The 72,089-nt window shown below is 40.5% G+C and overlaps 2 protein-coding genes and 2 pseudogenes across 8 annotated transcripts in view; 1 reads left to right on the top strand and 3 right to left on the bottom strand.

The window, feature by feature from the left end:
- Positions 1-1,931, bottom strand: part of LOC101083323 (protein SSX1) — an 8,699-nt gene extending 6,768 nt beyond the window's left edge. Inside the window, exons 1-3 of one of the 2 annotated variants that reach the window (XM_045051064.1) lie at positions 1,804-1,931; positions 673-808; positions 123-237 (exon numbers count right to left, since the gene is read on the bottom strand). In XM_045051064.1, the coding sequence (XP_044906999.1) occupies positions 123-237; positions 673-774 (217 nt within the window). In that variant the 5' untranslated portion in view covers positions 775-808; positions 1,804-1,931. Of the gene's footprint in view, positions 1-122; positions 238-672; positions 809-1,795 lie in introns of both variants that reach the window. The other variant, XM_006943700.3, reaches the window with a different exon arrangement.
- A 419-nt stretch (positions 1,932-2,350) lies between these two features.
- On the bottom strand, positions 2,351-3,771 carry LOC101083064 (annotated as a pseudogene).
- Positions 3,772-15,459: 11,688 nt separating this feature from the next.
- On the bottom strand, positions 15,460-16,493 carry LOC101082802 (annotated as a pseudogene).
- Positions 16,494-33,246: 16,753 nt separating this feature from the next.
- ZNF630 (zinc finger protein 630) lies at positions 33,247-44,823 on the top strand. 6 transcript variants are annotated; one of them, XM_023249279.2, is made up of 5 exons: positions 33,586-33,717; positions 36,342-36,446; positions 42,186-42,312; positions 42,542-42,637; positions 42,828-44,823. In XM_023249279.2, exons 2-5 carry the CDS (start codon positions 36,432-36,434, stop codon positions 44,552-44,554), a joined length of 1,965 nt encoding a protein of 654 aa, XP_023105047.1. In that variant the 5' UTR covers positions 33,586-33,717; positions 36,342-36,431; the 3' UTR covers positions 44,555-44,823. The 6 variants fall into 6 exon arrangements, with proteins under 6 accessions (XP_011290016.2, XP_023105045.1, XP_023105047.1 ...); XM_023249278.2 differs by lacking the exon at positions 33,586-33,717 and adding an exon at positions 33,757-35,107; XM_023249280.2 differs by lacking the exon at positions 33,586-33,717 and adding an exon at positions 33,782-33,897.
- The last annotated feature ends 27,266 nt before the right edge of the window (positions 44,824-72,089 follow it).

The following is a 72,089-nucleotide window of genomic DNA, read 5'->3' as shown; positions in this document are numbered from 1 at the left end:
TCTCCCCGCACAAAGGGCAGGTGTGGGACACTTGCAGCCTAGGAAGAAGCCGTGGCATGTAAAGGGACTGAGGGGGTAGTGATGTGTTCCCAGGCTTGTCTGTACCCAGAACTTCCTGTTACCTAGACCAGTCATGATGTCATAGTTTCTCTTCATGTACACATAGGTGATTTTATCTGAGTATCCAAGTTTTGCCCACTCTTCCTTAGAGAAGAACTTGGAAATAGCCTCGAATTCCTAGGAAAGAAAAATAAGTAAATCCTAACAGCAACTCAGCTAAACATGTCTGGTCTTCAGTTGGGGTCTCTTCCTCTGCCACAGGATCTCAATGTTGGATCTGTGAACTGGGGATAATAATCCTTCGCAGTTAATGTCATGGGTAACATTCTCTAGACTTTCCCCAGGCATGCAGTAGATGCTTAATGCTGGTAGCATGCTCTTTCACCTTCCAGAATGGACTGAGAGTCACCAAATTCAGTGCAAAGTCACAGATCTGTTGTCTCCAGGGATGGTGGATGAGGAGAGAGTGAGGATGGGAAGCTCCTGAGTCTCTGAATCTCCCCCTGACACCCTGCTCCTTTTCTCCAGTGCCTCTTACCTCACCTCCTCAGAAATCTAGTCACTCTACAGTGTCCCCTGGGCCACTCCTCTACCCCCTCCAGATCACCTCACCTTGCATTTCTTCTCTGATTTCTGGGTAACCTCTTTGGGCCTCTTTGCAAAGGAGTTGCCTTTGTTCATAGCGCTGGAGATGGTTTGATCTTGAAGGGACATAACCTAAATCTCTCCAGTCATGTATCCAAAGGACCTGAGGAAGGGAGATAGCACTGAGGGTAGGCTACATTTCATCAGTTACCTAGAGTTCTAGGTTCTACTTTTCTCCATCCTGGGCTTATCTGCCCCTGAAAAAGGACATGGCTGTGGGGGTGTGGGTTGGGGGGGGCAGAGTCAAATGAACAGGGAGCTGGAGATCTTTGGGAGAAGTACTGGTTAGGAATGACAGGTTTTCTGTAAGCATTAATGCATCCTTGAGACTTTGAGAAGGGATTTGTTACTGTTGATAGTAGTTCGCCTGAAGTTTGGCTTATCCTGAAGGGAAGATATAAAGACAACCTTGTTGGGCAAGAAGTGAAGTGAGCATCTAGTTTTATGAGGGGGAAGGGGGCATGTTTTGAGGCAAAAGAGTGAGGAGGTAAGTCTCAGAGACCATATGGTGTCTCTGACAGATGGGTTTAGGTTTTCAGGCAGAGGGATGTGGGGTTTTGCTCTGTTGAAAATAAATGAGGATTGCTAACATAAAGTGGATTTAGAGCCCATTATTAGGTTATTTGAAAATTATTGGTGTGAAGACAGCTAGAATCTCCAAGACTACTCGATCAGCCATCATTTAGGCAATGCAGCAATGTGGAGAGTTTCAACGCAGCAATCTGGTGTTCCTCAACATTGGGAATCTCTTAGGGAGAGAAAATTCAGGGGTCTCTAAGGCAAAGAAGGTTTCTGCTCTATCCTAGAGGAGTCAATAAAAGAGTCACTTAGGCAGTGGCTATTATCTCTGGTTGAAGAAATCTAGGGGCATCTAGCTGGTTTGGGGATTTCTCAGGCTGACGGGAGTTCTTTCCTCAGGAAGGCCAATTAGAAAGTCTCACAGACAAAAAACTAGTTTTATCTTTGCCTGACGGGGATTGCCCTGAAAGGCTTTAAGTCACTTCTCAGTCCTAGGGATATTGAGGATGTTGGGAGGCCCAGCGAGAATTAAACTACTTGAGTGACCTGTGGAGATTCGTTACTTTTTTACCTGCCCACCTTCGACCAGTCCGCAACTGTCTGAAAAGAACGCTTCCCTCAGAGGCGAAGCAGAGGCGAAAAGTCGCTCCAACGGATGATATCCCACAATTCTACTGCCCAAGGACAATCAACCAATCAGAACAGTGAATGAACTTGAACTGGCCAATCAGGGGGTAAGAAAGTAGGCGGGGCAAGGGAGTCAGTCACGGGGTCTCTTAAGTCCAGCTCCAGGGACAGTACCGTTTTTTTCACAGTGGGTTGATTTTCACGCTTGAAGCAGGATTGTGCTCTGCCAAAGTTGGCCGCTCTAGCTTCCGTAGGCCCTTAAGTGCGCATGCTCAGATGGTCCCTTTTTCTTCAGCGTACTGCTCGGTTCTGTGCATGTTGTTTAGTTTTAATAAATGCGAAATATGAAACCATCACCTCAAATCCTTGCTATCAATCTCCAACTTCCTCAGGTATGGGGGTCTTTTCTAGGACTACTCTAGTGACTTCAGAATTTTAAACTTTTAAAAGATTGAATTCCTTTCATTAATATATGTATGAAGTTATTGAAACAGAGACTTCATGTAGTTGTTCCATTAAAGATAGCATTTGCAGGTACAAAGCTGCAGAGATGTCTACAGTCTTTATAAGTCGATCCTTCAACAGCAGTCTCATATTGGATTTCCTCATTCTAGATGAAGATTAGCAAATTATCCATAATCAAACTGATGTCTTTGATTAGATGACTAACAAAATTTCTAGTTATTTGGCTAGGAGCTCCCCAAGGAAGAGACACACAAATAGGGCATATCACTGGTACTGTCTGAAATAGGAACTATGTGATCATTGTTACAGTGATTCCATAAACGCTGTCAGGTAAAATTTGACCCTTGACAAAAGGGACACTTAATGATGGGATGCCCAGAAAAGCTTGTATTCTCTTGACAAATCTCTGTGTTGTTAGAGGTGAGTGTTTCACTCCTATTAATGTTCTCTACTGAATCTTGAGAGATCTGAAAATTTGGAATGATAGAAGAAACACAATATTCATCTTGAAAGCTTTCCTTTTTGAGAGAGAGGGAGACAGCAGGGGAGAGGGGCAGAGGGAGAAAGAAAGAATCTTAAGCAGGCTCCATGCTCAGTGCAGAGCCTGATGCGGGGTTTGAAGTCATGATCCTGGGATCATGACCTGAGCCAAAATCAACAGTTGGATGCTCAACTGACTGAGCCACCCAGATGTCCTTATCTTGATATTTCTTTTTTTTTAAGTTTATTTATTTATTTATTTATTTTGAGGGAGAGAGAGTATATGAGCAGGAGAGAAGCAGAGAGAGAGAGAGAGAGAGAGAGAGAGAACCTCAAGCAGGCCCAGAACTGTCAGCACAGAGCCTGATGGGGGGTTTGATTGCACGAACTGCAAGATTATGATCTGAGCTGAAATCAAGAGTTGGATGCTCAACCGACTGAGTCAACAAGGTGCCCCCCCCATCTTGATACTTCTTAATAAAATTTGTAATGATATCTCAAGTAACAGGATTTAATCTGTTTTGCACAGCATCTACAACTACCTGAAAACTTCATCATGACAGTTTCAAGGTCTAAGGCTTGTTCGGGACATTCTCTCTTAAGTCTAGTCACATTTCCATAACAGAGGGGACAACGTATTCTGCTCTCTCTTGTTAAAATCAGAAAACATTTCTTTAAAAAATTTATCAATGTTTATTTATTTGAGAGACAGAGAGAGAGATAGTGGGGGGAGGGGAAGAAAGAGAGGGAGACACAGGATTGGAAGCAGGCTCCAGGCTGTGAGCTGTCAGCATGACCTGAGTCGAATTCGAATGCTCAACTGACTGAGCTACCCAGGCGCCCCAGTCAGAAAACATTTCTTACAGAATGTGCTGATAGGCCATGGCCCCATGGTGGTTTGGAGCCCCCCTAACAGGTGGGGCAGTAGAAATTATCTTTGGTGTAGGATGTGGCCGAAGACAGGTCCTCAGCCATGGTGAGGGATAAAGGATCAAGGCAATGATGGTGGTGGTAGCATTGTCAGCAGCCAAGGTGGAAGTGGGGGCCTGCATGACTCCCTGTGCAAACCCAGTGAGGGACAGGAATTATTTTAAACTTTTTTTTTTTTTTTTACTGTTTTTGATAGGTGTTTTTGAAAGATGTGCTTTTTCTAGAAGACCCGATAACCAGGAATGTTTTCCTCCTTAATAGTAATGTTTTAATAGTAATAGTATTAAAAAGAGTATCCATATAATTACAGCTTGCTCTGTCCCTCAGGGGACTCAGAAGATACTTTCTCTAGGAATTCGTTCCGACCCCCTACCACCAGTGCCTCCAACGGGTCCCCAATTCCTCCTGTGCTTTCTGTCCACAGTCTTGATCTCTCTAAGTTTTTCCTCCCAGAATGATAGGTCTCTTAGAACAGGGACAGGGCAATGACCCTTGTGCCCAGCACAAAGCTGTATGTGTGCATTATCCCATGTAATTTTCACAAGTACTGTTATTCCTATTGTGTAGATGTGGAGACTGGGGCTCAGAGAGTTATGCTGCCTGATCAAGGTCACACAATTCACTCCCAAGTTGAATTGAGTCCAAAGTCTGTGCTTTTAATTACTGTTTTATATGGCTTTCAATATTTGTTGGTTAGTTGAATGAATGAATGCATCTTAAAACTACAAGGGACTTTCAACATAATCTACATAATCTCTAATGATCACCCAAATTTCCTATGGCTGCTGTAACAAGTTACCAAAAGTTTTGTGGAATAAAACAAGAGAAATTTATTTTCCCAGAATCTAAAATTAGTTTCTCTAAGCTGAAAAGAGGGTGTCAGCAAGGCTGTACTCCTTCCAGATGCTCTAGGAGAGAATCTTCTCTCTGCTCTTCCAGCTTCTGGTGGCTGCCAGCATTCCTTGGCTGTGGCTGCATTATTCAAATCTCTACCTCCATGGTCACATCCCCCTCTTATCTTATGTTGGTGACAAATTTCCCTGTGCCTCCCTCTGATAAGAACACTTGTGATGCATTTAGAACCCACCCAAATAATCTAGGATAATCCCCCTATATCATGATCTTTAACTTAATCACACTGGCAAAGTCTTTTTTTTGTTGTTGTTGGTATTGTAGGTAACACACATAAATTCCAGGAAATAGAATATCTTTGGTGGGAGAGGTGAAATTATTCAGTCTCCCATAATCTGACCTCTGGTCCCAGAAGATTCACATCCATCCCACAAGCAAAACACATGTACTACATCACCAATACCCAAATTTCTCAATACATCAACTCAAGTCCACAATCTCATTTAATATTATCAGCTCAAAAGTACCAAATCTCATCACTTAAAATAAGTATGGATGAAACTCTTGGCATGATCCATCCTGGGTTAAAATTCCTCTTTGGACTTGGACACTAGAAATCAAGTTATCATTATTAGAGGGAAAGATGGCAGAGTAGAAATATCCTTAACTCACCTCCTCCCAGAGACACATCAAGGTTGTAACTACATTTAAAGCAACTATTTCTGAGAATGACTTGGAGACTAGCAGAAAATCTCTTCCACAGCCAAAGATATGAAGAAAAAGTCCTATCAAGAAGGGTAGGAAAGGCAGAGATGAAACCTGGTTGGGAACCAAAGCCCTGGTGTAACAATCCACAAGTGGGAGGAATATGATAGACATGGGGGTCCTCTGTGGGGAGCAAAGGGTTCAAGTTCCATATTGGGTACCCCCAGCCCTGAAGATATGCACCAGGAAGATGAGCCTCCATAACGTTTGGCTTTAAAAAATCAGTGGGGCTTAACTCTGGGAGAACTGGTGGACTGTAGGAAACCAAGGCTCTGTGTTTTAAAAAATTTTTTTATTAAAAAAATATTTTTAATGTTTATTTATTCTTGAGAGAGAGAGACAGAGTGTGAGTGAGGGACAGGCAGAGAGAGAGGGAGACACAGAATCTGAAATGAGCTCCAGGCTCTGAGCTGTCAGCACAGAGCCCGACATGGGGCTTGAACTCACGAAATGTGAGTGAGATCATGACCTGAGCCGAAGTCGGATGCCCAACCAACTGAGCCATCCAGGTGCCCTCCAAGGCTCTGTTTTTAAAGGGCTTACACAATCTCACTTGCTCTGACACCCAGCACAGAGGCAGCAGTTTGAAAAGCAGCTAGGCCATATATGAAGAAGATTTATTGGCTAATTTTAGGACATGTGCTGGAGGGGTAGAGATCTGTAGGAAATTTTTCCTGGAACAGAAGTGTTGACAGGTGCCTTAGCTGGCCCAATGTTGGCAGGCACCAGTTCTGTCACTGTCCATCTACCTTGATAGTACCACTTATCCTGTCTGACTCCTTGCAGCCCTACCCTACCAATGCACCCACTTCAATAGGCACCCCTTCACCTGCCCCAGGTGAGGCTCCTGCCCCACCACTTTCTATGGACAGCCTCCTTTGGGACCAGTGCCCCTGCAAAGTGATTCCTGTGACAGGGAAGCACAGCTTCCTCCACCAGCATGCCTGTAAGAGTCATGGACAAGCCTCACAGCCAGTAACACCAGGGGATAACTCTACCCACCAACAAATCCACAACAGCTTCAACCAGGCCTCTCAGGCAGTCATGCTGGGGGTCAGCCCCACCCACCAGCATTCTCACAGCAGTTGTAGCCCATTCACAATAGGAAGGCACATGCAGCCTACATAAGGGACACCCCTGGAGTGCCCACTTCTGGTGATCAGAGGGGATTGTGCTTCTGGGTCCCATAAGATGCCTTCTACTAAGGCCACTACCTTAAAGACCAGTAGATGTAGCTGACCTACCTAATACACAGAAACAAACACAGAGAATCAGATAAAATGAGGAGACAGAGGAATATGTTCCAAATGAAAGAATAAGTCAAAACCTTAGCAAAAGAACTAAATGAAATGGAGATGAGCAGTCTATCTGATAAAGAGTTCAAAGTAATCATCTTAAAGATGCTCACAGAACTTGGGAAAGGAGTGAATAAACTCATTTAGAATGTGAACAAAGAGAGAGAAAATACATATATAAAAACAAATCAGAGCTGAAGCATATAATAACTGAAACGTAAAACATACTAGAGGAAATCAACAAAAGATTAGAGGATGCAGAACAGATAAACTATCTGGAAGACAGTGTAGTGGAAATCATTCAACCTAAACAGCAAAAATTTAAAAAAAAGAATTTAAAATATGAGGATAGGTTAAGGGACCTCTCAGACAACATCAAGCATATTAGTATTTATGTTGTAGGTGTCCCAGAGGAGAAGAGAGAGAGAAAGGGGCAGAAAACGTATTTGAAGAAATGGTAGCTGAAAACTTCTCTAGCATGGGGAAGGAAACAGATATTCTGGTCCAGGGATCACAGAAGTCCCCAAATAAATGAGCCCCAAAAGGTACACACTAAGACACATAATAGTTAAAATGTCAAAAATTAAAGATAAAGAGAGAATCTTAAAAGCAGCAAGAGAAAAGTAATTAGTTACATACAAGGGAACACCCTTAAGGCTATCAGCTGATATTTTATTTTATTTTTTTTTTTAATTTTTTTTTTAACGTTTATTTATTTTTGAGACAGAGAGAGACAGAGCATGAACGGGGAAGGGGCAGAGAGAGAGGGAGACACAGAATTGGAAGCAGGCTCCAGGCTCTGAGCCATCAGCCCAGAGCCCGATGCGGGGCTCGAACCCACGGACCGCGAGATCGTGACCTGGCTGAAGTCGGACGCTTAACCGACTGCGCCACCCAGGCGCCCCGATCAGCTGATATTTTAGCAGAAACTTTGCAGGCCAGAAGGGAGTGGCATGATACATTTAAAGTGATGAAGGAGGGGTGCCTTGGTGGCTCCATCAGTTACGTGTCCAACTTCAGCTCAGGTCATGATATTGCGGTCCACGAGTTCGAGCCCTGTGTCGGGCTCTGTGCTGATAGTTCAGAGCCTGGAGCCAGCTTCGGATTCCATGTCTTCCTCTCTCTCTCTGCCCCTCCCTGTCTCTCTCTATCTCTCATGCTCTCTCTCTGTCTCGAAAATAAACATTACCTAATTAAAAAAAAATAAAGTGATGAAGGATAAAGAAACCTGCAATCAAAACTACTTCAGCAAGATTATCATTCAAAATTTAAGGGGAAATAAAGAGTTTCCCATACAAACAAAAGTTAAAGAAGTTTATCACCACTAAGTCAGGCTCTCAAGAAATGTTAAGAGACTCCTTTACGTGGAAAAAAAGAAGGTCATTACTAGATGTAAGAAAATTGAGAAATAAAAAATTGGTAAAAGCAAGCATATAGTAAAGGTAGTAGATTAATAATTTATAAAGCTAGTATGAAGATTAAAAAACAAAAGTAGTAAAATCAAATATATCTACAATAAGTAGTTAAGTGATACACAAAATAAAAATGCAAATTATGATATCAAATACATGAAACATTCAGGAGGGGAGGGAGTAGAAATGTAGTGATCTTAGAATGTGTTTGAACTTAAACAACTATAGATTTAAATAGGATTGCTATCTATATAGGGTGTTACATATGAACCTCATGGTATCCACAGACCACAAACCTATAATAGATACACACACACACAAATAAAATAAAAAGGAATCCAAGCATAACACTAAAGAAAATAATCAAATCATAATGGAAGAGAGCAAGAGAAGAAGAAAGCAGAAAAGAACTACAAAAACAACCAGAAAACAATTAACAAAATGGCAATAAGTACTTACCTGTCAACAATTACTTTAAGTGTAAATGGAATAAATTATCCAATCAAAAGACATAGGGCGACTAAATGGATTAAAAAAAAAAGACCCATTTATATGCTGCCCGCAACAGACTCACTTCAGACCTAAAGACACATACAGACTGAAAGTGAAGAGATGGAGGAAGATATTCCATGCAAATGGAAATGAGAAAAAAGCTGGGGTAGCAATACTTATATCAGACAAAATAGCTTTTAAAACAAAGCCTGTAACAAGAGATAAAGAAGGGTATAACATAATGGTAAAGAGGAATATAACAAGAGGGTATAAAAATTGTAAATATCTATGCACCAAAATAGGAGCATCTAAATATATAATGCAAATACTAACAGACATAAAGGGAGAAATTGATAATAATACAATAATAGTGGGGACTTCGACACACCACTCACATCAATGGTTCAATCATCCAGATAGAAAATCAATCAGCAGGGGCTCCTGGGTGGCTCGGTTGGTTGAGCATCCAATTCTTGATTTCGGCTCAGATCATGATCTCATGGTTTGTGGGATTAAGCCCCACATTGGGCTCTGTGCTGTTAGCACAGAGCCTGATTGAGGTTGTCTCTCTCTCCCTCTACCCCCTCCCCCATCAAAATAAATAAATAAATAAACATTAAAAAAGAAAATCAATAAGTAAATGATGGGTATGAATGAAACATTAGACCAGATGGACTTAACAGATATATACAGAGCATTCCATTCCCAAACAGCAGAATACATATTCTTTTCAAGTGCACATGGAACATTCTGCAGGATAGATCACATGTTAGGCCACAAAACAAGTGTCAATAATTTGAACATTATTAAAATCATATCAGGGGCGCCTGGGTGGCTCAGTCGGTTAAGCCTCCGACTTCAGCTCAGGTCACGATCTCGCGGTCCGTGAGTTCGAGCCCCGCGTCGGGTTCTGGGCTGATGGCTCAGAGCCTGGAGCCTGCTTCCGATTCTGTGTCTCCCTCTCTCTCTGCCCCTCCCCCATTCATGCTCTGTCTCTCTCTGTCTCAAAAATAAATAAACAAAAAAAAATTTTTTTTAAATAAAATCATATCAGGCATCTTTTCTGACTATATAATGGTATGAAACTACAAATCAATTACAAAGAAAAAACTGGAAAAAATAAATGGAAATTAAGCAATATGCTACTAAACAACTAATGGGTCAATAAAAAAATTAAAGAGGAAATAAAAAAATATGTTGAGACAAATAAAAATGGAAACCCAACATTCCAAAATCTTTGGGACACAACAAAAACTGTTCTGAGTGTTTATGCTGATATGGGCCTACCTAAAGAAAAAGAAAAAGAAAAATTCAAATAAACAATCTAAGCTTACACCTAAAGGAAATAGAAAAAGAATAGCAAAGCTCAAAGTTAGTGGAAGGAAGGAAATCATAAAGATCAGAATGGAAATACATGAAATAGGGACAAAAATCAATAAAGAAGATTAGTGAAATGCAAAACTGGTTCTTTGAAAATTTAAACAAAATTGATAAACCTTTAGCCAGACTCATTAAGAAAAAGAGGACTCAAATAAATAAAATTAGGAAGGAAAGAAAACGGACACTACAGCAATACAAAGGATTATAAGAGAATTATGAATAATTATATAACAAATTGGACAACATAGAAAAATGGGTAATTTCCTAGAATTTACAATCTTCCAAGACTGAATCATAAAAAACAGAAAATCTAGGGGTGCCTAGGTGGCTCAATCGGTTAAGTGACCGACTTTGGCTCAGGTCATGGTTTCATGGTTCATGAGTATGAGCCCCGCATCAGGCTCTCTGTTGTCAGCACAGAGCCCACTTCAGATCCCCTGTACCCACTCTCTCTCCTTCTTTCCCCTTCCCCCCACGGTCTCTCTCTCTCTCTCAAAAATAAATAAACATTAAAAATATTTTTAAAAATAGAAAGTCTGACTAGACTGATTACTAAAGGATTTTGACTCAGTAAACAAAAACCTCCCAACAAACAAAGTCCAGCACCAGCGCCAGTACAGATGGCTTTACTGGTGAATTCTACCAAATATACATTTAATATTTTGAGACAGAGAGAGAGAGCGCCAATGGGGAAGGGGCAGAGAGAGAGGGAGAGAGAATCCCAAGCAGGCTCTACACTGTCAGTGCAGAGTCGAATGTGGGGCTCTATCTCATGAACCATGAGATCATGGCCTGAGCCAGAATCAATAGTCAGATGCTTAACTGACTGAATCACCCAGGCCCCTGTCTACCAAACAGTTAAAGGAGAGTTAATATGTATCTTTATCAAACTATTCCAAGAACTCAAAGAAGAAAGAACACTTCCAAATTCATTCAAGGGCAGCAGTACCCTGATACCAAACCCAGATAAAGACACTACAAAAAAAGAAAATTACAGTCCAATATCCCTGTTGAATATAGATGCAAAAGTCCTCAACAAAACATTAGCAAACCTAATTCAATAATACATAAAAAGGATCATTCACGAAGATCAAGTGGTATTTATTCCAGAGATGGAAGATGGTTCGATATTCTCAAATAAATAAATAAATAAATAAATAAAATTCAGGGGCATCTGGGTGGCTCAGTTGGTTAAGTGTCCAACTTCAGCTCAGGTCATGATCTCATGGTTTGTGAGTCCAAGCCTTGCATCAGGTTCTGTGCTGATAGATCACAGGCTGGAGCCTGCTTTGGATTCTGTGTCTCCATCTCTCTCTGCCCCTTCCCCACTTGCGCTCTGTCTGTCTCTCTCTCTCTCTCTCTCTCTCTCTCAAACATAAGTAAATATTACAAAAATTAAAAAAAATTCACAAATCAACGTGATACAGCACATCAACAAAATTAAAAATGGAAATTATACAGCCATCTCAATAGATGCAGAAAAAGCATTTGACAAAATTCAACATCTATTCATGATATTAAAAAAAAAACTCAACAAAGTGGGTATGGGGGAACATACCTCAATATAATAAAGGCCGTATATGACAAACCCACAACTAATATCATACTCAATAGTGAAAAGCTGAAAGCCTTTGCTCTAAGATCAGGAACAAGATAAGAATGCTCACTCACCACTTTTATTCAGCATAGTGCTGAAAGTTCTAGTCACAATAATTAGGCAAGAAAAAGAAATAAAAAACATCCAAATTGGTAAGAAAGAAGTAAAAGTGTCATTAGTTGCAGATGATATGATACTATATATGGGAAAACCCTAGAGACCCCACTGAAAAACTATTAAAATTAATAAATTTAATTGAATAAAGTTTCAGGAAAGAAAATTAATATACAAAAATATGTTGCATTTCTGTGCACTAATAACAGATTATCAGAAAGATAAATTAATAAAACAATCTTATTTACAAGTGCATCAAAAAGGCTAAAACACCTAGGAATAAATTTAACTACAGAGGTGGAAGACCCATATTCTGAAAGATATGACATTAATGAAATAAATTGAAGATGACACAAATAATTTAAAAGATATACCATGGTCATGGATTGGAAGAATTAATATTGTTAAAATGTCCATAATATCCAAAGTGATCTACAGATTCAATGTAATCCCTATCAAAATACCAATAACTTTTTTCACAGGACTAGAACAAGCAATTCTAAAACTTGTATGAAATCACAAAAGTTCCTGAATAGCCAAAGCAATCTTGAGAAATAAGAACAAAGCTGGAGGTATCATACTATAACATAGAAAGTTAGTATAGTATAGATTTCAAACCATACTACAAAGCTATAGTAATCAAAACTCTATGGTACTGGAACAAAAATAGACAATAACATAGATTGATGGAACCAAATAGATAACCTAAAAATAAACCCATGCTTATATGGTTAATTAACCTATGCCAAAGGAGGCAAGATTATAGTGTGGGGAAAAGATAGTCTCTTCAATAAGTTGATGTTGGGAAAACTGTACAGTTACATGCTAAAGAATGACTGGACCACTTTCTTACACCATATACATAAATAACACCAAAATGAATTAGAGACCTAAATGTAAGACCTGAAGCCTTAAAGCTCCTAAAGGAAAAATTAGGTAGTAAACTCTTGGACATTGGTCTTAACAATATGTTTTTGTATCTGTCTCCTGAAGCAAGGGCAACAAAATAAAAAATAAACAATTGGTACTATATCAAACCAAAAAGCTTTTGCACAGTGAAGGAATCCATCAACAAATAAAAAGCCTACCTACTGAATGGGAGAAGATATTCACAAATGACATATCTGATAGGGGGTTAATATCCAAAATATATAAGGAGCACATACAACTCAAAACCATAAAAATGAACAATCTGATTAAAAAATAGGCATAGGATCTGAATAGGCCTTTTTCCAAGTAAGACACTGAGATGGGTAACAGACACATGAAAAGATCTTCAACATCACTAAACATTAGGAAAATGTAAATCAAAATTACAATGAAATATCACCTCACACCAGTCCAAATGGCTAGTATCAAAAAGATAAGATACAACAAGTGTTGGTGAAGATGTGGATAAATGGGAATCTTCATGTACCGTTGGTGGGAGTGTAAATTGGTATGGCCACTGTGGAAAACAATGCGGAGGTTCCTCAAAAAAATTAAAATAAATATACCATACAATTCAACAATTCCACTGCTGTGTGTTTACTCAAAGAAAATGAAAACACTAGCTCAAAAATATATATGCACCCCTATGTTTATTGCATTATTTACAACAGCCAAGTTATGGAAAGCAAACTAAGTGTCCATCTATAGATAAATGATATGTGATATATATATGCCATAAATATATATGCAAAAAAGAATCAAACTTTGTCATTTGCAACAAAATGGATGGACCTAGAGGGTGTTATACTAAGTGAAATAAGTCAGATAGAGAAAGACAAATACTGTATGATTTAATTTATATGTGGAATCTAAAAAACCAAATAAGTGAACAAACAGAATAAAACAAAAACAGTCATAAATACAAAGAACAAACTTGTGGTCACCAAATGAGGGGGATGGGAAAAATCGATAAAGGGGACTAAGAGGTAAAAATCTCCAGTTTTATTATCCTTTCTTTGTGTCTGTAACATTTTGGGAGTCTAATGGTCTTCCTCCAGTTTCTCCTGCCTCTGCCTCTGCCTCTTTCAGTCCATTCTGGCAATTTTTCTAATGATATTCTCAAAAACCTTGTAGATTTCCCATATGTCACAGCAATTCATGCCATTAGTCCATAGGGTCTTGCACAGATCCTTCCCAGATAATCCCATCTCTATTCCTAGCTATGGCTGAGATGGTTGAAGAGATTCATGAGTCACACACTTACTCTCTTCAGTGTTAGCAAACACAACCACATTCTTGGCTTTCTCACCATAGCACACCTTCATGAGAGTAAATAGCTTAATTTTGTGTATTTTACAATGTTGATATGCTGAAAAATTTCCAAATCACCAGGTCCTGGATCTATTTTGCTTAATAGTTCTTTCCTCAATTTATCTCTTTCCTTTGACACTTAACTAATGCAGCAGGAATAAATTAGGCCATACCTTCAACACTTTGCTTAGAAATCCTCTCAGCTAAATATCCAAGTTTGTCACCTATAATTTCTGCTTTCCACATGATGGTAGGACATAATTCAGGTAAGTTTTGTCAGTGTGTAACAAAGATTGCCTTTCCTCCAGTTTCCAATAACATGCTCCTCCTTTCCTTCCTATTTACCACCAGCATAACCTTTAATATTCATATTTCTAACATTTTACTTTTGACAATACACGTATTTTCTAAAATGATATATGTTTTATCTCCCATGCTCTTCACTTCCTTCTGAGATCTCACCAGAGTAACACTCAGTGTTAATATTTCTACCAACAATTTGTTTAATTCAATCTAGGATTTTTCCATCAAGCTTCTCAACATTTTTCTAGCCTCTATCCATTATCCAACTCCAAATTTACTTTCACACTTTTAGGTACTTGTTATGGCAGCATTCCACTTCCAGGTACCAAAATCTGTATTAGTTTCCTCTGGCTGCTATAACAAATTACCACAAACTTGTTGACACAAACAACAGAAAATTATTTTCTCATGGTTCTGTAGGCCATATGTCTGAAATCAGTATCACCGGTCAATATCAAGCTGTCAGAGGGCTGTGTTCCCTCCACAGGCTCTAGGGAGAATCATGCCTTACCTTACCTCTTCCACTTCCGGTCACTGTCTTTATTCCCTGACTTTTGGTGGCATTGCTACAATCTTCAAGGTTAACCTCCTCATATCTTTCTGTGTTTAATCTTTACATTGCCTTCTTCTGTGTGTATCTCTTAAATCTCCTACTTATTTCTTTTGTCTTTTCAATGCACAGTCTTTATTTTCTCTAAAAATTGAGGTAAAGGGGACTCTTTTGAAAAGGAAACCATCTGCATGATTGAAAATGAGTAGCTCTTAACTTACTCAATGTTATGTGTCAATTATATCTCAATAAAGCCTGGAAAATTTCTTAATACAAAAAAAAAACTGAAAAAAAGAAAATGGGAAGGTCCAGCTTCATGCAATAGCTCCAATGTGCTCAGAGGAAGAAATGAAAGTTGTCCAAAGTTAACCAAAAATTTCCTATTTCCTGAATGACTAGTATTTCCTGAGTGACTAGTATTTCAAAGATGAAAGCAATCAGTCAAAAGTTTGAGTCTTACTGTCCCTGGAAATATGAAACACTGATGCTCCTGTTACCTCAGCTGAGCATGCTGGCTGGCATTTCTGGTATTAGTGAAAAAATTGCCCCAATTTCCTAGGCTCTTCTGCTTTCCCCATGACCAACCTGGGATCTGCCCAGTCCTCCTGCCCCAAGAGAACAGCTAATTCTTGTAAGTCTTGGAGAATACTCTGCAGATGTGAATGTCTTGTACCATGAACCAACTTCACAAGAGTGTTGGATAGGCAAAGGTTTCTATAAGGGTCAGGAGAATCAGAGTAGGGCAAGATTTTCAACAATAGCCCCACCAGAAGGACAATATTTCAGGGTGGGCCTTCTCCTTTGTCCCTTTTCATTGTGGCCGGACTGGTCCTGGATTTTTAGAAGCTCACAGTGACATTCTACAGGCACTCAATGGTTTTGCTATTTCAGACCCTTGGGGCACCCAGGTCCTCCTGCAGTCACTGAGGTACTTGTCACACTAGGGCTCCAGGCTCTCAACCAAGGCACAGTGGAGGCTGGTCTGTGCCCCCTACCATGTTGACTTGATGAAGTGGGAGAAGACCCTCCAGAGCAGGCACAACAAGAAGTAGTGCTAGACCAGTTGGGAGTAGATGATGCCTGGGTGCACTGCATAGGTGGTGACCCCTGTGCCTTGGAGCCTCTTGGCCAGTTCCCAATTAAAAATATATTGGCCACCTAGCTGTGGCAATGAGCAAAACTCCTGGCTGTAGTGCTTCTTACCCTAGAGTTTGTGGAAATGAATCTTGCCAGCATGGTGAGTTACTGATGACAGGTTCATCACCTGTGAGGGTGCAGATGTTTTCAGCAGCTCCAGGAGAAAGTGGGCACAAAAGAAGTGGCCCAGGTGGTTGACTCCTAGGTGGGTTTCAAAGTCACCAGCTGTCTTGGAATATGGATGCATTATCACTCTTGCTTTGTTGGTCAAAATATGGAGCTGTTTTTTCTCTGCCAGAAAGCCCTTAGCAAAGGCTCAGGTGGATTTGGTATTGGACGGGTCCAGTTTCTGAATTAGCATCTGAGAGTTCTTTGTATTGGCCTAGATTTCACTGGCCAGCAGATTATCCCCCTTAAGTATATCCTGGTAGGCAATGCATAGTTGGGCTCCTCTGCTACCAAGCTGTCTCCTTGCTAATGTCTATGTTGGCTCCAGTGATCACCCCTATCTTCCTGGGAAGCTGCATGTTTGTTCTCCATACCCCAGCAGCAAAGAACTTCCTAATGGATGGAGCTATCACATATTGGAAAGAAAGGAAGGAGGTGAGCAGTCCAAAGATAACTGGCATCTTTTTAATTTTTTTAGTTGCTGCTTGTTTGGCAAAAGCAGCTTTTATTCCAACTCTGGCTTTGTCTCCTGGTCTGGGTCCAACCTTTGGCTGCTTCTCTCTCCCCCTTCTTTAGCTTCTCTAGCTCCTGGGCACTCAGTAATATCTTGGCTTGCCTCTTTCTTACAAGGACACATGTGGTTGCATTTAAGGCTCACCGAGATAATCCAGGATAATCTCCCTATCTCAACAGCCTTAACTTAATCATATTTACAAAGAACCATTTTCCAAATAAGGTAACATTTACAGGTTCCATGGATTATGGCTTAATATCTTTGGGGGGCATTATTCAGCCTACTACAAGAAGTAAATCAGACACCTTGTTCTGAAGTTCTAGGACCACTGGGTTTGGAAAGGAGTGACCAGAGCTTTCTGAGGCCACATGGGCAGAAGTCAGTGGAGACTGCTGGGAGGGATGTGGGCTCTGTGGTCAGACAGACCTGAATTCGCTTTCCAGCCTCAACATCTGATGACCTTGGGCAAGTTACTTAACCTTTCTGACTCTCCATTTCTCCCTCTGTGAAATGAAGTAATAACTGTTCCTCCCTCACAGGGCTGTTGTAACTTGTACTTGTAAAGCACTTAGCATAGGGCTAGGCACATTGTGAGTGATCAACAAATATTAGCTGTTATTATTAAATCATGAACATGGTGGCAATAATATCATACATTTGTTCTGTGTTTACTTTCTTCTGGTTTCACAAGAGATTGTAACATACACTCTCAGGAGGATATGATATAGATGTCCTTATTGCCCCATATCACAGATGTAGTTTCAAGAGGCCAGGACTTGCCCAGAGTCAGTTAACAAGTAGTAGAGGAATAGACGAAGACCATGTCTGGCTGATCTTTCAAAATAATGTTAGGAGGAGATTGTAAACCCCAGCACATGCAGAGGGCATATGTAAATGATGGACACGTCTGCAAGCAGGAAAGTCTATGGCCAGTTGTATGGACAGACTTGCCAACTCTTAGGGCTGCAGACTGTGGTGTGAAAAACCAGGATGGTGGAGGTCTCTGTGCTCAGTAATTTTCTACAAAGACAACAAGAGACACTCTCTGCCCAGTGGTGGTGACAGATCCCTGTATGGGGGCAAAGCCTGTACCATAAGCCAGGATACTGTGTACCTTCTGACTCCAGGCTGGATGGATGAAAAAGCCAGCATCATGTGGCTCCGGGAGATTTCCCATGATTCCTGAAGAATATTGTTCATTGAGCCCAAGATTTTTTTCACTCTATATTTCAATCTCTTTTCTTAAAAATTAAACTTTAGGGGCGCCTGGGTGGCGCAGTCGGTTAAGCGTCCGACTTCAGCCAGGTCACGATCTCGCGGTCCGTGGGTTCGAGCCCCGCGTCAGGCTCTGGGCTGATGGCTCGGAGCCTGGAGCCTGTTTCAGATTCTGTGTCTCCCCCTCTCTCTGCCCCTCCCCCGTTCATGCTCTGTCTCTCTCTGTCCCAAAAATAAATAAACGTTAAAAAAAATTTAAAAAAAATTAAACTTTATATTAAGTGTAACATAAAGATGGAATCTTGCACAAATTGTAGCTATCATTTGACATAGGTAGGGGAACTCAAGATTTAAGAGTTGGTATTATTTTCCTCAAGGTAAACCACTGCTGTTGAGTATGATATCAGAAAAATATATCTACCAGTTTCATGGTTCAACAACTTAGACTTTCTTGCATGTATTTCTGATATGATTGGCCATGTAGACTATTGTTACCTATAACATTAAAAATAGCTTTACTGAGGTGCATGGGTGGCTCAGTCGGTTAACCATCTGACTTCAGCTCAGAACATGATGATCTCACAGCTCATGGGTTTGAGCCCTGCATCAGGCTCTGTGCTGACAGCTCAGAGCCTGGAATCTGCTTTGGATTCTGTGTCTCCCCTTCTCTCTGCCTCTCCCCTGCTTGTGCTCTGTCTCTCTCTCTCAAAAATAAATAAGCATTAAAATTTTTGAAAAAAACTTTATCGAGATATAATTGGCATACAATAAATTGTACATATTAGAAGTGTACAATTTAATGAGTTTATATATTACACATATTCACCATAATCAAGATCTTAAATATATTCATCACTCTCCCCACTCTCATCCCCACTCTCACACATTCACTGATCCTGTCACTAAAGTTTAGTTTGCATTTTTATAAAGTTTTATATAAATAGTACCCTTATTCGTATAACTTCCTTCACTCAGTATTATTTTGAGATTCATCCATGTTGTGTAATATGCATATACTCTAATTTGCTTTTCCATTCATTTGTTGATGGACATTTAGGTTGTTTTCAGTTTTTGACTATTACAAATACACTTGAAATGCAAATATTGTACATGCCTTTGTATAGACATATATTTTCTTTTCTCTTGGAAAACAACTAAGAATGGGATAGCTGGATCATATGGCAGATACATGGTTAGATTTTTTTTAAATGTTTATTTATTTATTTTGAGAGAGAGAGAGATAGAGAAAGCGAGCAGGGGAGGGGCAAAGAGAGAGGGAGAGCAAGAATCCCAAGCATGTTCTGTGCTGTCAGTGCAGAGCCCAATGAGGGGCTTGATCCCTTGAGCTGAAATCAAGAGTCAGATGCTTAACTGGCTGAGCTACCCAGGTGCCCCGTTGCACGGTTAGAATTTAAAGAAACTATCAAACTGTTTCCCAAATTAGCAGTGTACGAGAGGTCCAGCTCCTCCACATAAATGCCAATATTTATTATGGTCATTTTAATTTTAGCCATTCTATTAAGTGTGTAGTGGTATGCCTTTATGTATATATTTTTGAGAGAGAAAGAGACAGCACAAGCAGGGGAGGGGCAGAGAGAGAGGGAGACAAAGAAATCTGAACCAGGCTCCAGGCTCTGAGCTATCAGCGTGAAGCCCGACGCAAGGTTTGAACCCACAAACTGAGAGATCATAACCTAAGCTGAGGTCAGACTCTTAACAGACTAAGACACCCAGGTGCTTCTAATTTTTTTTTAATTTAGAGAGAGAGAAAGAGAGAGAGAGAGCATGAGTGGGGAAGAGGGGCAGGGGGAGAGAGAGAATCCCAAGCAGGTTCCACACTAAGCATGGGGCTTGATCCCACAACCCTGGAGTAACGACCTGAGCTGAAATCAAGAGTCAGACGTTCACTGGACTGAGCCACCCAGGTGCCCCAGGTTTTTATGTTTTAAATTTACATTTCTTTATTGACAATGATGCTGAGCGTATTTTCATGTATTTATTTCTCATCTGTATATCTTCTCAAATCTATTGCCTATTTTTTATTGGGCTACTTAAAATTTTTTAATGTTTGTTTATTTTGAGAGAGAGAGAGAGAGAGAGAGAGAGAAAGAGTGTGTGCATGTGAGTGGGAGAGGAATAGAGAGAGAGGGAGAAAGAGAGAATCCTAAGCAGGCTCCATGCTGTCAGTGTAGGGCCCCATGCAGGGTTTGATCCCACAAACCATAAGATCTTGACCTGAGCCAAAATCAGGAGTCCGTCCCTTAACCAACTGAGCCACCCAGGTACCCCACTGACATTGTCTTTTTAGCCAATGGGCTTGCTTTTAACAGATTTGTCATTTTAATGTGTCTTTCATTTAATGTATCACCCTAAATTATGTATAGAAAAGTGAACAGAAGTCATTCCACAAAATCCTTTACTGACTATTCACTACCATATTCACTATCAATAAACGATTAGAACAGTGGTTCTCAACCAGGGGTAATTTTGCTCCCCAAAGGACATTTGGCAATGTCTGCAAAATTTTGTCATGATTGGGTTGAGGGGGCCACTGGCATCTAGTGGATAGAGGCCAGAGATGATGCTAAACATCCTACAATGCACAAGATAACCTCCCACAACAAATAATTATCTAGCCCAAGATGTCAATATTGTTGAGGTTGAGAAATTCTGCATTAGAAATAAGTAAATATGCAGATGTGAGCCTCACAATAAATGTACTTATGCAGACAACACAATGTAGACAGATGTAGCTCATTTATTTTTTTTAATTTATTTTTTAAATGTTTTTATTTATTTTGGAGAAAGAGAGAGAGAGAGAGAGGAATATGAGTGGAGGAGGGGCAGAGAGAGAGGGAGACACAGGATCTGAAGCAGGCTCCAGGCTCTGAGCTGTCAGCACAGAGCCTGACGTGGGACTCGAACTCACAAACCGCTAGATCATGACCTGAGCTGAAGTCGGACGCTCAACCGACTGAGTCACCCAGGTTCCCCTAGCAGGGCTCATTTAAATTTCATATAAATTTTGTCCTTTCCAGGGGCGCCTGGGTGGCTCAGTCGGTTAAGCGGCCGACTTTGGCTCAGGTCATGATCTCGCGGTCCATGAGTTCGAGCCCTGCATCGGGCTCTGTGCTGACAGCTCAGAGCCTGGAGCCTGTTTCAGATTCTGTGTCTCCCTCTCTCTGACCCTCTCCCGTTCATACTCTGTCTCTCTCTGTCTCAAAAATAAATAAACGTTAAAAAAATTAAAAAAATATTTTGTCCTTTCCAGGGTGCCTGCGTGGCTCAGTCGGTTGAGTGTCTGACTTCGGCTCAGGTCATGATCTCTTAGTCCATGGGTTCGAGTCCCCCATCGGGCTCTGTGCTGACAGCTCAGAGCCTGGACCCTACTTTGGATCCTGTGTCTCCCTCTCTCTCTGACCCTCCCCCTCCCCCACTCATGCTCTGTCTCTGTCTGTTTGTCTCTCCCTCTTAAAAATAAACATTAAAATTTTGTTTATCCTTTCCTCAAATCCTATAAAAACTGTACCTTTTCTTTCATGTGATGAGATGTCCCATGGTTCTTCTGATGTGTAGTTTCCCTCATTGAAAAGGGTCAATAAACTTGACATTGTTGGACTGCAGGTTTGTTGCTGGTGCTTAAGAGCACTGCCTCTAACTGTTAAAATCCAAATGCCACTGCAGTTGATTAAGCTAGACCAAATTCATGGGACATCTCGGTGGCTCAGTCGGTTAAGCGCCCAACTCTTGGTTTCAGCTCAGGTCATGATCTCACGGTTCATGAGTTCAAGCCCCCAAACCGGGCTCTATGCTGACAGTGTGGAGTCTGCTTGGGATTCTCTATCTCTCCCCTCCCCTGCTCGCACTGTCTCTCTCTCAAAATAAATAAATAATATTTTATTTCTTTAAAAAAATTTTTAATGTTTATTTTTATTTTTGACAGAGACAGAGCATGAGTGGGGGAGGGGCAGAGAGAGAGGGAGACGCAGAATCCGAAGCAGACTCCAGGCCCCGAGCTGTCAGCACAGAGCCCAATGCGGGGCTCGAACTCACACTGCAAGATCATGACCTGAGCTGAAGTCGGATGCTCAACTGACTGAGCCACCCAGGTGCCCCAAATAAATAATATATTTTTAAAAAAGAACAAATTCATGCTGTGGAATCAGATTCTCTATTTTGAGATATGTTTCTGGGAAACTGGACTAGTCTAGAAACTCTGGAGGAATGGAAGTAGAGGTGATGAGCTTCTGAGATAAGCCTCTGAAGGATGGGAAGGGTAAGCTCAGTATAGGCCCTAATTCACAAGCATCCAGGGCTGAAATACTCCCTACTTGCAGTGACCTTGACCCTCCTTTCCCTGCTGCAACAGCTTCATCAGCTCCTGAAGGCTTAATGTCCAGACGATGGCCCAGCCCTGTGGTCTGAATCACCCAGCAGGACTGATATGTTAATGGGGCTGGGACTGTGTAACCTGGGTTCCTACAACAGTAGCCAAAGCAAACTGGATCACCAAACACAGTACCCTTGAAGGGTGGCACTGACGTTCAAGCTTAGCACCTCATTCCAGATGGATGTTGAGATTCACACTGCCTCTAGCTGTTGAAATCCAGATGCCACTGCTCATCAAATCCTGAGTAATTAATTGTTTTTCCTTCTCTGGCCCAGAATTTCCCATGGCTCCACTGGCCCCTGGCCCTTAATTCCTTTCAACCTGCAAAGCTGCAAAGCAAAGCAGTTTGGGCCATCTGCTGAGAAACCTGGGACACAGGCTCCTCCCCTGAGGCCTTTGAATCCACTGGTGCGACTGGTATGTCCTGATACCTGGCTACCTGGAGGCAGAGGGTTGGACAAAATGACCTATTGGGGCACAGGCAGCACAGAGAGAGGACACTTTCTGCAGCCCCATCCCAAGGGTGTCAGATATAGATTCCTCACTCCTGCCCTAGGGATACCCTGGCTGCTTCTAGGGATAGAGCAGTTTCTCTGCTTCCTTTGGTCCCTCACAAGCCCCTTCCAAGGCCTCTTCAGTGGGAGGAAGGCATCAGTCCTTAGCTCCTGACCTTTCCCTTGGGAATTTTCTCCACAGGTTTCACTAGACATGTGAATTTATCCTGGAGTAGGGACCCAGTTGGACAGATAACAGGGCAAGGGTTCTACCAGAGAGAGGCTGGTGTAGCCAGATCCTTGACATAGATTCTCATTGGTACACTTCAGTTCTACCTGTGAGTTGGGTTGGTGTTCCTTGGGCAGGATACCCTCCATACCTGACTCGCCAAGTTAGTTGCCCACTTTGTCTCCGGTTTTATTTGCTTATCTCTTTCTGACTCTCTTCATCTTCTTTTCTCCATTCTCTTTCTCTTAAAGCCTCTCAGAGGCCTTTCTCTCTCTCTCTCCCACATTCTTCCTCTTTTGTTCTTCTCTCCTCTAATGGTGTTGGCTGCAGCATCTCTAGCTGATGTCCAAACCCTAATACAACCACACACAGGACCAGTGACATTGTCTTTAAGCACCTGCTGCTGTCACATCCTGGGGGACTCTGACAGTGCTGACATCCTGTTGAGGTCATGTGAGAAATAAGCCCACTGACTCAATCAAAGGAGGACTGCAGAGACTCAGAGGCCCGTGAAATGAGGCTTTAATCAACATTCTTGCAAGAGCAGGTGTCTGATGGACAGGCACATTCGGGGCAGTCACAGCAGGCAATTTATCTCCCAGCACACAAGACCCTCCTCTGATTCCTCATTGGCTGAGTACTACAGAGGTTACAGCCTTACCCAGACATCACCTATGCCCACGTAAGGTAAAAAGTAGTCTGATTGGAACAAATGTATGTTTCCTGAGGTGACGCAGAAGTTCAGTTCTTTATTGCATGCTCATTGCAAAGCCCTCAAAACGGAGAGGGGAAGAACCAAGAAGTTAAGTGTCTGAGGGTTTGGGACTCCATTATAGGGGGGATGTTCATATATATTTCCAATAGATTGTAAACCTACTGTTAACTAGACAGCACAGCTTTTAATTGGTACTTCTGAAAATGAATCATCTCCCTTACTTCTCACAATCCCTTCTCTTCTTTTCTAAGTTGATTCCATTTTCATTTATATTTCCTTTATTTTTGAGCTCTCATTCAAACATGTTCAGGAAGTGTTGACTCTCCTCTTCACAGTCAGGTTTATCTTCTAATATGCCCTTATTTGGGGCATAAGGCACAGATATCTGTTTCTAAAGAGAAACCTTATGCCCGAGGGGGTTTGCTGTGGTCAGAAGCTCCAAGCATTGTTACAAGACATGTTTGTTGTTGTTTTTTTTTTCCCACCCAGGGACCTCATGTCCTAACCTTTCCCTCTCTGCCTACTGAATCCCATCTTTTCCTATCATATTCCCCGGCATTCAACATGTAACTCCTAACTGCCCTTAGGAATTGGGACCATGACTGATCTTAACTGCTTCCTGCTGAAAGGGGGTGATGACATAAGTACAACAGTTGGGGCAGGTTCAGAGGTCGATCCAGAGGTCCGAAATAATGGGAGGGTATTTGGAACGTCTGGGCTAGAAAAATTTTCTCGGATGTCTTTTTTTCTGGCATCTGTGAGGGCTTCTATAAATGACATACAAAAAGAATATTAGACCAACAAGCATTATTATTCTAAATGCAATGCCTCCTAGGGAGGAGGTCACACGAGAGGAAGGAAAGATGCATTATAGCCATCCAAAAATTCCCTGACGTGTCTGGTCATATATTTTTTTTAATGTAACTGTAGTTTTTCCTTCCCTTCCATATTTATTGCGATCTTGTGATATTGCTGGTTAGAATAATTAAGCACCTGAACTAGTTTTTGGTTCTCAATCTGCAAAGATTCCTTTGGCCCTCCAGTTTCCATAGGAACAACTCCATGACACATATTTAATTTTACCTCAAGGAAAGATTGATCTTCGATATCCAGATTACTATAAGTTTAGGCAATTGTTTATCTGTCCTGGAGCTAGTAGCACTATAGTCCTTAATTTAGTCATAATGTCTCTTTCTAGCAAGGGAGAGGGGCTCTCTGGCATTATGAAAAAAGAATGTGAAAAAAAAGTCTCCCCATATGCACCCTGGTGGCTGAGAGAAAAATTTAATCATAAGTTTTCTGAAGATGCCCCTAATTGTTACACCGTGTTTGGACAGTTGGCCAGAAGTGGAAAGGAGGACAGAAAAGGTGGCTCCTGTGTCAAGACGGAAATCAACCAGTTTTCCTTCTATTTTCAGAGTTATCTGAGGCTCTGGGTTTCCAACAGATGGTTGGTTCAGGGGATCCACCCCAAAGAGCCCCAGGTCCCATCAGTTCCTTTCAGGGACACTGGTTATCTGAGACCCCACAGGTTGAGGTCCCCAAGGGCATTCAGATCTTCCAGTGATCACCACATAAGGGCATGGCTTATGGGGTTTCGACTTCTGTTGTCCCCTCCGAGGACATTCTCGTTTCCAGTGCCCTGAATGGCACTTGGTTCCAAGACCTCGGGAAGTCTGGACTGACATAATAAGTAAGGCCACGACTAAGGCTTTAGGTTTTTTTTTAAAGCTTCTTTTCATGTTCATTATTCTCCTCTTGATCTCAGTTGTAATATACTCAATTGGCAGCTTGTAAGAGCTCCTCCAGGGTCCCTTCCAGGCCAACTGCCAAATTTTGCAGCTTCCTTGGAAATTCTGGGGCTGATTGGGTGGCAAATTTGTCCTTTAGAATTGTCTCAGCTTCAAGGGTATCAGGGGAGATAGCCGTATATTTAACCTTAATCTTTCCAGGGAGGCCACTAGGCTCTCATCCTGTGTTTGTAAAGTAGTGGCCAATTTAGACTAATTTAAGGCTTTAACCTAAATCTCCTTAATTTTTCCAAAACACAAGCTTGGAAGTGGCAACGATAGCATTCCCCAACAGGATTATCATAGTCCCAATTAGGATCTTGGGGCAGAACTGCCTGAACCCCAGTAGGGAACTGGGAGTTCCCTATAGGACCTCTAGTCCCATGATAATTAGGAAGTTCCTTGTCCCCATATCTCTCAGCTGCTGTCAGGACACCATGCTTCTCTGTCTCATTAACAGTCTGATTCAACAAAAGCATTGTATCTTTCCAGATCAACTCAAACACATACGTAATATTCTGAAAAACCTCTATCTATTTATCCGGACCATCAGAAAATTTACCTAGATATTCTTTTATCTGTCTTAAGTCCTGCAATGAAAAAGGTACTTGCAATCTTATCCTAGTGGTGCCTCCCTGCGTTTCTCCTTCTGGCACTCTAGCTTCTGGTAGGGGAAACATGCCTGTTACATTATGGGGAGGGCCTGGATAAGGTGGGCAGCAGGGAGCAGAAGTGCACATTTCTAAGTCTGGATATATAGATTGAGGACCCAAGGAGGAGGAAGTTGAGGTGGAGGACTTCCTTTCCTACTTCTCTAGGTCTTCTTTGGGTACAGGCAAGGGACCCTTGGCTCCCTTGCTTCATCATTGTGAACCCTTGGAAAGGGTTGCCAGTAGGCCAGGATCGACCTTATACATACCTTGATCATCTCTTAAGGCCCCAAAACACTGAACACAGGATACTTCTCCCCGTTTCTCCTCATGTTTGCAAAACAAGTCCAATTGTAGGATAGTATTATAATTGATATTTCTCTCTGGTGGCCAAATTTCCTCTTCCAATTTATACTGGGGACAAGCTTCAGTGCAAAAGCAATTGATAACTAAGGGTTAGGGTTTGTGGATCAAAATCATCCCAATTTTTCAGAATGCATCCCAAAGAATATTGGCCTTGGTTCGGGAATTGCCCATCTATAGGAAAAAGAAGAAAAGTCATCCCTTATAGCTGACCAAGAGAAACGTCATCTCTTGGTCCTGTGTTTTGGCTGGCTATGCGACTGGCAGCCAAAAGCCTTGTCAATCTAAGGAGGTGCTTGGAATAGTTGCTCTTACCCAGGCTTGACCTGGGTATTGACTTTGCGGGTATTGACTGTGACCAAGCATGATTCCATTGGTTGTAGAGGGATGCATTGATTTTATTTTGGCCCAACAGTAATTTATACATCAATCATAACAAAACTGTTCGTCTTTACAAGTACATTTTAAAAGACTGGTGAAAACCATTTTTTATAAGGGTAAAATTGGCCATTGAGGGGAGCTAAAAGGGCCAAAGTCAAGGTCTATTCCCCTGCTTTTTTTTTTTTTTTTTTTTTTTTTTTTGGCAATGTCTACATAAGTATGTTCCAGCCATGTAGATGTCCATTTTAAGGTCACTGTATTGGTACAAATCAGCATATACTGGGCTCAGTGTAGCAAAATGGCTCCGGTAAAAGCCCTTTATATAGAATAGTCATCCAGCCCTCATATAGCATAGGAACCCATTTCTCTGCATTGCAGAAATAATACAAATGTAGAGCATTTGGAGAGTAGCAGTGAGGACATTGCCATCATCTCCTCTGCCTTTGGGTCAAAGAAGGGGCAACCAAGCTTTGATTAAAACAGCTCAAAAGGATGGGGCACCTGGGTGGCTCAGTTGGTTGAGCATTGGAGTTTGGCTCAGGTCATGATCTTGCGGTCCATGAGTTCAAGCCCCACATTGGGCTCTGTGCTTACAGCTCAGAGGCTGGAGCCTGCTTTGGATTCTGTGTCTCCCTCTCTCTTTTCCCCTCCCCCACTCATATTGTGTCTCTTTCTGTCTCTCAAAAATGAATAAACGTTAAGAAAAATTAAAAAAAAAAACTCAAAAGGACACGCTGTCCTGCCCTTTTGGTTAAAATCATAGTTCTTTCCATCTTTTTGGGCAAAGAGGAAAGAAATCTTTCCTTTTTTGTTGTTTTTCAAAAGCAGACCCACAAGCCAAGAAAACTTTGTCTTTTTAACAGAGAGTAAAGCAGGATTTTAATCTTATACCAGAGTACTTTTAAAACACATTCATTTTTTAAGTCTTAATCTTATTTTATTTATTTTTTAAATATAACTTATTGTCAAATTGGCTTACATACAACACCCAGTGCTCATCCCAACAGGGGCCCTCCTCAATGCCCGTCAAGCACTTTCCCCTCTCCCCCACCTCCCATCAACCCTCAGTTTGTTCTCTGTATTTATGAGTCTCTTATGGTTTGTCTCCCTCCCTCTCTGTTTGTAACTATTTTTTCCCCTTCCCTTCCCCCGTGGTCTGTTGTTAAGTTTCTCAAGATCCAAATATGAGTGAAAACAAATGTATCTGTCTTTCTCTGACTGACTTATTTCACTTAGGATAATACTCTCTAGTTCCATCCACGTTATTGCAAATGGCAAGATTTAATTCTTTCTCATTGCCAAGTAGTAGTCCACTGTATATATAAACCACATCTTCTTTATCAATTCATCAGTTGATGGACATTTAGGCTCTTTCCATAATTTGGCTATTGTTGAAAGCGCTGCTATAAACATAGGGGTACATGTGCCACTATGTATCAACACCCCTATATCCCTTGAAAACCTATTCATTTTAACCTTAGTCCATCCTGGCCACACATAAAATTCTTTTCCAAAGACTTCCCTTCATGAACTGTCTACAACTTTCCCTTACATTTAGATTTTGTCCCAAGCCATCCCTCTCCAAACAACCAGTCTCATTTAGGACAAAATTATTTTCTTTTATCTTCAACAAAAATGTATATCCATTTTGAAAGTATTTTTACATACCTACTTTTACATATAGAGATGCTTTCCTTATTTCTATCATTCTTAACTGCATTTAGCAGAATTTTAACTCTTAGAAAACTTAGTCTCCAGTGAAAACTAAGTAGTTACCAATTGTTAACTGTTATATCAGAATTCTTTAGATGGCAAATTTATGAATCTATTAAGCACAAAGCATGTTTACCAACAGACCCAAATAACCTTAGCATCCCCAGTACTGTAACATTCGCCCCAACATACTATCCAGGGGAATCTGAGGAGACCCTGCCTCTTTCTGGGTAATTCTTCCTTACCCCTAGGCCTAGAATTTTTGTTCCCCATACTCTACCAAGCTAGTTCCTGCTCCTGAGTTTCACTGGGGCCCTCATCCACCCTTAATGGAGGTTTCTTGCACTCTCCAGAGCCCACTTCTTCTGTCTCTGGCTGTTTCCCTCATGAGGAAACGGGTCCGTGGATTGAGACTCTGCATTTGCTTTGTATCTAGGATATGTCTCAGTCACACACACTCAGCCTCTGAGGATTTCCCAACCCCTAAGGCCATACTTGTAGTCCAATTTTCCTATCTTTGTCCATGCATGGAGTTATCAAGACACCACAGTGCTTGTCTTTTACCCTTTTCATAGTGTCACTTCTTTTGTCTCCAAAGGCAAAAAGTCTCGAGTTCTATGGATCCCTGAGGGGCCAGGGGTCTTCCTGTGGGAAGGCCACCCAAACTGGGGTGGGATGCGACTCCCCTCTTGCAGGAGGACCTGGACCTTGTGGGTCAAGGTGAATCAGGGACTAGCCCCTAAATGTGGGAAATAAGGCAGCTGACCCAATGAAAATCAAAGCACAGTGAAGCGAGGCTTTAATCTATGTTCCTGCAAGAGCAGGTGTCTGATGGACAGGCACACTCAGGGCAGTCACAGTAGGCAATTTATCTCCTATCATGCATGTTCCTCCTGATTCCTCATTGGCTGAGTACTAAAGAGGTTACAGCCTTACCCGGACATTGCCTACGCCCATGTGAAGCAAAAAGTAGTCTGATTGGAACAAATGTACATTTCCTGAGGTGACGCAGAGACTTTCAGTCCCTCCTTTGTTCTTTGGTGCATGCTGATTGTAAAGCCCATGAAAAGAAGCCCGTGAAACAAAGAGGGGAAGAAGAATCAGGAAATGAAGTGTCTAAGGGTTTGGGACTCCATTATGTGTGTCTGTGTGTGTGGGTTCATATATATATATCCAATAGGTTGTAAATGTACTGTTAACTGGACAGCACAGTTTTATTTGGTATTTCTGAAAATGAATCATCTCCCTTACCTCTCACAGGTCACCAGTGCACTGTCCCTTTCCAGCCCTGAATGAAACAATTTGCTGCAAACCACCTATAAAGATGTGGCATCAACCACTAGGGAGGCAGCAAGGGGAAGATGAACTCTCATCATCTTCTTCCCATTTTGATCCAAGACTCCTGCACTGGAAAAGGCTCATCTGCTCAGGTGTCCCTCTCCCCACGCTGTAAGTTTTCATAATTCATGGGGTTTTGGAGTGATGGGAGTTTCTAGCTGACGGCCAAGAAAAAATTCTTGAGACATCTTTGGTGCAAAAAGGTGATTTTATTAAAGCACGGGGACAAAACCTGTGGGCAGAAAGAGCTGCATTGGGGTCATGAAGAGTGATTGCTTATATACTGTGGAGTTGGGGCAAATAAAGTCAAGAGGAAGTTTCTTTAAAAAAATTTTTTTTTAATGTTTACTTATTTTTGAGAGAGAGAGAGAGAGAGAGCAGGAGGTGGGAGAGAGAGAAGGAGACACAGAATCTGAAGTAGACTCCAGGCTCTGAGCTGTCAGCACAGATCCTGATGCAAGGCTTGAACTCAGGAACTGAGAGATCATGACCTGAGCCGAAGTTGGACGCTTAACTGACTGAGCCACCCAGGTACTCCAAGAGGAAGTTTCTTACAGGTATTTCCATATGCTAAAGAAGATTCACAGATTACTAAAGGCCTAGTTATTGTCAAGCTAAAGTTGTTTTTCCCTCTAGCAAAACATTATGGTTAGGACTGTAGGGAGTTGCTGGAGACTAAGCTATTGATAAGATTGCCCTTTTCTTGTAATTGTACTAAGATATTTGTAAATTGATGGAGACTCTATCAGTTTAAGTATTTGTTTTCTGTCCTTTCCTCTATTCTTGGGAAGCCAGGAGTGCCTGAGGAATATCACACATATCCCACCTGCCAGGGGTGGGAGGTGTGCAAGCTTGTGTTTGGTCCTCAGCTTGCCTTATGGTCCCTCATCAATAATGATGGTTTTTTCCTTTTTAAATGTTTGTTTATTTATTTATTAAATATTTATTTATTTATTTTTGAGAGAGAGAGAGAGAGAGCGCGAGCTGGTGCACATGTGAGTGGGGGAGGGGAAGAGAGAGAGAATCCCAAGCAGGCTCCAAGCTATCAGCCCAGACCTCACTGTGGGGCTGGATCTCATGTACCATGAGATCATGACCTGAGCTGAGATCAATAGTCAGATGCTTAATTGACTGAGCCACTCAGGCTGTCCTCATCAATGGCCTTTAACTTTAAACTCATGGCTCTATTAAGTATGCCACCATTAATGTGGCTTTGCTCTAGATCTTAAATCTGGACTTCAGTTAACTTTTCCACCATCAGTGCTCCTACGATCATGACCTAGGGCCCAGGGTCTATATTCAGATTTCCATCAATTTCCTTTTTTGACCTTGAACTCAGGTCTTTGAAAAAATTCTGACATAACAGATTGGGCTCCTCATTGATACCCATCTGGTTTGAATTCAACCCTCATATACTATCATTAGTGTTTCTCTATTAATACCTTGTGCCCCGACCAAATCTTCCACCACCATTGACCCTCTGAATGTTTTTACATGGAAAAAGGAACTATGCAGATATGAGTAAATTAAAAAATCTTGAGATGGGAAGATGATTATGGATTATCCAGATAAGTCCAGTGTAATCACAAGGGTCCTTATAAGAAGGAAAGAGGAAGGTCAGAGTCAAAAATTGAGGTGTGATGATGGAAGCAGAAGGACACAGTCATAAAGAGATTTGAAGATGCTACAATGCTGGCTTTGAAGATGGAAGAAGGGGTTTTAAGCCAAGGAATACAGTTGACCTCTAGAAGCTAGAAAAAGCAAGGAAATGGATTCTTCCCTAGAGCCTCCAGAGGGAGTATGATTCTGCTACTACCTTGATTTCAGCCCAGGGAAACTCACTTTGGACTTCTGACCTCCAGAACTATAACATAATAAACTTGTGTTGTTTTAAACTTGTAAGGTTATGGTAATTTTTTAGAGCAGCAATAGGAAACTAATACAGGCATCTTTGAAAAATTCCACCATTGATGCCCACCTGCTCAACACTCAAACCATGTCCTTATTAACTCTTCCACCACCCACGCCCCTCTGTGTGACCTCAAATCCCAGCCATTGTTAGCCATTCCACCATCAAAATCCCTTATCTATGTCCTCCAACCTGGACCTCTATTAACTTTTCCAACCTAAATCAACTCTGATTTTATCTTGAACTCAGGCATCAGTTATCTATTCTACCATTAATGGGTTTTGATCTAGATATAGAATCTAGAGCTTTAAGGGTAGAAAGTTAACAGTCCCTTTGTGTTTGTGTATTATGCTTGGATGTCTGTTCATTTCTCCACTATCAGGGCAATTTATGTGTCAATCTTTTTTCACATTGTTAACTTTCCCCCACTGTTACCCTTCAGCTATGTACATTGACTGCAGCCTTAGTTAAATCCTCCCCACCTGTCTTCTTTTAGTGTGTGCCGAAAAATCAAACCGATGCTAACTCTTGTGCCATTATTGCCCCTTCTTCTATGTGCATCAACTCCAGCCCTTTGTTCATGTTTTTATCATAAATGCCTATTTGGTCTGACCTTGAAGTCAGGTCTTGGTTAACTCTTCTGCCATCATTGCCCCTTTGGTATAGTTTGTGAATTGTGAGCCTTTGCTAATTAGGCCACCATTGATGCTTCTCCAGTCTACCAGAGAAGTTAATGTTTACATTTTCAAAGCCTCTCTGGAAAGAATTGGTAACTAGGCCACAATTTGACCTTCAGTGCCTTTCTGGTTTGACTTAGAAGTAAGATTTTTGTTAGCTTCCCCCCACCCCCCCAATCCATGTGCTCTGGTAGAAGTCTTGAATCCTAGGGCTTTAACTATTTCACCATCAGAACTCCTCTATGTTGTAGATCTAGAATCTGAGATTTTGTTAACTATTCAATCCCATTCAGGGTTTGCCTCCAATATAGCCTTTTGTTAAGTTTTCTAAAATCAATGTTCCTTAGGTTTTACCTTAAACTTCTGCCTCTCTTAATTCTTTCAGTTTTTTAAAAAAGTTTATTTATTTATTTTGGGAGAGGCAGTGCAAGCGGGGGAGGAGGAGGAGGAGAGAGAGAGAGAGAGATAGAGAGAGAGAGAGAGAGAAAGATCCTCTGAAGTGGGTTCTGTGCTGACAGCAGTGAGCCCAAAGCGGGGCTGTGGAACCCACGAACCTGTGAGATCATGACCTGAGCAGAAGTCCGATGCTCAATGATCTGAGCTATCCAGGTGCCCCCTCTCTTTTAGCTTTCATATTGGGCTACAAAAGGCCACATCTGCCCACTTTAAGGGACCCTGGCAGAAAGTCTGGCCCGTGAGTGACAAGAGAGGGAGGACCTTATGTGTTCGAAGGAGCCAATAGACTAGGAGCGCGGCGAGGCAGAGCCTTGAGTGACACAAGGGGAGGAGGCGCTGCCCCTTCGAAGGAACAATAGGAAGGCCGGAGGGCAACAACCCTAGGCTGCTAGAGGCGGGCCGGGTGTGTTGAGAGAATATGTTATGTAAAAAGACTCTTCACTTTCTCCAGATGTTTTAGAAATGAAGCTTCTGCAGAGCAATCTCCCAGGCGGTGCTTCTACCCTCCGGCCTTACCACTCCCTCCCGCCCCGCTCCCAGGACCGGGTTGCCTCCGAACACCCCTACCCGCACGTCGCCACGCCTTTGCTCTGGCAGTGCCTCTGCAGATGGCCGGGAACGCCCATTTACCCGCCCGGAACAGTCGCTACACATTGGAGCCTCACACTGCTTTCGAAGCACCAATTCCGAATACCCTGCCTCGGAAATATCACGAGGACTTCCTGGACTCCAAAACGCGTATCTCTTCTGGCTGGAATGGGAGCCTCAAGAGGCAGTGTGAGGCCCTGGCCGTTTTCCTGGCCGGCGACGTTGTTCCTGGCACAGACCGAATGACGCCATTTTTGTTACTGGTAGAGCTCGGCTTGGAGGCTGTTTCTGGGCATGCGAAAGATAAGCTAAAGCGTCAACCAGACCCACCAAGGAGGGCTGGAGGGGAAAGGGAATTTCGGGGGATGTTGAGCCCATTTGTGCAAGCAGGGAGCCAAGTTCGTCTTGAGAAGGAGCTTTGGGGTCCTGAGAGCAGAGCCAGGGTGAGGGGCCCCGTTAAGTGATGCGGGTCTTTGTGGTCAGTGATGGGGACATGTGGAAGGACTAATGAGGGGGTCCTTTGGACTGAATGATGTGGAAAACAGTGATAGGGAGGGGAGTCTGTAAGACTGTGGGATATTCGATGAGGGGTTTATGGAAGCGATAGGGGAGTCTGTGCAGTGAGCAAAAGTGTCTGTAGGGTGAATGGTAGGGTTTCAAGGGAGTGAGTGAAAGGGGTTTGTGGGATGTGTGATGGAGAGTCTGTTGAGTGAATGATGGGGGATCTGGGGTGAACAATGGGGTGGTCTTTAGGGTGAATGATGAGGGTCCATGGAGACAGGAATTAGAATGTGTAGGGTCAATGTTGAGATTCTGTGAGGTCCATGATGGGTGGCTCTTTGAGATGGATAGTACATCCAAGAATAAACAAAAATTCCTGCCCTTGTGGTATCAACATTCCAATGGAGGAGTCATACATTGGGCCTTTAATTTGTATTTCCCTGATGACTGCTTTTTCATATATTTTTGATATCTTAGATCCTCTTTTGTAAGGCACCTGTTCAGATCTTTTGCTCCTTTTTCTATTGAATGTCTGCCTTTTCCTTATTGATTTGTGGAACTTGTTTTTATATATTCTGATACTACTCCTTTATCAGTGATATGTGTTTTGCAAATATTTCATTGATTTTTGGCTTCTCTCTTCCGTGTTGTGGCTTTGAATGTTAAGGTTTTAAGTTAACTTTGAGCTGTAAAGCACAATGTAAATTTAGAGTTTTGTTATTCTCAAGTTAACAACCAGACAATGCCCTCTGTAATTTAGGAGGAGAATTAATTTCTAGGGCATTCAGAAGCAGAGTCGCATCTCTGAAAACTTTGGTGCCATGACAGCTAAGGAGGAGTTCTCTGCTTTTTGTTTTCCCACCACTTCACCCTCTAGTCACTGGCTGTGTGATCATGAATAAGTCACTAAACCTCTTTAGGCCTCAGTTTCTTCACTGTGAAATGAGGATAATAGCAGGGTCTGTCCTTTGAGGCTTGGTATGATATTTAAGTGAGTTAATACCCAATTATTATCTATTCATTATGGTTTTGTAGCACTGATCTTGTATATATTTCATGGATCTTCCATGAATTCAAGGTCACTTCTACTCATGTGATACCCAAGAAAATCCAATGAAAGAAATTAGATACCAACAAATAAGACTTTGTCAGGTAGGGTTGAACTTTGGATGGCCACAAACCACTGTGATATCTTTGTTCGTTGTTATTAAACAATTGGGAGTGTGATCTTGTGGTCGGCCTCTTCTTCATTTTGCAGGTGTATTTCCATGCTATTAACTTTATTTCCATATACTATTAAGTATATTTCTATGGAAATTTTCAAACATTTAGCAAAATATAGGGAATTATATAATAAACCCCATTATGCACATCACCCAGTATCATCAATCATCAACTCATGGCCACTGTTGTTTCACCTAGACCAGGGGATGGAAAACTCTAGGCAGTGGGCCAAATATGGCCTGCTGCTGTTTTTATACAGCTGTAAACTATGAATGGTTTTCACATTTTTTAATGTTTGGAAAAAAATCAGAAGAATATTTTGTGACGTATGAAAATGATATAAAATTCAAATTATAGTGTCCATAAGTGATGTTTTATTGGAACACAGCCAGTAAACACAATTGGCTTATGCATTGTCTATAGCTGCTTTCAATCACTGAATAATTGCAACAAAGACCATAGGCTTCACAAATCTGAAATATTTACTGTCTGTCTCTTTACAGAGAAAGTTTGCCAACCCCTAATCTAGACCACCCATTTATTTCTTTCTTCCAGATTGTTTTTTGTTATTGATAACATAAAATGCACAAATATTAAATGTATAGCTCAATTAATCTTTATATATATAGTTGTTATTATTTTGAAACAAAGCCCAGATATATCATTTCATACAAAAGATAAGGACTTCAAGGTCAATACTTGAATTTTATATATTCAATATAAAATAACAGTAATAACTTCCGATCATCATTGGTTAAATTTCTTAATATCATCAAATATCTAGTCAGGACTCAAAATTTAATGATTATCTCAAAGATTTTTTTGTCTTTTTAAATTAAGGTCCAGACAAGGTCCATACTTTACATTTGGTTTCTGTATCTCGTGAACCTCTTAATTGTCTCTAGTGTTACTTTAAATGGTCACCTGCCTTTTCATCTCTTGGAGGTTCCATAACTTATTTTCTCAGTCCTCAGTGATTAGGCATTTTGATTATTTTCAAAATTATGGTGTTAAAGACAAATCTGTGATGAAATTTCCTTCAGTTAAGTCTCTGCACACATCCATGATTATTACCTTAAGAAAAAGTTCTAGAAGTGGCATTGCTGGTCAGATGACAAAGACAATTACCAATGAATTAACAAGTAATACATTTTATATTCAGCCACTGAAGAGTGATTAATACAGCCTGGTCTCTGAAGACTCTTCTGTACCCCCACCCCACCCCCAATTGGTTTCCAAAGAGAAACAGAAAATGATGGAGTCCCAGGTAGGTTGTTTGTTTCCCACTTGGTTTTCCCACAATAAAATGAAAAAGGACAATACATTGAACACATGAATTAGAGAAATTTAGACAGAATAGAAGATTAAGAGGCAGGTGAAGTTGCTGTGAAGATATCTGGCCATATTTGATATAAAATGAGATAAACATTTTATCTTCAAGCTTCCTGGCAGCCACAGTGAAAATGGCAAACAGGATGCTTTAGATGAGTTGCATTCCCCATCAAGATAAAGCAGTTCATCAATCCATCTCTTCAAGTCAAGATTTCTGAGACTTTAGCTTAAGAAATGTTATTGTTGAGTTTTCCTAAAGGCCAGCCGTTTTCAGCACAGTGTGGTATCATCAATAGTTGTTTCAAAGAGGCTATTTTTAGTTAAAATTTTCTGGCAGAGGCTTGGAGCCTGGTTTTCCGTGGCTCCTTCACTGTCATCTCATAGTTTGTGGGTTCATGCCCCAACTCAAAGCCAGTTCCTTCTCTACTCTTCCATTTTATGCCTTTTTATCCTTTCTTTGCAAGGGTAGTATATACATGGTGCAAAGAATGTACATAATATTGCAAAGTAAAACTTAGGAAGAAAGGGAAATATGTCTGAAATCTAATTTTTGCCTTCTTCCCTGGCATAACTAGTATTATGTAGTTTGGGGATGATCTTTCCACTCTTTATACATATAATCCCTATGTGTGTAGATGTATATATGTAAATGTGTGTGAGTGATTTTATTATTTTCATGTGTTTTTTACTATACAAACTATATCTTCTGTAACTTTAAAAAAGTGTATTGATAAAACATTTCCAATAAATCCAAACTTTACATATTTTATTATGGAAAGTTTCAGTTTTGAACATACACAAAAGTTGATTTTTGTGAACCCCTTTGTACTTATCACCCAGCTGCAAATATTATCAACCAGTGGCCAATCTTGTTTTATCTATGGTTAATCTCCAACCATTCCTGTCATCATCATCATCATCATCATCGAGTCAGTCTTTTATTAATATTTTGTTGAGAATTTTTACTCCTATGTTCATGAGACATGGTTGTGGTTTTTTTTTTTTTTTGTATTGTGCTTATCATGTTTTGGCATCACAGTTATGTTGGCTTTATTTAACAAGTTGGGAAGTATTCTTTGAAAGAGTTTGGGTAAAATTAGTATTATTTCCTTCTTTTTAATTTTTTAAGTTTATTTATTTATTTTGAGAGAGAGAGCAACTGGGGGAGGGGCAGAGAAAGAATCCCAAGCAGGCTCCACGCCAACAGTCCAGAGCCCAATATGGGGCTCGAACGCACTAACCATTAGATTATGACCTGAGCCAAAACCAAGAGTCAGATGCTTAACCGACTCAGCCGCCCAGGCACCCTAGTATTATTTCCTTCTTAAAAATTAGGAAGAATTCTCCAGTGAAGTCATCAGGGTGTGGAGTTTTATTTGTGGTTAAGTTTTTAATTATGAATTTGATTTATTTAAAAGATACAATACCATCCAGCTTTTCTATTTCTATGTATGTTGGGTTTGTTAACTTGTGATTTCCAAGTAATTTGTCCAGTTTGTCTAAGTTAGAGGTCAGCAAACTTTTTCTGTAGAGGGCCAGACAGAAATACTTAAGCTTTTGTAGGCCATATGGTCTCTGTTGCAACTACTCAGTTCTGCTTTTGTAGGTTGAAAACAGCTGTAGACAATACGTAAACCAATGAACATGGCTGTAATCCAATAAAATTTTATTTATGGACACTGAAAATTGAATTTCATACAATGTTCACATGCCACAAAATATTCTCCTTTCACTTTTTTCTTCAACAGTTAAAAGTGTAAAAACCATCCTATGCTTGTGGGCCAGATTTGGCATGCGTACCATACCCTGCTGTCCTGCAATCTGCATTGTAAATAAACTTTATTTATAAATAAAATTGTTCATAGTATCTTTTTTAATGTTTATTTATTTATTTTGAGAGAGGGAGAAAGCACGTGTGCAAGCGTGAGCAGGGGAGGGGCAGAAAGAGAGAGGGAGAAAGAGAGAATCACAGGTAGGCTCTGTGCTGTCAGCACACAGCCCGATGCAAGGCTTGATGTCATGAGCCCAGAGATCATGGCCTGAGCTGAAATCAAGAGTCTGGCACTCAACTGACTGAGCCACCCAGGCACTTTGTTCATAGTATCTTTTTATTGTTCTTTTAATGTTTGCAGGATACCAGCCCCTTGTTGTGGATTCTTTTATTTCTGTTTTTTTTTCTTTGATGTCTAATGGAAATAAGAATAAGAATAGGGACGCCTGGGTGGTTCAGTCCATGAAGCATCCTACTTTGGCTCAGGTTATGATCTTGCGGGCGTGACTTTGAGCCCCATGTCGGGCTCTATCCTGACAGCTCAGAGCCTAGAGCCTGCTTCAGATTCTGCGGCTCCCTCTCTCTGCCCCTCTCCCACTTGCACTCTGTCTCTCTCTCACACAAAAATAAACATTAAAAAAATTTTTTAAGAGAATAAGAATAATCACAGCTACCATTTATTGAATGCCTACTGTGTGCCTGACACCATTATAATAAAACATAATGGAATTACTTTGTGTTAGATACTATTATTTATCCCCATTCTTCAGAGAAAAAAGCTGAGGCATGGGTAGTACATAGTCTCACCAATACTCTAAAGTAGTGAAGTCACAAATAAGGGAACAACCTTATCAACATATCTTTGTATATTTCTCAAATATTTATATAGACCAAATTCTTGGACATGAGAGTGCTAGGTTACAGAGCAAGCATGTTTAAAATTTAAAGGGTATTTTTCAAATTGCATTTTGATATTATGTAATAAGCTTCTACATGTGGCTTCAAATCACTTATAAAAAGGCCCATTTCCAAATACTTCTCTGACTACCAGATAGCTTCAGTGGTTTTCATTCTTACTATTTTTATGGTTGAGCATTGTATCTTATTTTCATTTGCTTTTCATTAATCATTAAATGAAATATGGCATTTTTTCACATATTTATTTGCCATTTAAAAATTTCTCTGTAAAACTCCCTTTCTGTCTTTGTCTTTTGCTCATTGATTTCTAAAAGCTTTTTGTATATGAGTGATACAAATTTTGAAGTACACATTAAAAACTTTTTTTTGGCTATATGTCATTTTCTCACTCAGCCTTGTTGGCTGTCTTCTCTCACTAGAATATGAGATACTTGAAGAAAGATATTTTTGTCAGGTTTCTTTTTTGCTGTATCCCCAGTTCCTAGAAAAATGCCTGGTATTCAGTGGTATCTCAATAACTGCTTGCTGAATAGATGGATGTTTTTTTCACTTAACAATATATCTTAGAGATTTTTGCATAGCGATCCTTGTTGCTTTTTATGGTTGTATATGGAATTCTCTTATGCAGATTGAAGCACAATTCATCCAATCCCCCATAAAGTTGTCTGCATTATTTTGCTATTATAAATAGTACTGTAGTGAAGTAACATCACACATGTTCTTTTGCTTACATATATGTGTTGAATAATTTCTAGAAATGGAATTGCTGGTCAGATGACTATAGATGCTAGAGAGGATGTGGAGAAGCAGGAACCCTCTTGTACTGTTGGTGGGAATGCAAACTAGTGCAGCCACTCTGGAAAACAGTGTGGAGGTTCCTCAAAAAATTAAAAGTAGATCTACCCTATGACCCAGCAATAGCACTGCTAGAAATTTACCCAAGGGGTACAGGAGTACTGATGCACAGGGGCACTTGTACCCCAATGTTTATAGCAGCACTCTCAACAATAGCCAAATTGTGGAAAAAGCCTAAATGTCCATCAACTGATGAATGGATAAAGAAGATGTGATTTATATATATAATGGAATACTACTTGGCAATGAGAAAGAATGAAATCTGGCCTTTTGTAGCAACGTGGATGGAACTGGAGAGTGTTATGCTAAGTGAAATAAGTCAGGCATAGAAAGACAGATATCATGTTTTCACTCATATGTGGATCCTGAGAAACTTAACAGAAGACCAAGGGGGAGGGGAAGGGGGGGAAAGTTACATAGAGGGAAGGAGGCAAACCATAAGAGACTCTTAAATACTGAGAACAAACTGAGGGTTGATAGGGGGTTGGGGAGAGGGGAAAGTGGGTGATGGGCATTGAGGAGGGCACCTGTTGGGATGAGCACTGGATGTTGTATGGAAACCAATTTGACAATCAATTATATTAAAAATAAGATTTTGATGGATATTGTTAAATTATTGTAAGTTAATTGCCCTCAAAATATATTGTACCAGTGTATACTCGCAATTTGAGTGCTACTTTTTTTTACATCTTCACCATCTTAGTGACTTATCAAACTCTAAACTTTGATATTATGTAAGAAAAACATGATATTTTGATTTAATTTGCATTTCTCTTCATGTGAATGAAGTTGAACACCATTTTACATGTTTAGAAGCCATTTGCATTTTATTTTCTCTGAATTGACAGTAATGTCCTTTGATTATTTTTTAAAAGGTTAAGTTGTTAGTCATTTTCTTTTTGCTTTGTAGGAGCTCTATAAATTGAGCAAATTTGTTCTTTGTCCATCTTATGTGTTGTGCATATATATACTCCTCAGGTAGTTGCTTGTCCTTTGAATTTGTTTATGGTATGTTTTGCTATGAAATACATAAAATAATCAAATTTATCAGTATTTTCCTTTGTGACATCTGGGTCTTGTAGCATGCCTACTTAGAAGAGTTTTCTCCACTTTAAAATTATTTTTAGAATCTCTCCTGTCTTTATTTTTATGTCTTCTGATTTTCTTTGTTTAAATTTTTGTTATATCTCAAATTTATTTTTGAGTATAGTATGAAATAAGGAGTCTAACTTTACATTTTTCTGATAACTACCCAGTTTTGAACACTCTGTCTTTTCTGCATTTATTTACTTTCAAAATTCATTTGTTTATTTCTTTTTCTTTTTTCTTTTTTTTAAATTTAAGTTATAGTTAACATAGAGTGCAATATTGGTTTCAGGAGTAGAATTCAGTGATTCGTCACTTACACACAACACCCAGTGCTCATTACAACAAGTGCCCTCCTTAATACCCATCACCTATCTAACCCTTCTCCCAACCACTTCCCTCCATCAGCCCTCAGTTTTTTCTCTATTGTTAAGACTCTCTTGTGGTTTGTTTCCCTCTGTTCTCATTTTTTCCTTTCCCATATGTTCATCTGTCTTGTTTCCTAAATTCCACGTGTGAGTCAAATCATATGGTATTTGTCTTTCTCTGACTGACTTATTTTGCTTAACATAACACGTTGTAGCTCCATCCATGTTGTTGAAATGGCAAGATTTCATTCTCTTTTAATGTTTATTTATTTATTTTGACAGAAAGCGAGAGATAGAGAGCAGGCGAGGGGTAGAGAGAGAAGGAGAGAGAGAACCCCAAGCAGGCTCCATGCTGTCAATGCAGAGCCCAAAGCGAGGCTCAGTCTCATGAACTGTGAGATCATGACCTGAGCCGAAATCAAGAGTCGGATGCTTCACTGACTGAGCCACCCAGGGTGCTCCAAGATTTCATTCTTTTTGGTGGCTGAGTAATATTCCATTGCACATCTAGTTTTAGACTCTTTATTCTGTTCCACCAACTATTCTTGCTAATGGCAGAACTTACAAAGTTTTTCTCATTAAGTATGCTACACAAAATGATAAGTAGTTATCCTACAGGTGTTGCTGTGGTAAAAATGATCAGAATGAGCAGATTGTACATAATGTGCTGTTATAGGAACTAGTGACCTATGAAGATGTGGCTGTGGACTTCACCCAGGAGGAGTGGCAGCATCTGGACCCTGCTCAGAAGATTCTACACAGAGATGTGATGCTGGAGATCTACAGCCATCTGGTCTCTGTGGGTAAGGGCAAATTCTCTGTATAACAATGAATCAAGTCCTCCCCATTCTTCAAACTGTCAAGACCATGACCTTTATGATTTTCCATTAATAGGGTCTTTATAGTTTTTTTATGTTTATATTTTTGTTATATCTGGAATTTATTTTTGTGAGTTAAGGATCCATCTTTCCTGGGAGGCCCCTGAGATTGCTTCTTCTCTTTATGAATTTCTGAATAATTTTCCCTTAACAGGGTGTTCAGGTATAAGTCCAGGTATAATCTTCAAGTTGGAACATGAAGAGGACCCATGGATCATGAAGAGTGAGTTGTCAAGGTGGATCCACTCAGGTAAGTGAGAATTGTATAGATGGCTGGGAGGGTATTTTCTTCTTCTCTGACATCAATGACCTCTTTTATTCTTTAAAATTCACCAGGCCTTCTTTATAACATCCATCCCACATGAGCACCTTCTTAGCACTTCTGTTCATTGCTGTTTTATTTTTGGTTTCTATTTGATTTTATCTTTTTCTTCTTTCAGACAGGGAGAAAAGCCTTGACTCTTCCCAGCACATCATTTCTGAAGAACTTTCATTTCAAAAAGAGATATTGGAAAAAGCCCCAAAGGATAATTCATTGTACTACCTTTTAAAAGTTTGGCGTATTGATGGTCAGACACATAAATATCAGGGAAACCAAGACAGAGTTTTGAAGCAAGTCACAGTCATTAACCATGAAACATTGACCAAGGAGAAAGGCACCAAATATAACACACTTGGAAACAGTTTTGGTGGGTGCATAAACCTTGATCCTTCAAGTAAAAAACTCCATAATTTTGATTTATGTGAAAAGAACTTGGAATCTAATTTAGACTCACTGATATGTAATAGGAACCATACAAGAAAGAACCCCATTGAGAGATTTGGATGCAGGAGCCCACCTAGCTTTAGTGATTCCTGTTCTGTACCTGAGAAAATTTACACTGGCATGAAACCTTGTGGACATGGTCAATGTGAAAAATTTCTCAGTCATAAACAAGTCCATATTCAGTATAAAAAAGGTCAAGCTGGTAAGAAACCAAATGTTTGTGGTGAGTGTGGGAAAGGCTTTATTAAGAAGTCACAACTTATTATACATCAAAGAATTCATACTGGAGAAAAACCGTATGTATGTGGAGATTGTGGAAAAGCCTTCAGTGAGAAATCACACCTCATTGTGCATCAGAGGATTCATACTGGGGAGAAGCCCTATGAGTGTACTAAGTGTGGGAGGGCCTTCTCCCAGAAGTCACCCTTCATTGTTCATCAAAGAGTCCACACTGGAGAGAAACCCTATGAATGTTCTGAGTGTCAAAAAGCCTTCTCTCAGAAGTCACATCTCATTATACATCAGCGAGTTCACACTAGAGAGAAGCCCTTTGAATGTAGTGAATGTGGGAAAGCCTTCTGTGAGAAGTCTCACCTTTTTATACACCAGATAACTCATACTGGGGAGAGACCCTATGAATGTACTGAATGTGGGAAGACCTTCCCTCGGAAAACACAACTCATCATCCATTATAGAACACATACTGGAGAGAAACCCTATAAGTGTAGTGAATGTGGAAAAACCTTTTGCCAGCAGTCCCACCTCATAGGGCATCAAAGAATTCATACAGGAGAGAAACCTTATGTGTGTAATGACTGTGGAAAAGCCTTTTCCCAAAAGTCCCACCTTACTGGACATCAAAGGCTTCACACTGGAGAGAAACCTTATATATGTACAGAGTGTGGAAGAGCCTTCTCTCAGAAATCACCTCTTATTATACACCAGAGAATTCATACAGGGGAGAAACCCTATGAGTGTAGTGACTGTGGCAAAACCTTCTCCCAGAAATCACCCCTCATTATTCATCAGAGAATTCATACAGGGGAGAAACCCTATGAGTGTACTGAGTGTGGAAGGGCATTTTCCCTGAAGTCACATCTCATTATACATCAGAGAGCTCATGCTGGAGAGAAACCATATGAACGTAATGAACCTGGAAAGGCCTTATGTGAGACGTCTCCACTAGCTGTACATCAAAGAACTCATACTAGGGAGAAACCCACTGAATCTGCTGAATATGGTATGGCCTTTTCCCGAAATTCACAGATGACCACATATCAGAGAACACACACAGCAGAGAAACCCTCCAACTGCAGTGACTGTGGGAAGGTGTTCTGCCAGCACATACACTTCACTGGACATCAGAACCAACATAGGAGAGAAACCTCATATAAGTACTGATTGTGGGAAGGTCTTCCCAGAAGTCAGATCTCACTATGGATGAAAAAACTCACACTGAACAGAAATCCTATGGATACATTGGACATGAAAAAAATGTGGCACCTCCTTTACTGTGGAATAGATTCATACATTCCTACATATTTCTGATTACTCCTCCACAGGATGATCTGGTCAGGCTCTCAGAATATTTTCAACACTGTAAATATGTAATGCACTTGCTCACCTTCAAAGTATTCCCCCCCCTCACAGAATAAATACATCTGGAATAATTGGCATAGTTTTGGTGTTATTTGGTGCTTGAAGGTTTTGTAGCATTTTCCGGTGAATTTATTTGGGTATGGTGCATAATTTGAAAGCAATCTCATTGTCATCTTTCTCTATTTCTTTCATCATATTTTCTCTCTTTAGATTATATATGTATTTATGTTGATATGTCTATCAATACATAGATATAGATATATGAATCCTTGTAATTTTCATAAAAATCATCCATTTTCTCAAGGAAATATAGATTTGTGAAATTTTGAAAAAAGAAAAATATATTTATGAAGTTTTGAGCAAAGTGATCTCCTATGATTCATTTAATTTCCTCGACATATATTGTTATTTCTCCACTATCATTTCTCATAGTGTGTATTTGTGATTTCTTTTTCCCTAATTAGGTAAACTAATACTAATTTTTTTCTCTCTTTCTCCTCTCAACTTTTATTTTATTTTTTAAAATTTCTTAATGTTTATTATTTTTTTGAGAGAAAGACACAGAGTTCAAGTGGGAGAGGGGCAGAGAGAGAGGGAGACACAGAATCCAAGCAGGCTCTAGGCTCCGAACTGTCAGCACAGAGCCCGATGTAGGCTCAAACTCACAAACTATGAGATCAAGACCTGAGCTGAAGTCGGATGCTTAACCGACTGAGCCACCTAGTCACCCCTCAACTTTTACTTTTTATTTTCTTCTTCCAAAATTTTAAGTTCTAGTTAATATGTAATGTAATGTTGGTTTCAGGAGTAGATTTAGTGAGTCATCACTTGCATATAACACCCAGTGTTCATCATAACAAGTGTCCTGCTTAATACCCATAACCCATTTATCCCACCTCCCTCCATCAACCTTCAGTTTGTTCTCTATTATTGAGAGTCTTTTATGGTTTGCTTCCCTCTCTCCTTTTCCCCTCTTCCCATGGGTTCAACTGTTTTGTTTCCTAAATCCCACATATGAGTGAAATCATACGATATTTGTCTTTCTCTCATTGACTTATTTCGCTTAGCATAATACACTCTAGCTCCATCCACATTGTTGCAAAGGCAAGATTTCATTTTTTTTTTTGATGGCTGTATTTCATTGTATGAATATACCACATCTCCTTTATCCATTTATCAGTCAATGGACAATTGGGCTCTTGCCATAATTTGGCTATTGTTGATAATGCTTCTATAAACATTGGGGTGATGTACCCCTTCATATCTGTATTTTTGTATCCTTTGTGTAAAGACCTATAAATGCAACTGTCAGATCATAAGGTAGTTCTATTTTTAACTTTTTGAGGAAATTTTATACTGTTTTTCACAGTGGCTGCACCAGTTTACATTCCCACCAGCAGTGCAAGAGGTTCCCCTTTTTCTGCATCCTTGCTAACATCTGCTGTTTCCTGTGTTGTTAATTTTAGCCATTCTGACAGGTGTGAAGTGGTATCTCAGTGTGGTTTTGATTTGTATTTCCCTGATGATGAGTGATATTGAGCATCTTTTCATGTGTCTCTTAGCCATCTGGTTGTCTTTCTTGGAAAAATGTCTATTCATGTCTTCTGTCCATTTCTTAACTGGAATACCTAATGTTTGGATGTTGAATTTGAAACATTCTATATGTATTTTGGATACTAACCCTTTATCAGATATGTCTTTTGCAAATATCTTCTCCCATTCCATAGGCTGCCTTTTAGTTTTTTTGATTGTTTCTTTCATTGTGCAGAAGCTTTTTATCTTGATGAAGTCCCAATAATTCATTTTTGCTTTTGTTTCCCTTGCCTCCAGTGATGTGTCTAGTAAGAAGTTGCTACAGCCGAGGTTAAAGAGGTTGCTGTGTTCTCCTCTAGGATTTCAATGGTTTCCTGTCTCACATTTAGGTCTTTCATCCATTCTGAATTTATTTTGCGTATGGTGTAAGAAAGTGGTCCAGGTTCATTGTTCTGCATGTTGCTGCTAGTTTCCCCAACACCATTTGTTAAAGAGACTGTCTTTTTTCCATCAAATATTCTTTTTTTTAAAAGTTTCTTTATTTTGAGAGAGAGATAGAGGCAGAGAGAGAATCTCAAGCAGGCTCCAGTGCAATGTGGGACTTGAACTAACTGTGAAATCATTACTGAGTCAAAGTCAAGAGTCGAATGGAGAGACTGAGACACCCAGGCTCCCCTTCCATCAGATGTTCTTTCCTGCTTTGTCAAATATTAGTTGACCATATAGTTGTGGTCCATTTCTGAGTTTTCCATTCTGTTCCATTGATCTATGTGTATGTTTTTTTCTCATTCATTGTGTCCTCTTCAAATTCTTTCGTAAGTGTTCTGTAGTTTTCAGAGTACAGATCTTATACCACTTTGGTTAGACTTATTCCTAAGTATCTTATTGTTTTTGGTGCAATTGTAAATGGGATTGATACCTTGATTTCTTTTTCTGCTGTTTCATTATTTGTTTATAAAAACGCAACAGATTTGTGTACATTGATTTTTATATCCTGTGACTTTTTTGAACTCATATATTAGTTCTATCAATTTTTGGTGGAGTCTTTTGGGTTTTCTACAGAGAGTATTATGTCATCTGCAAATAGTGAAAGCTTGACTTCTTCTTGGCTGATTTGGATACCTTTTATTTCTTTTTGCTATCTGATTGCTGAGGCTAAGACCTCCAGTACTATGTTAAATAGTAATGGTGAGAGTGGATATCCCTGTAATGTTCCTGACCATAGAGGAAAAGCTCTCAGTTTTTCCCCATTGAGGATGATATTAGCTGTGGGTCTATTGTATATGGTTTTTATTATGTTGAGGTATGTTCCATCAACATCTTTGTTGAGGGTTTTTATCAAGAATCAATTCTGTACTTTGTCAAATGCTTCTTCTGCATCTATTGAGAGGATCATATGGTTCTTACCCTTTCTTTTATTAATGTGGTATATCATGTTGATTGATTTGCAAATGTTGAACGAGCCCTGTAGCCCAGGAATAAATCCCACTTGATCATGGTGAATAATTCATTTAATGTACTGTTAGATTCGATTTGCTAGTATCTTGTTGAGAATTTTTGCATTCACGTTCATGAGGGATATTGGCCTGTAAAAAAATAAAGAGCACAAAATAAGATAGTAGAAATAAGTACAAATATACCACCAATCATAATAAATATGAATGAATTGTACTTACCAGTTAAAAGACAACACTGTTGGATTGTATAACATCTAGCCAGATATACACCATTTTAAGAGACATACTTAAAGTCCAAACGCATTGTGAGGTATTTTCAGAACAACATTAAACAAGAGCACTTGCTCTTCCTGGCCTTCTCAGATTGTTGAGAGTCAGCATATATATTGTTTTCCCACAAAACATGTAGGCTTTGAGTTGAGAGAGAGATAATATATAATGATAAGGAAGTATCCATTGCCCCAATTTTATTGGAGTAATTTTTTGAATCAAGAATAGATGTTGAATTTTATCAAATTACCTTTTCAGTGTCTATGGAGATGATCATAGACTATTTATTTTGATCCATTGTATATTAAATTATATTAATAAGTGTCCTTATATTAAACCCTTCTTGCATTAGTGGAATAAATTTCATTTGTTCATGCTGTGAACCAGTATGCAGCAGCCAAAATTTTTCTGGTATTTTAATTAGTAGTTTTGCATTGATATTCACAAATAAAGCTGATCTATAGCTTGCTTTTTTTTGTCCATATTTTTCAGATTTGTGTGTTACAATTATTTTGGCTCCCTACGAACTCTTTAGAAGTGTCCCCCTTTTATTATAGAAGGGACAAGCGCAAAATAATATAAAGGAAACCAGGACCACATGACAAAATATTAAAAGACAAAAGCAATGAAAACAGTGTGAACAACAAGAAATATACTGGGAAACCTTAGACCAAATATATCTGTCATGTGTACAGACAAAGTCAGGGTAACATTGTCTACTAAAAGACCAAATATATTCACTTTGAAATACAAAGTAAAACTGAAAACATAAGAGACAATTTAGAAAGATTAGAAATAGACAGACAAATAAATCATACCTGACAATTGCAAACAAAAAGAAGTGGGAAGAAAATTTTAACACTTGAAAATGTTGAGTTTGCAATAAGAAACAAATGAGAAAACATAGACAGATTTTTTAAGATTTTGCTTTTAAGTAACTTCTATACCCAATGTGGGGCTTAAACTCACAACCCTGAGATCAAGAGACACAGGGCGCCTGGGTGGCTCAGTTGGTTAAGCGACAGACTCCTGGTTTCAGCTCAGGTCATGATCTCATGGTTTGTGAGTTTGAGTTCCATGTTGGGCTCCACAGATGGCAGCACGGAGCCTGCATGGTCTTCTCTCCCTTCCTGTCTCTCTCTGCTCCTCCCTGCTCTCTCGCTCTCTCTCTCTCAAAATAAATAAACTTTAAAAAAAATGAAATACTTAAAAAAAAAAAAAGAGTCTCATGCTTTACCAACTGAGCCAGCCAAGCACTCTGACAGTTTTCAATTATAAAGTATGAAGTCAAAATTAAGATCTGAGTAGAACTAGATATATATGTCCCAAATAGCACAGCGTCAACATTTATAATAAAAACAAAAACTACAATAAATTAAAAAAATTCAAAAATCTTAAAAATGGGAGATTTTATCTATTGCTCTATAATAGGACAATTGGACAAACAAAAAAGTTAGAGAAGAATTAATATAATAAGGTATATCTAACACATATAAGACTAAATGAATCTGTTAGATCTATAAATAAACAGGACTACATTTAGTTATTAAAAAACAGAATACCATTGGATTGGATCACAGTTAAAGTAGTACTCAAATTAAATTCATTAGCCCAAAATGTTTCTATTAATAAACAAGAAATGCTGTTAAGGGAAAATCAAAGGGGTGCTTGGGTGGCTCAGTCAGTTAAGTGTCCAGCTCTTGATCTCAGCTCAGGTCTTGATCTCAGGGTCATGATTTCAAGCCCCATGTTGGGCTCCACACTGGGCATGAAGCCTACTTAAAAAGAGGGAAGATCATAAAGGTTTTTGCCTTGACAGTTCAAAACTTCATGAAGAAAAGAACCAGTTTCAGGGACATCATAATGAAGCTGCCCATTAGCCTCCCATCAAAACTGGATTTCTACCTCACACCATACACAAAAATAAATTCCATATGTAACAAACAAACACTTAAAAACCCCAGAAATCATAAAATTAATAAAGTTAATAAAAGAAGAAACACACTGTTAGGGGAAAAACATAAAGATCTTGGCCTTGCCAGTTCTGAAGGACAGAGAAAAGGATTAGGTTAATTAAATACAGAGGGTAGTCATTCTTACCCACAGAGACCAGGTGGTTGTAAGTCTATAGCTTCACTTTCCTATTCAGGGCCTTCTGAACAAAGCCCACGTTCTGCCACTCCTCCTGGAAGTCCATAGTCATGTCCTTAAATGTTACTGATCCCTGTTCAACACATACCTGTTCATCTTGAAGAGAGAATTCTCATCATTTTTACCACATTAAAATGTGTAGAATGTTTACTGTGCACCTAGATTTTGCTTGTACTTTATAAGAGAAATGATGTGAAATCCTGCCATCAGCAGAATAGTTACTGGAACAAAATGGAGTCCAAAAAGGGACCCAACCACAAATGGTAATTTAATAATATGATATAAGTGGCATTCTACATCCATGGAGAAATGATTTTAGATTATTTAAAACCAAGTAGCCATGAGAAAGAAAAATCTAGTCAGAATCTTACCTCGCACCTTACAAAAAATTAATTACACATGTGACAAAAATTTAAACCTAAAATATTGAAACCATAAAACACAGAAAGAAACAATAAGAGAAATACAAGGGAATCAAGAGAATTTTTGTTTATAATTTCTTAGTGGGGTAGTCCTTAGAAAGCATTATATAAAACCTAGATAGTATAAAAGAAAATATTGGTTAAGTGTTTCTCTATAAACATGTTTTTTTCCAAGTTATGTGAAAATCTACCATAAACACAGCAAATAGTAGGACAGAACATATAGTAGATATTTTTTGTTAAGGAAAATACAGAATATAATGAGCAACACACTCACTTTACACAAAGCTACACACAGATAGATGGGCTTCTATGCATATTAAACAAAATCTGGCCAGAGTTTCTTTAGACCAGATAATCATGGTTAGGTTGGGTTGGAGGTCAGGAAATATATTATGGAGTATTTTCCTTTTCCTTTTGTAGAAATGTTTCCTTTCTTAATGTTTACTTATATCGTTTACATTTTTGCTTCATATATAGTTTATGTTTGTGGAGAAAAAAATGTTTTCCAAGTGGAAGAGCATAGGAGAAGGATTTGTCTTGAGTTGGGGCATAAACTCACAGAGATGACAGCAAAGAAGCCATGGAAAAAAAGGAAAGCCTACCCCCTACCCTGAAGGCATCTGTTAGAAAATTTTTATTAAATACAGCCTCATTGGGAGAATACTGAGCTGAAAATCACTAACCTTTAGAAAGAACAAATAACAGTAAACTTTCGTAGGCTTAAGTACCTGGAAATCTTTACTTCCTTAGGAGCTGATTTGTTTTCTCTGTGAGGAGAATGCATATCATATACCTGATCATGTTTGCCTTTTTTTTCACTGTGGTTGCCAGGAAGCTAACAGACAAATGCATGGTTTATATAGAAGTAGGAACATACGAGCTATTCATCTCTTTATTCTCTCTAAATTTCTCTAATCCTATTTTTCAATTATTTGCCCTTCTCCATTTTGTTGTGTGGAAAAACAAGTGGGGAATGCTATGTTGGGGGTCCCAAAGAGCACTCAGTTATGATGATTTGCTAGAGGGACTCACAAGATTCAGAAAAGCTGTTATACTTATGGTTGTGGTTTATTACAGCACAAGATACAGATTAAAATCAGCCAAAGGAAAAGGTCCATAGGTAAGAGTCTAGGAGAAACCAGGAGCAAGCTTCTAGCTATTCTCTCCAAGTATACAGTCACATAGATAGTGTGAGAAATAAGCCCACTGGCCCAATCAAAGGAGGGACGAGGAGACTCAGAGCACAGTGAGGCGAGGCTTTAATCAACATTCTTGTAAGAGCGGGTGTCTGATGGACAGGCACAGTCAGGGCAGTTACAGCAGACAATTTAATTCCTAGCGTGCAAGTCCTTCCCCTGGTTCCTCATTGGCTGAGTACTACAGAGGTTGCAGCCTTACCGAAAGTTGCCTATGTAAGGCAAAAAGTAGTCTGATTGAAATAAATGTTCATTTCCTGAGGTGACGCAGAGACTTCAGTTCTTTGGCCATGCTCATTGCAAAGCCTGAAAAAATAAGCCCGTAAAACAGAGAGGGGAAGAACCAGGAAGTTAAGGGTCTAAGGGTTTGGGACTCTATGACAGGGCTGGGGGTGGGAGTGGGGTTCATACATTTTCCAATAGGTTGTAAATCTATTGTTCACTAGACAGTACAGCTTTTAATTGGTACTTCTGAAAATGAATCATCTCCCTTACTTCTCACAATTCCTCCTCTTCTTTTCTAAGTTGATTCCATTTTCATTTATATTTCCTTTATTTTTGAGGTCTCGCTCAAACATGTTCAGCAAGTGTTGACTCTCCTCTTCACAGTCAGGTTTATCTTCTAATATGCCCTTATTTTGGGCATAAGGCACAGACATTTGTTTCTAAAGAGGAACCTTATGCCCAAAGGGGTTTGTTGTGGTCAGAAGCTCCCAGCATTGTTCCAAGACATGTTTGTTTTTTTTTTTTTCCACCCAGGGACCTCAGGTTCTAACCTTTCCCTCCCTGCCTACTGAATCCCATCTTATCCTATCACATTCCCCGCTTTGAACACGTGACTCCTAACTGCCCTTAGGAATTGGGACCATGACTGATCTTAACTGCTTCCTGCTGAAAGGGGGTGATGAACAGGGGTACAGCAGTTGGGGCAGGTTCGGAGGCCGATCCAGAGGTCCGAAGTAATGGGAGGGTATTTGGAACGTCTGGGCTAGAAAAATTTTCTCGGATGTCTTCTTTTTCTGGCATATGCGATGGCTTCTACAAATGACATATAAAAAGAACATTAGACCAACAAGCATTATTATTCTAAATGCAATGCCTCCTAGGGAGGAGGTCACACGAGAGGAAGGAAAGATGCATTATAGCCATCCAAAAAGTCCCTGACGTGTCTGGTCATATTTTTTTAAATGTAACTGTAGTTTTTCCTTCCCTTCCATATTTATTGGGATCTTGTGATATTGTTGGTTGGAATAATTAAACACCTGAACTAGTTTTTGGTTCTCAATCTGCAAAGATTCCTTTGGCCCTCCAGTTTCCATAGGAACAACTCCATGACACATTTAATTTTACCTCAAGGAAAGATTGATCTTCGATATCCAGATTACTATAAGTTTAAGCAATTGTTTATCTGTCCTGGAGCTAGTAGCACTATAGTCCTTAATTTAGTCAATTATGACTCGTCTCTTTCTAGCAAGGGAGAGGGGCTCTCTGGCATTATGAAAAAAGAATGTGAAAAAAAAGTCTCCCCATATGCACCCTGGTGGCTGAGAGAAAAATTTAATCATAAGTTTTCTGAAGATGCCCCTAATTGTTACACCGTGTTTGGACAGTTGGCCAGAAGTGGAAAGGAGGACAGAAAAGGTGGCTCCTGTGTCAAGATGGAAATCAACCAGTTTTCCTTCTATTTCCAGAGTTACCTGAGGCTTTGGGTTTCCAATAGATAGTTGGTTCAGGGGATCCACCCCAAAGAGCCCCAGGTCCCATCAGTTCCTTTCAGGGACACTGGTTATCTGAGACCCCACAGGTTGAGGTCCCCAAGGGCATTCATATTTTCCAGTGACTGTCTCCACACAAGGAGCATGGCTTGCACAATTTAGACCTCGGTTGTCCCCTTTGAGGACATTTGCATTTCCAGTGCCCTGAACGGCTACATAAACGGCACTTGGTTCCAGGACCTCAGGAAGTCTGGACTGACATAATAAGTAAGGCCACGACAATTCATGGGTTCAAGCCCTGCTTTGGGCTCTATGCTGACAGCTCAGATCCTGGACCCTACTTCGGATTTTATGTCTCCCTCTATCTCTGCCCCTCCCCTGCTCAATCTCTCTTTCACTCTCTCAAAAATGAATAAACATTTAAAAACATTTAAAGTGAATTCAGCTTGTCCCATGATACCTACACTAGCACTTATTTTCCCTGAAGCCTTTTTTTCAAGTTGTGGGCCAATGTTACTTTAAATCCACCATACAGGGGCGCCTGGGTGGCGCAGTCGGTTAAGCGTCCGACTTCAGCCAGGTCATGATCTCGCAGTCCGGGAGTTCGAGCCCCGCGTCAGGCTCTGGGCTGATGGCTCAGAGCCTGGAGCCTGTTTCCGATTCTGTGTCTCCCTCTCTCTCTGCCCCTCCCCCATTCATGCTCTGTCTCTCTCTGTCCCAAAAATAAATAAACGTTGAAAAAAAAATTAAAAAAAAAATCCACCATACACGTTGTTGCCACTGTGTACTAATGGCCTGACTTTAGTTAGGATACATGTTTTTTACTCCAAAATTTTGGGACCTCCACTAGCATTAGATAAGTGGCAAGAACATCTAGATGTAATTTAGTCTTAATATGCCATCAGGCCTCCAATAAGCTTCTTCATCTCAGAGAGGGACTGTCCTGCAGGGAATTTGGACCCACAACGTGATACCTACTGCTTTATTCCCTATCTGAAACCCACTCTCCACCCCCCCCCCATTCTGTTTAGTAGCTTTTTGTCCATAAGAACAAGAGCAGTGTACACTTGTGTATAACACACTGTGGTATAGCAGGCATGCTGCTTCTGTATTCTGTCCATTATAATCAGGGACCTTTATAAGCATTCTATCATAAAGGTTCATAGCGACACAAAAATATGTCTGCCAGGAGCTGTACACAACACATTCTGATGGCTTGGTAGGCAGTAGTTCTCATAAATACCTTCCCAAATGATACACTTTGTAGTATATGTACCCTGAGAACTAGAGTCAAAAGAGACTGCCACATTAGAGTTCCATTCAGTTGTGAACAATTAATTGGTCCATTTCATCATGATACGGTATGACCAAAACATATCCCAGAGTGATATTACTCTGGTTGCAAACTTCTATTTCACCCCTTCAGGTTCCCAAAGCAAGAGTGGACTTAAGAAACATATAGCTTCACCTTTTTAGGCATCTGGTATAATTGTGTTAAGAGACAATAGGGGTGCCTGGTCGGTTGGGGGTCCAACTTCTGTTCAGTTCATGATCTTGCGGTTCATGGGTTTGGGCCCTGCATTGAGCCTACTTTGGCTCTCTCTGCCCCTCCCCGGCTCGTGCTCTATCTCTGTCTCTCTCTTTATCTCTCTCAAAAATAAATATTTTAAAAGAGAGACAATATCATTCTTTTGCCCCAAGCCTTTCTCAAGGCATCAATGTAATATTGATTTCCCTCATTGCATAAACCATTCATTGCATAACCATTTATTCATTCCTTTTCCCTTACTACCATTCCTCCTCTCCATTTGTCATTGATTTTAACCCAAACTTTTCCACCTTTGGAAAAAATATTAAGGTCATCCAGTGTGCCGACCCAGATTGCCAATAGCAGTGCCAGTCTAGCAATGCCTCACTTCTCAGTCCATTTGCATTCACATAGGATAGGGTTTCATGGGTACAGAACTAGTGGGCTATTTTGACCTCTAGGTATTCATGCTGGTATTGACACACAGGTATTCATACTGGTTTCTTAGATACTTTGTGTCCTTTTCTGGCTGGAAAAATAGGGATCCATGGTGATAAGTCACACCTTATTTAGTTCAGTGATATGGACATTTGTCTGTCGTAGCATGGTAGTAAGGAGTTAGTTTTTTCTGGAAAATACATGTTTCTTTGCCCATCTGTAAGGCCTCTTCTGATTTTCTTTGGCTTCCCTGAACTCGGGATTATGCATGGGAATTGCCTCAGCTCCCCAAACCCATGGATTTGGTGTGGGAATTCTCTTAGCTCCCTAATTCCTAGAGATTAAATGTGGAGGTTCACTTGGCTCTTCTCCCCAGAAATTGCACATGGGGGTTCCCTTGGCTGTATGTCCTGGAGATTGCATGAAGAGTTCCCTTAGCTCTCCAAGTTTTGTTTAACTATCTGTTAATCCCATGGGTAATTCATTCTTTTAAGTATCTTCCTTCTTCTTTTTCCTTGTTTACTACATGCTTTCTTGTTACTGCACTTACTCAGTTTAATATCTTCATAAATAGGAAAAATTTACCAAAGGCAATTTGGAACTTCAATGACCTCTGGAAAACGTGAGGTCTTCCCAAACTGGCTCATTTAGGACCTGTAACTTCCTATTACTTTCATTCGTTCTTCTTCCTTTTGTTGCCTTTGATTTTCCCTTTAGCTCCCTTAACTCCTTTGATCTGTCCCCCTTCAACATCCTGCCAGACTGCTCTGTTCCCACTCCAGCTTCTCGACCTCCTATAGTCACTAGAGCTTTTGGCTCTTGCCTCCACTGGGGGACTCTCAAGGGCCTCAAGAACCCCAAAAGCAACCACCTGAAGCTGAAAAAGCTAACTGTAAACAGACTGGATATTTTATATACTTGGTCTTTGGAGACACCCAGATGGCTTCTTGGTGTCTTTTTGGTCCTTCACCCCAAATTTATTCCACAGCCTCCATAAGATTACATATCAGGTCAAAGAAGATGTTGGGAAACTTTAACCTTCTTATTGAATAGGTAACCTCAACTTGTACATCTGCCAGAAACACAATCCTGATAAAAATATAAAGTGGAACAAAGACAAGGACCAACTCTGTTATATACATCAAGAAGTTTTGTATTTCTATGTTTATGCCTGACTTGTGGCTAAAATTTTAGAAATTTTGTGGCTATAAGATCTTTATTTGAATCTGCCTGTATGTTATATATGTGTGATTTTTTCTGCCTTCAGATGGTTTTACCAAATTGTTCAGATATCCTGACAACACTTGATATTTTGCCTTCACAAAATATAATTCTAATTTATATGTTTTACACCTAAAACTGACTTTGGGATTTCCTAGAGGGTCACTGGAAAATCACAAAGGATTTGTTCTTTCACTTTGTAAATAAAGTGCTAAAAATCATTAGGTGTACTTAATATTAATTTTTTAATGTTTATTATTTTTTTTTGAAGGAGAAAGAGACAGAGTGTGAGCAGGAGAGGAACAGAAAGAGAGAGGAAGACACAGAATCTGAAGGAGGCCCCAGGCTCTGAGCTGTCAGCACAGAGCCTGATGCGGGGCTTGAACTCATGAGCTGTGAGATCATGACCTGAGCTGAAGTCAGACGCTTAACAGACTGAGCCACCCAGGCACCCCGTTAATATTGTGTAAATTAGTATATAAATTGTATGAGAAGTGTTGCCAAAAAAATACTTATCCCTCCCTAGATTAAAATTATTTGGGTAAAATGTTATTAATATAAATATTTCAAAAAATTATATAAAGTTCCTAGAGACGTGTCATTGCCCTCACTGACCATGAGATGTTTCCATTTATTAGAGTACATGTTGTTTTGCCTTATATTAGGCAGCAATAATACAATTTTATCAGTCATAATTTCAATTATTAAGAAAATCTTAACCTGGTCACAATTTTTCTTGATAAAACCTAAGTATATTCAAAGGCAGTGATTTCTGGTTGGGTATTTACATCACTTACCCACAGTTTTATTAATATACAGATGTTTAGCACCTTTTCTTTGGCTCCTAAATCTCATAGTTACAAAAATGTTCTTATTGTCATGTGTATATTCTCTCTCTGGCTTAAAACTTCCCCTTGGAAAAAGGCTGCTGTTATTACGGTTGCTAAACTTTTATCAGGACAAATGTTCTGCATACAGAGAATTCCACTGGAATTCTTTCAAGTGACTGAGAGACCAATTTCACCAGTAAAGCCATCCAAGAAATCCAGTGAGTTCTTCCTTTATCACAAAAATTACATTGTCTTTATCATCTCCACTCATTTGGAATGATAGAGCTAATGGATTATTAAAATTAAAGCTTGCTAAACTGATTGAAGAACTCAAATTCCCATGGCTTAAGGTTTTACCCTTATCCCTCATTGCCCTCCAGTTCTCTTTTGCTGGGTCACGTGAACTGTCACCATACAAAATAACTGGCCCTTAAAATTCCTTATTCTGTCTTGACTCTTGAAGATTCTAATTTGCTCATTCAGACATTTTAAAATACTGCAAGGAATTTATTAATTATACCCAAACTTATCTTCAACAGATTGTGTCTGTTTTTCCCCAGCTCTCCCATGCAAACCACATAGAAACCAGAGACAGTTCTTTAAAGGCAACATCGCCAAAAAAAAAAAAAAAAAAAAAGAAAGAAAAGAAAAGAAAAGAAAACTACTCTTGAACCCTGTTAAAGGCCCCTGCATTGTCCTCTTTACATCACTAACATTGCTGCCAGACCCTAGGGGGTCAAATCCTGGAATGATGTTTCTCAACTGAAAAGATATTAAACACTACTCTAGATGGAAGTCCATCCCAACTAGAGGCTTTATACTGAGGGTCTCTAAAAAGCCCCCAGAAGCAGACATTGCCACAAGGTAGATTGCTTTCCCAAGAACTTCAGACCAAGTAGATGACCTCACAAGGTGGTCAGCTTTCACCCAAGATGTCAGAACAAGACTCTAGGATTTTCTTTTTTTTTTCTTTTTATTTGAGAGGGAAAGAGAGAGAGTGTGTATGAGAGGGGGAGAAGGGCAGAGGGAGGAGAGGAAGGCAGAGAGAGGGAGAGAGAATCTTTGGTAGGCTCTATTCTCAATGCGGAGCCAGATGTGGGGCTTCATCCCACAACACTGGGATCATGACCTGAGCCAAAATCAAGAGCCAGACGCTCAACTGACTGAGCAACCCAGGTGCCCCTATTGTAGGATTTTTTTTTTTTGCATACTTCCTATTCTCACCATTTTTTACTGTTCTTCATAATATCCTCTTTTTTCTCTCCCCATTCAGGGTAATCTTTGCTATTCACATGTCTCCCTCCTTTGCAACCTCAGTTTTCCATAATGAGTCTTCATTTGTATTACATTCTTTTCCCCTTCACCTAAGCTATTCTTTCCTTTAACAATTCCACCATCCCTGCAAAGACCCTCAGAATCTATGACATTCCTTTACTCAACTCATAGAACAGTCTCACAATCTTACTTTTCATTTCTGGTTATGTGTTCCCTTCCCTTTTCTTTGGGAGCCTCCAGTTTTCCCTAAATTCCTATGCTGGTTCATATTTAAGGGCATCATTTGTGCTATCACTCAGGGGTGCTTTAGCTTTTCTCCCTAGATAAGGAATCTCTTTATATCTAGGGAGTATCTATTGAGTATACCTCAATAATTTTCAAAAAAGGCAATCTATGCTTAACCAGATTGCTTTCTTTTTTCATCTTAAGTACTCTATTACTTCTTTTTTTATTAAAAAAATTTTAATGTTTATTTTTGAGAGATAGAGAAAGACAGAGAGAGAGCAAGAGGTTAAGGGGCAGAAAGAGAGGCAGACACAGAATCTGATGCAGGCTCCAGGCTCTGAGCTGTCAGCACAGAGCCCGATGTGGGACTCAAACCCATGAACCATGAGATCATGACCTGAGCTGAAGTCAGACGCCCAACTGACTGAGCCACCCAGGTGCCCCTCTCTTTTTTAATCTTTATTTTTGAGAGAGAGAGAGAGTGCATAAGCAGTGGAGGGGCAGAGAAGGGAACAGAATCCAAAGCAGTCTCTGTGTTGACGGCAGCAAGGCCAATGTGGGGCTTTAACTCATGAACTGTGAGATCATGACCTGAGCTGAAGTTGGATGCTCAACCAACTGAGCCACTCAGGTACCCCTCTATTAATTCTGATTTAAGTTTTCCAGACTCTAGCTGAGCCAAAAGGTCTATAAAATCATGTTACATCTATAAGCTTAGGCAGACTTCAAGCCCCAGAAGGAGGCTGTGGCCTTCTCTTCTCATCATGTTCTCAAGAAATCTTAGAACAAGAGGCTAAGAGACTGGGAGTAAATCTAAAAACAATTGCTGCAGCAAATCATGTATGGGCAACCTGCATACTTAGAGCTGCTGCTGCTGTGTAGGCCACTCCAAAGTTTGCCAGAATTCCTTCATCTTCCATGCTATGCTACAGGAAATAACCATGACTGTGAACAATCTTACCAAAAATACCAGTATGATTGCCAAAGAACTACAGGAACTCTAACAATTGTCTAGCATTGGACATGATCCTGGCTTTTCAAGAGGGCACTTGTTCAATGGTTGGAAGGTACTAGTGTGCATGTACTCCCTGAAGCCTCCCTGATGTTTATGCCATCCCCAAAACCATTCAGACATTTCAGGAAATTCTTCAGATTGCCACTGTCATCCTCACTCCACTATCTGAATATGCTTCAGGCCCAATGTTTAGGAGACTTCTTGACTGCATCTCTCTAAACCTCAAATCTTGATTTTATTTCTTTATTTAACCTTTAATAACTATTATTTTATTTTATTCCTAGGTATATCTCTTGTTAACTGCTTTATCGCTAAGACTCTCCAACAGGTGGCCACCTGACAGCACAATCAACAGATGATACAGTTGTCGGTCCTTTAGGAACAACAAGAACATGAAGGCCAGCACCTCTTGAAACTATTTGCACTAAACTTCCCAATGACTCTTATTCCATCCCCTAGTAGTGCTAAAGGACAGACTTTGTCTGTATTAAATAACAGGGGGATTAAGTGTTCAAAATTACCTATTGCTTGCCCTCTGCTTTGTCTTGACCCAACTTTAGTTAGGCTTCTTTTTTTCCTACAGATTCCTGAACTCTGCTTGTCTCCAAGCCTGAGCAAACATGCAAAAAAGTGGAATGTACCCTCGTCTCAACTTCTCCTGGGAATTGACTGACAAAAGCCAGGTACCACTTGTCATTTTCTCTTTCTTTTCCAACTTCTCCTCCAAAGATTCAGCTTATCTTTGCTTGCCTCCTCCTTACCCTATAAAATAAATTTTTTCTCCCTTATTTTGAGACCCTTGTAAACTTATGGTCACAGTTCTCTTCCAACCAACCACCTCCACCACTGAAATGGTCTCTTTCCTTCCTTGCAATAATCCTTTTGGAAAAAATGTTTCCCCCTACTAAATCCTGATTTGTTTTTCTTTGACAACCAACATGAAATAAGATGTATTAATAAGGGACCAGGCTTCTCTTTCAGCAGCCAATAGGTAAATCTAGGTCTATACTGTTGTTTAACACCATGGCTGCTAAAGTATGGTGAGATTCAGCCAAGAGTTTCAGTCCTTGGGCAATTTATTTAATTTGTGTGGATAACTCCTAGGACACAGCTATCTGAGTTTCTTCTCATTGATGTGTGGTGTCTTGTACATATGCTATTCTTATTGCTTCCCCCTATTCCAATTAGTGATCAGGGTAATATTTGGAAAACTTGTTTGTAGTGTTGGAGAGTTGTGGCTAGTGTGGTTGCTGAGGGCAAATTATAAGGGAGTTTGCTGCTGAGGAAAAATCCACTGGAATTTTGACTCAAATCCAGTTTCCAGTGTTGGACAAGGGGAAGCTTGTAAAAGGGTAGCCGTTTGCAAGGCATTCCCTTACAGGTCCACCAGGCTCCCTCTGTTGCTTGTATTCTGTGTTCCTGTGAAGGCAAGTTGTGTGGCTTAATGCAATCCCAGGTGGTGTTAACAGATGTTTGTGTTATCTACCTCATATTCAGCACCTGGGTCAAATCAATTGGTTATGGGCTCAGACCATGACTAGCCACATATCTGAAGTAAAAGTTGGCCCATAGGGTTAGAAGACACCTGTGAGTCAAAAGCTATATGTTAGAGTCCAGCTGAGCCAGAATGGGTGTTGTTGGTAGTAGTAGAGATAGGAGGAGGAGGAGTGCTAGCCTCAGTGTTGGTGTCTGTGGTCATGTTAGTAGCACTGGCTGACCTGAATAGCCAATGGTGTGGTTCTTATGGTCTCCACCCTGACCTGTGTTTCATGTCACCCTGTGGTGTGCTTGTGGCATGTTATTTTCAGACAGACTGTGTCAGCTGGAGGGTGTAAATTGCCAGGGCAGGGTGATCTATAAGTGGGTGTGTAGTTCACACTGGTGATGGTAGGAAATTCTCAGGTAAGGAGGAGGCATAGCACCTCATAGCAGAGGTGAAAATCGAGGGTCATCTGGGGGCAGCTGTGGTGGGAGGGATGAGAGAGAGAGATTTGATTGTCCCCCTTTGGAATCAGCCAAATGGTGTTACCAGTCTAGGAGTGATTAGTTACACCTCTTGTTTTTAACAGGTCTAGGTTTGTTCCATGATGTTTTTAGTGGAGTATGTGGGGCAGCAGATGAGGACACTTCTCTCTCTCTAGACAGTGCTGAGGAGTAGAAGCAGGCTGAGAGGATGGTCCCAGAATCAGTGGTCCATAGCAGGTCCCTGTCAGGATGGAGGGGAAAGTGGCTAGGCTCTGTATTTTCTCTGAGGGATAAAGGAAAAGTACCAAGTGGACATTGCTTTGCTGTGGGTGGCAATGTCAGGGCCCTCATGTCTGGTAAAACTGCTAATGAGGTTGTGTCCACTTGTGGATGTGTACATTAGCAGAGGTCATAGCATCTCTATTGGTGGTTTCTTCATTTGTTGTAAACTTTAATATGATGCAGTTATGCCACCAGGGTGTGAATTTGATGTAATCAGGACTGTGGGCAGTACTTTTGAACCTGAGGGGCCATTGTCCTCCATGTTCTCTTAGGAGCCCTCATTTTAAAATACCATTATGTCTTCCTATGATACCTGCTGCTGTATGGCAATAGGGTAGGTGAAAAACCCAAGCACTGTTATTTTATAATGCTTGTTGCATTTTCTCTGCAGTGAAACATGAGCCTTTATCTGATTATATAACTCATGGCACTCTGAAAGTCTGTAAGGCTGTTGTGTAAACGCTTTGATAACATTAGCAGAGGTTAGTGCCCTGTATGGGTAAGCCAATAGAAGGTCCACGTCAATATCCACCATTGTTAAATCATATATAGTATTTCCTGTCACTGCAGGGAAAGGCCTGATGAAATTGATTTGCTATTTAAGATATAGCCCTCCTCCTTTGTAAATCTTTCTCCTGTGAAGTAGGTCCAGGGTCTAGATTTCTGGCATCTGGTGTAGTCCCTAATGGCTTTGTTTAAATATCTTTTTGCTGCATAGGTTCCTCTACTAACAATTCATTAAAAAAAGAACAATCCATTTTTACAACCACATGATGTCCAAATGCCCTGACTTCTCATGTGCCCACTGATGAAAGGGGTAGGGTAGTTCCTCCCAAAGGTCTGGAGACGCCCCTCTTTCTGGAGCCGTACCTTCTTTGGTGATTTTGTTAATTCATAAGGTTTGGCATTGTAGCATGCCTCCTCTGTTACCTGTTTGGCATAAACAGTATGGTGTACCCAGATGGGATAGTGGGAGCTGATGTGATTTCTTTATACCTCTGTATCCCAAATGTCATTGGCTTGTATTTTTTAGCCCTAATTTTGCCAAAGTCCTGACTGAGTAGGTAGGTCATTAGCCACTGACCAGGAGTCAGTAAAAATGTAAACTTTTGGAACACATTTGTCAAAGTCATACTCTTTTGCTAGGGGTACTATGCATGGTTCAGCCCACTGGGAAGTTTGGTATTCCCCCCATATGGACTTTGAAATGTCTGAAATAGGAGTTACAGGCTGTAGCTAACCATTTTCTGGTCCTTTATATCTCATGCCTACTCCATTGGTAAAGGGACACCACTGCTTTTCTTGTTTTCAGAGTGTTGACCATCCTCTCCGTTGTCTCATTGAGCAAGGGCAGAGGTGTTTCTAGGATTTGAGAAAGTTAGCTTCATTGGCAGGGTATGTAGCTATTTCCTCATAGAGTTTATAACACTCCAGTAGGGCTGGGTTTAGCTGCACCCTTAGATACCATTTCCATTTTAATAAGGAGGCCTCTGTTGCTGATCTGATTTTTATGGGAAACTTTTTCCTTAATGTGGCACAGGAGTGCCTTGTGCACTGTCAGGAGTTGCCTCTCTAGTAGCAAATACATTTGGGCTGAGACTGAGAGCTGCTCACTGCAAAAGCCCATGGGTAGGAGTTTGCCTGTCCATTTGGTCCAGAGGCCCCAGGAAGTAAGTTTTATGGTGGCAGAAACTTTTAATGTATGTCCTGCCCTTGGGGCACTAGTAGGAAAGCTGAAGTGATATTCCCTTTTAGTTTATCTAGTGCCTGTTGTTACTCAGTTCCCCACTGAGTATGGAAGACTTACGGACTACCCAATAATAGGGCCTAGCAAATAGTTAAGGTGAGGAATGTGTTTTGGCACCAAAATCAGAACTTTTCTAGCAAATGTTGAACCTCCTTACTGATATGGGAGTTTGGAACACTAGAGCTTTTCTTTTACCAGACTGGAAATAGTTGCCCTTCTCAATTCCAAATATAGCCTCGCACTTAACAGACCAGGAGGACCCTTGTATCTTATGGGAGGACAATTGCTCATCCCCTCTCAGTGAGATGTTCATTCAGGGGTTGTGACGGCCCATGAGACAGAGTTTTGGCTAAGTCCAGTGAAGAGGATGGCATCAATATGATGCCAGAGCCAAGTTTTTGGTGGGATGGGGGGCAGGCATCTAGGTCTTGTCCTCAAAACCCACGTGCAATGGCAAGGCCATTGAAATCCCTCATGGGCAACCAGAAAAAGGTCTATGGTTGACCCTTCATTCAAATGTGAAGGCAGATTGTGGTCCAATATCCTATGATATTTTCACTGAATGGAACATGTTAGCCAGGTCTGTAACTCCAGACCATTTACCCATGTTATTTTGAATGTTTTCCATTAATGGGGTGATATATGATAGAGGAGTTCTAATGAAGGGGAAAGCCTTGTTTAAGCCTCTATAATCAATAATCAGCCTCCCATCACTAATAGAGTCTGTAAGCACAGGCCATAATGGAGAACTGAATGGTGAGACAGTAGCTACCTCTTGTTTAACTACATCGGCCATGACAGATGTCATCCTTCAGTGCCTTGCCAAAGCTGTTACTGTGGTGTATTTACTACCCACACTGATAGGGAATGTTAACTGATTCCCCTGGCTGGCACCCATAAGACTGAGTTATGGTCAGTTACCTGAAGACTGAGATGGTCCATTCCAATAATGGAAACAAGTATAGTCTCCAAAGGAACAGCTGGCGAAGAAACATCTTTTAGCAAATCTGGGCCAATTTTATTTTTTATTTTGTTTCACACCCCGCTGGGCCAATTTTGATAGTTGTTATAATTTTCCCTTTAATTAATTCTCCTCCCAAGCTTGTCACCTCCTTTGGAGGGTCCCTTTGAAGCATGAGTACTCCCTGTGATTAGGGAGGTTTGAGCACCCATGTCCAACAGGACCAGTCAGTGTATTTATTTTTTGGAGCCCAAACTACAGTTAATATGATACAAGGGAGATTTTCTTTTAGAACGGTCTTCACTTCTGTGGCAGCTGGATCTCTGTGTGGGGGCTGTCCTGGGCACTGATGGAGATCAGAGGCAGGTACTGAAGATGAGGCTGCCTCTGAAGGGGAAGCCTACTATAGCTTGTAATCTAAGCCTAGTATGGTAATTGCTCCACTTATTTATTAGAGGACATCCAATTTGAGACCCTCTTGTCCCCTAGGGTTCAATAAAATCTGTGGTGGTTAAGTTTATGTGCGAACTTGACTGGACCATGGAGTGCCAAGATATTTGGTCAATCATTATTCTAGGGGTGTCTGTGAGGGTGTTTCTGGATGAGATTACATTTGAATCAGTAGACTGAGTACAGCAGGTTGTCCTTCCTTGTGTGGGTGACCCTCATGCAATCAGTTAAAGGCTTGAATAGAATAAAAAGGCTGACCCTCCCATGAGTAGGAGGGAATTTCTTCCTGCCTGACTCCCTTGAGCAGGGACTTTGTTTTTTTCTGCTTTTGGACTCAAACTGAACCACTGGCTTTTCCTAGGCCTTGAGCCAGCAAGTCTTTGGACTGGAACTATGCTGTTGGCTCTCCTGGGGCTCCAGCTTGAGGACTGTAGATCTTAGGACTTGCCAGTGTCTGTAACCATGGGAGCCAATTCCTCATAACGAATCTCTTTCTATATGTATAAATCCTATTAGTTCTGTTTCTCTGGACAATCCTGACTAATATATAACCTGTCTTGTTTTCTTAGGGTTCACGCTTAAGTAGAGGCCTGGCTGTAGGTGGTTTGTTTGGCTCAGGAGGGGGGAAGCTTCACTGTTGATAGTAATTTTGATTTAGTCAGGTGGCTTAAACACTGACTTTTTTTTTTATGAGTTTCTATTAAATTCAGGGCAGCTATGGCTTCTTGTACTGTTTCTGCATTAGCCATCATTACCAGTAAAGAGGACTTATATTTGTCAGGAGCCCCCCCTGAGAAACAACGGTGTGGACTCAGGATTCAATTCAGCCTCCTCTGACTTGCTAAGTCATGCTGCACACCATCTGTTACCTGATAAGCCCACTCCAGCATCCCCAGCTGATGGAAGAGATCTTTGGCCTCAGCTAGCATTTTCTATTGACAGTCTGCCCAGGTGGCTCTAAAGCCTCATGTAGGGTGGGCAGTCCTCTAAGCCATAAAAATCCACATCAGCAAGGTATATGTGGGGCACCTGGGTGGCTCAGTCAGTTAAGCATCCGACTTCAGCTCAGGTCATGCAGTTCTTGAGATTGAACCCCCTGTGGGGCTCTGCACTGACAGGGAAGAGCCTGCTTTGGATCCTCTGTCTCCCTCTCTCTCTCTCTGCCCCTCCCCTGCTTGCTCTCTCTCTCTCTCAAAAATAAACATTAAAAAAAAACAAGGTAGATGTAAACAGGGGTCCAAAGCCTCCTCTGGGGGTCCTTCCCACTTTCCCCATCAGTTGTGTGGGAGCCTTTAGTAGGGACTCCATTTTTCCTTCCATCCTGTACTATGGCACCAATTCTTTTTTTTTAAATAAATGCATAAGTGCAATGAAGTAGTTTCTATGTGCATATTTGCTACATTATCTGTATCCATGTGTATGTGTAAGACAGTGAACAGATCCTGTGTGTATGTGAGAATGTGTTTGTACATAAAACTGGCTTTATACTTATATGTGTCCCAGCATATGAAAATAAGCATATATGAGAAAAAGGAAGTGTGTGTCTAGGAGGTCAAGAGAGGGGGTTTGACCATGCATGTGTATTTCCCAGTGTACATCTGGGTGTATGAATGCACACATCTGTATCTGTGGTGATACACTTCCACATGAGTGCAGGTGTTACCTTCATTGCTGGTATGCTGCATATATGAGCGTGTGTGTTTTATTAATTTTTTAGTATATTTGTCTTTATTTGCAAGGCTGCTTTACTTTTTTAATGTTTATTTATTTATTTTTGAGAGACAGAGGGAGAGAGACACAGAGACACAGAATCCAAGGTAGGCTCCAGGCTCTGAACTGTCAGCACAGAGCCCAATGCAGGGCTCAAACCCACCAGCCATGAGGCCATGAGATCATGACCTGAGCCCAAGTCAGACGCCCAACTGATTGAGCCACCCAGGCGTCCTGTAGTCTATTGTTTCTATTTCAGCTCCCCTTAGATGCAACTCCAAGCGAGTGGGGGGTGGGGAAGGAAGAGAAAGAGGAGTCCCCTCCTTTAAATGAAAACCAGCTTCTCTTTCTTAACCCTCCCCTCTTGTCTCTTGTATCTATATTACCTTGCAGGTAGGTGGTCATGGGGAGAGGGTAGATTTTCTTTTCCACTACCATGGTGGTATCATGCTGCCTGTTCCTCTAAAGGGCACCAGTCCTCTTCTCCCAGCTCCTCCCCTCCATCTTGTCTCCCTGTCCTGGTGAGAAGCCACCAAGGGGAAGATCTAGCATGCCTCTTCTGGTTTGGAGCCTCTGTTCAGCAGGACAACTCCCTGCACAGGAGTCCCAGAAGAACCAGGAATATAAACTTCTTCATCTTTAGTCACTTTAATGCCTTAGCCACCTCAACCCAAGGGGGGTCTGGACACCCCTCCAAGGAGGAACTAGAATGATGCCATCTACAACAGCAGATTGGAGTGCAACACATCAGAGTCAAGCCAGCTGTGTGCAAAGGTGCCTCTACCAGCTGCACTTAGGAGACCAGCCTTGGCCTGAGGTCTCTGCCTTATGGGCTTGTTTAGCTGCCATTAGTGGTCCCTGGAGATAAGGATGAACTCTCCTCTCGAGAGAACTGGTCAGTGACAGGGAGTTCCTCCCACCATAGCCTGTTATGGGATAGGGGTAGTTCACCCTCAGTTTAGGGGCATGCACCCCTCTCCCCTTTCTGTTCAGGCCTTCAGGTCTTACATTCTTCACCACCTGTTTAATGGGGCATATAGGCAGGCAAGCTGACTTCCTTCCTCAGGCAGCTCAGTGCCTCTGACCTCAAAAGTCAGTTCCAATGGCTTGGATTAACTCAAATATTGGTATAACTGCCTGGCTAAGGTAATGAAGCACTGGGGAGACCATGAAAAATGTGTAATATAGCACAGAGCAATGCCATGCCAAACTGACAATGATATTCCCAGTTTTGAATCCCAGCTCTTGGAAGCTGTTCAGAATTTTTGCCAATTGGTTTTCCTATTGACTTGATGGTCCCCATATCTATTTCCTAATTATCTCCAGAAATCCTCCCTTCCTCATTGCCACTTGCAGGAGTTTGAGGTGTGTGGGAGCTGATCAAGGAAAAGTATATGACCACGGGTGACAGTAGCACACAGAAGCTTTATTGGGTGACACATCAACAAGGTAAGAGTCTGTACAGAGGCTAACGTCAAGGGTCACTAAGAAGGGGAGGAGGGTAAGGGAACTGCTGGGGGAAGGGGGAGCAGAGGGGGGGCTTATGAATCTAGGTGATATCATTCAGGAACAAAGTGGGAAGTCTCTGGATCAGGGAGCTCTGAAGGGAAGTAGCAACTTGGGTCTTTTATAGCCCAGGACTTACCTTACCTATTGCCAGCAGATGTAGGGTGATATTTCATGGGGTATGCAAAGCAGGTAGGTTCTAAGTGGTGAAAAATCTGCTTGTTTGGGCTATTTATAAAATAATTGGATTTGTTTTTTTATTTTTAATGTTTATTTTTGAGAGAGAGACAGAGAGAGAGAGAGCACGAGCGGGGGAAGAGCAAAGAGAGAGGGAGACACAAAATCGGAAGCAGGCTCCAGGCTCCAGCCTCCAGCCTCCGAGCTGTTGGCACAGAGCCCTACACAGAGCTTGAACTCACAACCCGCTGGATCATGACCTGAGTCGAAGTCTGACGCTCAACCGACTGAGCCACCCTGGCGCCCCTAAAATAATTGGATTTGTAAAAATTAAGTTTGGTACCAGCAGGCTTTTGAGCTATTTGGTCTCAGCATGCAGTGAAGAAACAAACAACCTAGGGACCAATACACAGAGGTCATCTTTGACCCATTTATATAACATACAAAGGCGTAATACATCCTATTAGGTCCTTAGGAATTCTAGCATAAAAAATTTAAAGTATAGTTACAATTTCTCATTTAGGGATCATTTCCGCTGCTGGAATCTGCAGTTGTAGCTCTGGTCCCAGGATGATTGCATCAGGTAGGAAAGAAAAAAGCTGAGGTCAGGTAGGGAAAGAATGGTATAATACTACCAGTGTCTTCGCCACCCTCTCAGCCTCAGACCTCTCAGAAAACTGGAAGAATTTAATGGAGATTCTCCTTTGGTCCCTGTCATGTTAAATGCAAGCATACATTCATGAAAGGGTGTAAACTGGCTCTTCATGGCATTATCTCCCTCATTTTAGACAATTGCCTGTTCCAATTCTCTATCAAACCAACACTCTGAGCATGATATGCAACATGATATATCCATTTGATGTGTTATCTCTTTGTTCATTGTTGGACTATGAGCTGTAAAGTGTGTTCTTTGGTCTAAAAAAATGTAATTCAGCAGTCCCAATTGCTATAGTATCTTCTATTCCAGTTTTAAAAATAGCATTCTATTTGCAGCTTTGTATGCAAAGCCCAGTACAGTGTCTATTCCTGTCAAGGCCCATTTATAAAAAAATAATAATAATTATGTGATATGATAGAGGTGTTAGCTAATGCTATAGTGGTAATCATATTGCAATATATAAACGTACCAAATCAACACCACCGTACAGCCTTAAAGTTACATAATGTTACATGTCAATTGTATCTCAATTAAAAAACAAAGACCCCTTTACAGCCTCCTGGAACTACTGGCAGCAGTCTGACATAATTTACTTCCCAGTTTATGTGTAGGACCTTCCCCAAAGGAATCTGCTCCATAGCCATCTGAGGTCTCTGTCTCTCTTGTCGTTAGACAGGGCAGTTCTTTTTTTTTTTTTTTTTTGTCATGATATTTAATTTTTAATTTTTTTACTTTTTAAATTTTATTTAAGCCCAAGTTAGTTAACATATAGTGTAATAATGATTTTAGGGATAGAATTAGTGATTCATTACCTACATATAACTCCCAGTGCTCATCCCAATAAGTGCCCTTCTTAATGTCCATCACCCATTTGTCCATCCCCCCCACTCAACACCTCTCCAGCAACACTCAATTTGTTCTCTTTATTTAAGACTCTCTTATGGTTTGTCTCCCTCTCTGTTTTTATTTTATTTTTCCTCCTCTTCCCCTATGTTCATGTGTTTTTGTTTTGTAAATTCCACATGAGTGAAATCATATGATATTCATCTTTCTCTCACTTATTTCGTTTAGCCTGATACACTCTAGTTCCATCCACATTGTTGCAAATGGTAAGATTTCATTCTTTTTGATCACCGAGTACTATTCCAGTGTGTGTGTGTGTGTGTGTGTGTGTGTGTGTGTGTATCACATCTTCTTTATCTATTCATCAGGCAATGGACATTTGGGCTGTTTCCATACTTTGGCTATTGTTGATACCACTGCTATAAACATGGGGGGGCATGTGTCCCTTCGAAACAGCACACCTGTATCCCTTGGATAAATACCTAGTAGGGCCGTTGCTGGGTCATAGGATAGTTCTATTTTTAATTTTTTGAGGAACCTGCATACTGTTTTCCAGAGTGGCTGCACCAGTTTGCATTCCCACCAGCAGTGCAAGTGTTCTGCTTTCTCTGCATCCTCGCCAACATCTGTTGTTTCCTGAGGGATTGCATTAAATATGTAGGTTGCCTGGAGTAGTATTGACATTTTAATATTTGTTCTTCCAATCCATGAGCATGGAATGTTTTTCCATTTCTTTATGTCTTCGTCAATTTCTTTCATAAGCTTTCTATAGTTTTCAGCATATAGATCTTTTACCTTTTAGGTTAAGTTTATTCCTAGGTATTTTATGGTTTTTGGTTAAATTGTAAATGGGATCAATTCCTTGATTTCTCTTTCTGCTGCTTCATTATTGGTGTATAGAAATGCCACAGATTTCTGTACATTGAGTTTATATCCTGTGACTTTGCTGAATTCATGCATCAGTTCTAAGCGGTTTTTTTGTGGATAGACAGGACAGTTCTTGTTGATGTTTTGTGTCTCAGTGGGTGTTAGAGGAATATGTCAATGATTAACTCATGTCTGCATTGCTGCATCTCTCCCATGTCCACTCATATCATAGACCCAGATGGCTGCCTCAAGCAAGCACACCATGATATCCACTTGCCAGTTCCTTTGGATCCTAGAAAGGTTTTTTTTTTTTCTGATGGGCATTGACATGCTCTACTTTACCTTACCTTTTATATTCCCCTAGTGATTTTCATAAGGCTGTGACCCATATGGGGACTCCTTCAATACTCCAATTTTCTATTGCCCATCTGCCTCACCATATGGCTAGGCCAGTGGCTACTACCCATTAGTCAGTAAAAACTCAAACATAGTGGTTCTTATCCTTGCTCAATTCTTCTGTCACTGAAAGGAAAACAGCATGCAATTCAGCCCACTGAATTGAATTGTCTTCACATTCTTTGACAAGTTTTCACATCAGTCAGTTGTAGTGGGGTGGCCTTCCAAACAGGATGTCATCTGTCCACCTTTGAACTACCATCTATAGACTAAGCAGCTTTTCATTGTTCAATAGAGAGATGTTCATAGGACACCACCCATATAGCAATAGGATTTGGTAGCTCCTCAGGTGATTCCAAAGTCAGCCCTCAGAAAAAGAGTCTATCTGTTTGTGAATATGATTTCTTGCATTCCTGTGGTAGCATGTTCCTATATAAACCATTTTCATTTTGTTGTGGAACTCTTCTGCATGCTGCTGTCCTTCCTGGAGTGTTTC

Source organism: Felis catus, chromosome X, assembly GCF_018350175.1.
Source record: "Felis catus isolate Fca126 chromosome X, F.catus_Fca126_mat1.0, whole genome shotgun sequence".
Taxonomy (NCBI): domain Eukaryota; kingdom Metazoa; phylum Chordata; class Mammalia; order Carnivora; family Felidae; genus Felis; species Felis catus.
Note: the sequence above shows the minus strand (reverse complement) of the source record. Positions and strands in the feature narration are given on the sequence as shown.

Bases quoted from the DNA above. Each gene is read 5' to 3' on its own strand.
- ZNF630 (XM_011291714.4), top strand. From the start codon at position 33,475: ATGGCCGGGAACGCCCATTTACCCGCCCGGAACAGTCGCTACACATTG. The intron at 33,898-42,185 runs GTGAGGGGCCCC...GTGCTGTTATAG, and splicing joins GTCCTGAGAGCAGAGCCAGG to GAACTAGTGACCTATGAAGA. The intron at 42,638-42,827 runs GTAAGTGAGAAT...TTCTTCTTTCAG, and splicing joins GTCAAGGTGGATCCACTCAG to ACAGGGAGAAAAGCCTTGAC.